Source organism: Pistacia vera, unplaced genomic scaffold (genome assembly GCF_008641045.1).
Source record: "Pistacia vera cultivar Batoury unplaced genomic scaffold, PisVer_v2 Contig494, whole genome shotgun sequence".
NCBI classification, from domain to species: Eukaryota; Viridiplantae; Streptophyta; class Magnoliopsida; order Sapindales; family Anacardiaceae; genus Pistacia; species Pistacia vera.
The window spans coordinates 30929-99726 of record NW_022196328.1 but is presented as its reverse complement, the minus strand read 5'-3'; the positions used below and the strand labels follow the sequence as shown (position 1 = coordinate 99726).

At 35.1% G+C, this 68798-nt stretch overlaps 9 protein-coding genes and 1 non-coding gene across 18 annotated transcripts; 7 read left to right on the top strand and 3 right to left on the bottom strand.

The window, feature by feature from the left end:
- Positions 1-8825: 8825 nt before the first annotated feature.
- Positions 8826-10406, bottom strand: LOC116105152. The gene is made up of 2 exons (XM_031391571.1): positions 10197-10406; positions 8826-10103 (listed from the first exon to the last, which is right to left on the bottom strand). Exons 1-2 carry the CDS (start codon positions 10404-10406, stop codon positions 8826-8828), a joined length of 1488 nt encoding a protein of 495 aa, XP_031247431.1.
- A 58-nt stretch (positions 10407-10464) lies between these two features.
- LOC116105161 lies at positions 10465-10571 on the top strand. The gene has a single exon (XR_004124037.1). It is a non-coding gene; the product is annotated as a small nucleolar RNA R71 (small nucleolar RNA).
- An 8072-nt stretch (positions 10572-18643) lies between these two features.
- LOC116105157 (homeobox-leucine zipper protein HAT22-like) lies at positions 18644-20026 on the bottom strand. The gene is made up of 3 exons (XM_031391579.1): positions 19414-20026; positions 19217-19296; positions 18644-19100 (listed from the first exon to the last, which is right to left on the bottom strand). Exons 1-3 carry the CDS (start codon positions 19837-19839, stop codon positions 18812-18814), a joined length of 795 nt encoding a protein of 264 aa, XP_031247439.1. The 5' UTR covers positions 19840-20026; the 3' UTR covers positions 18644-18811.
- Positions 20027-27298: 7272 nt separating this feature from the next.
- LOC116105158 (branched-chain amino acid aminotransferase 2, chloroplastic-like) lies at positions 27299-30156 on the top strand. Its single transcript, XM_031391580.1, has 7 exons — positions 27299-27523; positions 27617-27723; positions 28130-28304; positions 28774-28950; positions 29030-29161; positions 29440-29538; positions 30029-30156. The coding sequence occupies exons 1-7, from the start codon at positions 27419-27421 to the stop codon at positions 30149-30151; spliced, it is 918 nt and encodes a 305-aa protein (XP_031247440.1). The 5' UTR covers positions 27299-27418; the 3' UTR covers positions 30152-30156.
- A 2244-nt stretch (positions 30157-32400) lies between these two features.
- On the top strand, positions 32401-37246 carry LOC116105151 (branched-chain amino acid aminotransferase 2, chloroplastic-like). The gene is made up of 10 exons (XM_031391570.1): positions 32401-32505; positions 32599-32705; positions 33112-33286; positions 33756-33932; positions 34012-34143; positions 34422-34520; positions 35011-35127; positions 35606-35701; positions 36101-36213; positions 36374-37246. Exons 1-10 carry the CDS (start codon positions 32401-32403, stop codon positions 36489-36491), a joined length of 1239 nt encoding a protein of 412 aa, XP_031247430.1. The 3' UTR covers positions 36492-37246.
- Positions 37247-38075: 829 nt separating this feature from the next.
- On the top strand, positions 38076-42327 carry LOC116105153 (branched-chain amino acid aminotransferase 1, mitochondrial-like). The gene is made up of 11 exons (XM_031391572.1): positions 38076-38295; positions 38631-38704; positions 39292-39463; positions 39886-40062; positions 40143-40274; positions 40356-40454; positions 40638-40754; positions 41061-41156; positions 41639-41751; positions 41955-42179; positions 42214-42327. Exons 1-10 carry the CDS (start codon positions 38230-38232, stop codon positions 42067-42069), a joined length of 1161 nt encoding a protein of 386 aa, XP_031247432.1. The 5' UTR covers positions 38076-38229; the 3' UTR covers positions 42070-42179; positions 42214-42327.
- A 1081-nt stretch (positions 42328-43408) lies between these two features.
- On the top strand, positions 43409-47088 carry LOC116105155 (branched-chain-amino-acid aminotransferase 2, chloroplastic-like). 3 transcript variants are annotated; one of them, XM_031391576.1, is made up of 10 exons: positions 43409-43427; positions 44168-44241; positions 44391-44562; positions 45059-45235; positions 45368-45499; positions 45569-45667; positions 45819-45935; positions 46385-46480; positions 46592-46704; positions 46788-47088. In XM_031391576.1, the coding sequence occupies exons 3-10, from the start codon at positions 44455-44457 to the stop codon at positions 46912-46914; spliced, it is 969 nt and encodes a 322-aa protein (XP_031247436.1). In that variant the 5' UTR covers positions 43409-43427; positions 44168-44241; positions 44391-44454; the 3' UTR covers positions 46915-47088. The 3 variants fall into 3 exon arrangements, with proteins under 3 accessions (XP_031247436.1, XP_031247434.1, XP_031247435.1); XM_031391574.1 differs by lacking the exon at positions 43409-43427 and adding an exon at positions 43444-43675; XM_031391575.1 differs by lacking the exons at positions 43409-43427; positions 45368-45499 and adding an exon at positions 43444-43675.
- A 4383-nt stretch (positions 47089-51471) lies between these two features.
- Positions 51472-53602, top strand: LOC116105154 (transcription factor RAX3-like). Its single transcript, XM_031391573.1, has 3 exons — positions 51472-51909; positions 52029-52158; positions 52307-53602. The coding sequence occupies exons 1-3, from the start codon at positions 51774-51776 to the stop codon at positions 53067-53069; spliced, it is 1029 nt and encodes a 342-aa protein (XP_031247433.1). The 5' UTR covers positions 51472-51773; the 3' UTR covers positions 53070-53602.
- A 3876-nt stretch (positions 53603-57478) lies between these two features.
- Positions 57479-59949, top strand: LOC116105148. 2 transcript variants are annotated; one of them, XR_004124036.1, is made up of 4 exons: positions 57479-57605; positions 57950-58366; positions 58466-58752; positions 59491-59949. XR_004124036.1 is itself a non-coding variant. In XM_031391568.1 (3 exons), the coding sequence occupies exons 1-3, from the start codon at positions 57549-57551 to the stop codon at positions 58688-58690; spliced, it is 699 nt and encodes a 232-aa protein (XP_031247428.1). In that variant the 5' UTR covers positions 57479-57548; the 3' UTR covers positions 58691-58893. The 2 variants fall into 2 exon arrangements, 1 of the variants encoding a protein (XP_031247428.1); XM_031391568.1 differs by lacking the exon at positions 59491-59949 and having other exon boundaries at positions 58466-58893.
- Positions 58968-66454, bottom strand: LOC116105147 (CSC1-like protein RXW8). 6 transcript variants are annotated; one of them, XM_031391562.1, is made up of 12 exons: positions 66176-66454; positions 65424-65832; positions 64879-65109; positions 64471-64534; positions 64141-64350; positions 63723-63902; positions 62268-62569; positions 61192-61468; positions 60630-60908; positions 59697-59930; positions 59389-59608; positions 58968-59302 (listed from the first exon to the last, which is right to left on the bottom strand). In XM_031391562.1, the coding sequence occupies exons 2-12, from the start codon at positions 65702-65704 to the stop codon at positions 59283-59285; spliced, it is 2298 nt and encodes a 765-aa protein (XP_031247422.1). In that variant the 5' UTR covers positions 65705-65832; positions 66176-66454; the 3' UTR covers positions 58968-59282. The 6 variants fall into 6 exon arrangements, with proteins under 6 accessions (XP_031247422.1, XP_031247425.1, XP_031247426.1 ...); XM_031391565.1 differs by having other exon boundaries at positions 62268-62566; XM_031391566.1 differs by having other exon boundaries at positions 64879-65025.
- Positions 66455-68798: the final 2344 nt, after the last annotated feature.

The window sequence follows — 68798 nt, the reverse complement described above, 5'->3', positions numbered from 1 at the left end:
TAATTAAAAAAAATAAAACTCACACTTTAACAGTGCCTTGCGGGGTGCCCTTTTTATTGATATCAAAACCAAATAAGTTGCTCCTCAAACCGTAGTTGTCTTTTGCATTTCATGATGGCTTCTATAAATAAAACTCACACTTTACTAACTATGCAGCGTTTGCACCTTATATAATATATTAATATTAGCAAGTTTATATGATGTTGGCTTTTCTTTTTGCATTTCATTTGCCTCTTAGCAATTAACACGTAACAGTATACCATCTTCTCAAACATTCTAAATTTCTAATACAATTGAAAATTTGAAAGATACTGTAACTCTTGTACCAATCAATCATTTCTCTCTTTGTTTCTACTTTCTTTGATTTGATCAAATTTCCATTCTATAATAGAGCCAAAATAGTTTTAGGAGTTATATGCATCAAAACAACATATCGGAATGCAGATGTGAATGCAGATGTGAAGGCTGATGTGAAGGTTGATGCAAAGGCTGAAGCGGTTGGAAGCTAAAGGAGGAAGTCGCGAGAATGTAGACAGACAAAGACAGCAGATTTGAAGGCTGAAGATGTTGAAGTTGAAGGAGGAAGTTGAGGTTGAAGGATGAAGACGATGATGGCAGATGCAGATAGCGATGGCGACGACAGATTTGAAGAGTGAAGACTCAAGAAGGAAGTTACAAATGCTGGTAATCCGCAAACCTTGAAGGAGTTCGCAGATGACAAGGCGAACGACAGGCGACGACAGAGTGAAGACTGAAAAGCTTAAAGGAGTTTGCAAATGGAGGGAGGTGGTGAGGGGCAAAGACAATCACAAAAAGCAAAATGAAAAGGGAAAAAGGAAAAAAAAAATTGATTTTAGTTAGGGATTTTTAGTGGATCAAATCTAATACAAATCTGGTTGGACCGGCGGTCTAATACAGTAACACTGGTAATGCGGTCTAACACGATTTAAAGCTAAATCTCGGTTTTTTTCTCTTTGTAAATTGAAAATGCAAGCAAAACTTGATCAGGCTGGTTGAACCGGCCAATCCAATCCAGTTTTTCAGAACACTGGTTTCCAGTGATAATACCCACAAACATTCACACTAAACCTAACCTAGACTCCAAAAATAAAAATAAACATAAAAAGAACAAAAATTCTTGGATCAATTCATAAAGTTTTCTCAAAAATCGCATACTAAACCCACAGACAATGCAAACATTAATTCCGATTTCGTTATCGAACCTAGAACATCTATACAACCTCAAACCATTAATTTAAAAACCCAGATGATTTTATGCATAACATTCACAGACATAGTTTTGATCTAAAAAATTCGGGTTATGCCTCATATATGAATCATGGAATGAAACTCCATAGGCTCACTTTTCAAACCACTCTCCATTAATGTAGAAATTCACACTACTTTGGATTATTGGGTCTTTATATAGGTTGTAACGTTAGGTCAAGGAATATGGTCATAAAAGAATGGAAATGATTTAAACAGATCAAATTAAGAGACTTAATCTTCATTATTCTCATTATTATCATACAAATACACTTCCCTTTTTCACTCATAAGCGTCCCAAACTTTATCGGGCTCTCTCTTTTTTCAATACTACTACAAACCCATCTATTTATTTTCACATTTTCACAATGCTTCTTAGTGCTCACTTCCTTTTTTTTTTTCATATTTTTTCCTTTTCATATAGGAAGAAATCACATTAGGAAGAAAACACATACAACTCCACCTTATCATTCTAACTCTCCACAACCCCCAACCTATTTCTTTTAATAATTTTGTGTGCGACAAATTTTCACCACTTCTTACCCCCTTTTGTCCACATTCTCTCACCAAGCTTGTACTCGAATTAAGTCTCTTATAATAAATGGGTAAGGATGTGTTTCAGGCTCATAATCAAGGTAGGTTTAATTAAGTTTAAAAAAAAAAAGAAAAACAAGGTTTAAATGTGTTTGCAAAGGCTCAAAGGGTTGACTAGTGGTAATTAAATAAATGGTTGGCCTGAAAGATTCAATCGATCCAAAAATAGCCTAAATCATTTCCTAAGTAATGTGAATTCTAGGATTTCGCTTCAGCTGGTTATCAAATAAGTTTTAGAGTTTGTTGAGATCGCAAAAATGTCCATGAAAAATTCACACATAAAACTTCTCTAAGTAAATAGACTAACCACTTTCAATCTACAAACCGCTAGAGTCTCAAACTAGACGTCATTATCATTAACATTCACAATCATCTATAATTAAAGCAAAATTTGATGTCCTTTACCGATTACATGTTATTGTAATTATATTCCTATCATAGACCTACATATTAATTCAAGGAAATAACTCACAAAAAAAAAAAAAAAAAAAAAATTGCTCCTTAAGTCCATAATTTGCACAAAGGTGCGTATTCTTACCCCCACCCTTAAAATCAACACTATCCTCAATGTTAAAAAAAGGAAAAAGGAAAGAAAAACATTACCACATTCCTAATGGTGTGAAAGCTGTCCAGTTCGGTGGTGTCCGTGTGTGCCAAAACTGTTCAATCAAAATCACAAATTAAAGAGGACCTTATCAACCACCATTGTTATTCATAAAAATAAATGGATAAAAAGAGCATCAACAAACTAGAAATATACTTGGATAAACACTTAATCAGTTCACAAAAGCATAACAACACAAATATCAACAAAGAGCAAGTGCATGAAAGAAACAATTAACACTGAAAATAAATAGAAAAAAACAAAAAAACTCCAAGTCTCTAGAAGTAACACACTGCCCATTCTTCCATGGTATCCTCAAAATCATCACCAATAGCATCGGCATCCTCCTCATCAGGCGAATAAACAAAGTCATTCCATTCAAACTCAGGCGCTGCTATCCCAACATAAGCAGCTGCAAATGTTGCATTTCATATTGCGCCCTCATATGCTCAGTCATCCAAGCTTCTTGACAATCCTATTGCTTGCTTAATTTATCTAAATCTTCACTATCTTTGTCAATTGATTTTTCTTGGATGCCTTCTTTGATGTAGACGCTCTGGTCTTGGATCCTTCCAAGTTGCCCCCAATTGTGAGATTGTGCAAAAAATGCATTATCAGACACACGCCAGGTGGGATTAACACTTCTTCAAAATTCAAGAGCACTTGAGCTTGCTTACATAATTTAGTGATCAACCAAGGGAAGTAAAAACATGTCTTGATATGCTTTGCCGAATTGAGAATCTTGTGAAAAATTATACCTCTCACATTCATCCTCATCTTGCGGTGGATAGCAAACATCAGAATTGCCCTGGCTTTGCTAATTATGATGATATGTTTTGAAGGCATCAAAGTAGAGCATACAAAATACTGCTAGATGCGCGCAATTGGGACTTACTTTCAAAATAGATATGCTCCCCAACAACAATAAACCATGTTGCTTTCCCCTGCGTTAGAAGGTTAATCACTGCATCATAATCCACTTCCTACTTGTATGCCATATACGCATTCTCATTCTCTTCAATATGTAGCAGCCCGTAAAATGCATTAATGGTGGTTGCATTAAAAACTACTTCCTTGCCTCTCACCATCGTCCTTCCATCAACGATATTTGACACGTTAACATAAAACTCCTTGACCACAGTGGTGACAACAGGTCTCTGCGGTTCTTTGCAAGATGTTTGCCAACCTAGAGCTAGGATTTTGTCATAAATCCCCACTAACATTTTTAGTAAACACCAGCCCTCTCTCTTCAATAAACCCTCTAGGTTTCTTCACAAACTGTTCATACCACTCCTTGGAAGCTTGACTTACAAATCTAATGTCGTGAGAAGGCTGCCTCTTTCTTTTATCTCTCCTATCTCCTCTTGGTTTTCTTTTACGTGCCATCATAATAACTCTTCATTCAACCAATTCACCCAATCTAATATACTATCACAACACCCAATCTCAATCACTACAAACTCCTCAATCACATACAATTTCTCCACAATTAAGCAAAGAATTCAACCAATCCGCAACAATCAACAATATTATGCAATGTGGGTGGAAAAACACTTACTTGAATTGATTGTGTAATAAACTTGTTTTGAATTTGTGAAAATTGTCCCAATTTGAAATCCCCCAAAATTGGAACCCTAGCCTTTGAACTTGTGAAAATCTTGGAATTGTTTCTTGAATCTATGTGATATATGAGTTGAGATGGATTTTTTTAGTGATAAAATGATGAAAAAAAATTGGAATGAAGGACAGATGAGGTGAAGGGTTTAGAGATGTTAGATGGAGAAGAGGAGGTGATGGGAGTTTGAGAGAAAAGGAGAAGTAAATAAATTGGGAATTCGCATTTTTTTTTTTTAAATTAAGGGACTCGTTGTTTTTCCAAATCATGCTTGCTGCAGCTATGTGTTTTTTCATTGCAGCGAGCATTGTTCTTGTGTTTGCGTATCGAAATTTGATACTCGTTGCAGCGACGTGACTTGTCGCCGCGATGATCGTACTTTTCTTTATCGTTCATTTTTTAGCGTACAGTGGCTACAATGGTGGAATTGTTGGCCGCGAGGAGCGTGATTTTGTTATGGTTGGGCAACTGATGAATGTGGTCTGCTACTGCCTTGAAAAAAAGCACATCAAATATCTAAATTGAGACACGAAGATACTAAAACTAATAAGACTCAAAATAAAATTGACCAATAAAAATACAAAAAAATGTAAATAAATAAAAATGAGAATTTAAACAAAAATTAAGAACTAAAAATAAAACGAAATTAAAATCTTGGGTTGCCTCCCAATGAGTGCTTGTTTAAAGTCTTAAGCTCAACTCCTTTCCGTTCGTCATTGTGGATTCTAAAGGAAAATTGAAACCCTCTTATCATTAGTTTCATGCTCTATATAAGATTTCAATCTTTGTCCATTGACTTTGAATGTCCCCTCCGTTGGGTGGTAAACCTCTATCGCCCCATGTGGAAACACGCGATGTACTGTGAACTGTCCAAACCATCTTGAGCATAATTTTTTTAGAAAAGTCGTAGTCTTGAGTTAAACATCAACACTTTATCCCCCTCGAATTCCTTCTTCATGATATGCTTGTCATGCCCTTGCTTAGTCTTTTCTTTGTAAATTCGAGCATTCTCATATGTATGATTTCTGAATTCCTCCATCTCATTGATTTGCAGTAATCGTTTTGCTCCTGCCACTTGTAAATTGAAGTTTCAAAATTTCATTGCCCAATATGATTTATGTTCCAACTCCATTGATAAGTGACAAGCTTTTCCATAAACCATCTTATAAGGTGACATTCCAATGGGTATTTTGAATACTGTACTATACACCTATAATGTGTCATCAAACTTGGTTGCCCAATCCCTTTGAGGAGTGCTTACAGTCTTTTCCAAGATCCGTTTAAGCTCTTTGTTAATTGGATACTTCTACTTGGCCACTGATTTGAGAGTGATATAGGGTAAAAACGTGATGCGTAACACCACACTTGCTTAACAATGTCGCAAACTGACGATTGCAGAACTGAGAACCTCCATCACTTATAATGGCCCTTGGTGTGTCGAATCTTGTAAAAATGTTCTTCTTTACAAACTTGACAACTACGCGAACATCATTTCTTGGAAATGCTACAGCTTCCACCCATTTTGAGACATAATCTAAAGCAACCAAAATAAAACGGTTAGAAAACAAGGAAGGAAGAGGTCCCATGAAATCTATACCCTACACATCAAATAATTCTACTTCTAAGATATTATTTAAAGGCATGACCTTTCTCCTAGCTATGTTACCGACCTGTTGACATTCATCACAACTCATCACAAAATTAAAAGCATCTTTAAAAAGAATGGGCCAGAAAAATCTTGATTGAAGAACTTTAGTGACTGTCTTTGTCAAACCAAAATGGCCACCAACTAGAGGTGGAACAAATGGGCCGGGTTAGGTAGGTCAACCCTAACCCGGCCCGCAATGAAGAGGGTTCAACCCGCCAGCAACCCCCGGGCAGGTCGGGTTGCTATATGGCAACCCGCCAACCCAGCGGGTTGCTATTTGTTTGCAATAGCCGGGTTGGCCCAAAAAAATAAAAAATTAATTATTTTTTTCAAGTTTCCCCTATTTTTTTATTTCTTTTAATTAAACTATTATGATTGAACTCTTACAAATAATTTTACACGATAATATTAAACTATATTTCTAAATCATAAATATTAAAATGTATAAAACTTCATAATATTTGACACATTGTTATTATTATTTTTTATGGTACGTAAAATATAAAAAAATTAAATACTGAAGTCTTATTCTCAAATTTCCATGTCTTGTATAAAATATAATTCATTCTTATGCTAAAGTTTTATCAATTGAATGAATAAATCTAATTACAATTTTATTATATTAAAATTGAATTAATATTTGAAATGTTAATAAAAAAAATTAATTTAATTGAATTATTGATATTTGAAAAGTTAACTAAAAACAATTACATTTATTCATTTATAAATTGTTAATTATTTATTTGAAAAGTTAACTAAATAAAAAATAAAAAAAGGGGGTTAACCCGGCCCGACCTGCAGCCTAACCCGGCGGGTTAGGGTTGGCGGGTTGGGCTGGGCCAGCCATTCCCCCAAAAATGGCGGGCCTAACCCGGCCTGCCTTTGTTGGTGGGCGGGTTAGAACCAACCCGCCAAAAGCAGTAACCCGTCGCGGGCTGGGTGGGTTACTTTTCCAACTCTACCGCCAACTTCCATTGAATGATAATGACGAAGAATATTCATCATCTCTTCCTTTGGCAGACATCTTCTTATCATTTAATCTACACACTGTTTGTACAAAAATGGATCCTCCCAAAAATAATATTTTAAATCATCAAAAAATTTCTTTCGTCTTTGAGAGTTCATTCCAAGGGGCAAAACTTTATGTGCTAAATATTTGACAAAATCTGCGAACTACGACCCTTCTTGAATGGAGAATAATTACTCATTTGGTAAGTATTTGTTGATTGACCTATCTTCCTCTTGGACTTCTTCATTGGACTCTAATCGGGATAGATGATCAGCCACTTAATTTTTCGTTCCTTTCTTGTCTTTGATTTCCAAGTCGAATGCTTGTAGGAGCAGCACCTGTCACAACACCTTGGCTTGGAATCCCATTTTGCTAGAAGGTACTTCAATGCAGTATGGTCAGTGTACACAATAACCTTGGTACCTAGCAAATAAGAACAAAATTTATCAATAGAAAATACTTTTGCTAAGAATTCTTTCTCAGTAGTAGCATAATTTAATTGAGGCCCTATTAAAGTCCTACTAGCATAATAGATCACATGCAAATTCTTACATTTTTGCTGTCCTAAAATAGCCCCTATATCATAATCATTTGCATCACACATGAGTTTAAAAGGTAGTTCCCAATCGGGCGTTACAATTATAGGAGCAAAGATTAATTTTACTTTTAAACATTCAAATGCATCTAAACACTATTGATTAAAATTAAAGGGAACATCCTTAGCTAATAAATCACAGTGAAGTTTAGAGATTTTATAAAAGTCCTTTATAAATCTCCTATAAAAACCCGCATGTCCAAGGAAATTTTTGACAGCCTTCACTGAATTTGGAGGTGGTAGTTTCTCAATGACTTCAATCTTTGCTCAATCTACCTCAATTCCATTCACGGATATGCGATGTCCTAACACAATTCCATCTTGTACCATAAAATGACACTTTTCCCAATTTAACACCAAGTTAGTATTAACACATCTTTGCAAAATATTAGAAAGGTTAGTTAAGCAATCATTAAAGGAATTTCCAAAAATAGAAAAATCATCCATGAAAACTTCAATGGACTTCTCAACCATATCATAGAAAATTGACATCATGCAATGTTGAAAAGTGGTAGGAGCGTTGCACAAGCCAAAGGACATTTTTTGGTAGGCGAATGTTCCATATGGGCACGTGAAAGTTGTTTTCTCTTAATCTTCTAGTGCTATAGCAATATGATTATATCCTGAATATCCGCCTAGGAAACAATAAAATCCATGGCCTGCTAACCTCTCTAACATTTGATCGATGAATGACAATGGAAAATGGTCCTTATGAGTCGCGAAATTTAGTTTGCGATAGTCAATACATACTCTTCATCTCGTGACTATTCGTGTTGGAATCAACTCGTTGTTATCATTATGGACCACAATCATTCCTCCCTTTTTGGCACTACTTAGACTAGACTTACCCACGCACTGTCCGAGATTGGATATATGATTCCCACATCTAAGAGCTTCAAAACCTCCTTCATGACCACTTTTTGCATTTATGGGTTCAATCTTCTTTGTTGTTGGATGGTAGGCTTATAACTCTCCTCCATTAGGATCTTGTGTATGCAAATTGAGGGATTTATACCGTTTATATCCGCAATTGTCCATCCAATGGCCTTCTTGTATTTCCCCAATATTTGCGGTAACTTTTCTTCCTCTACAACATTCAAATAAGCATTAATAATGACTGGAAGAAAATTATCATTTTCTAAGAATGTGTACCTTAAATGAGATGGTAGTTGCTTGAGCTCAAGTGTCGGTGGCTTCTCGATTGGTGAAGTGGGCTGAGCTACCACAACTTCAATTTCTTTAATTGTGTTGGCTTGAGGACGAGCTAAAGGTGGTAAAGCAGTTAAGTACTTTAAACACTCTCTTATCTCTTCACTATCAACTTCATCCTCTTGATCTCTAGAGTTCATCAAGCAATTTCTCTAAGGGGGAAATATGGTAGCTTTCTTCAAAATTTTGATCCACTATGTTATCAAAGACACTAATCTTAAAACATGTGTCTATTTCAGATGTGCACTTCATGGAGTCGAAAACATCAAACTCTACATGCTCATGTTATACCCTTAAGATTAATTTCCCTTGGTGGACATCTATCAATGTTCTAGCCATGGCTAGAAAAGGTCTTCTTAAACTTAAAGGTATTTTCCTATTTTCCTCCATGTCTAACACTGTGAAATCTACCGGGAAAATCAATTTGTCTACCTTAATCAAGACGTCTTCTACCACCCTCCTAGGATATGTTATTGGCAATTGGAGAGACATGGTGGTTGGCTTTACTTCTCCCAATCTAAGTTTCCCATAAATAGAAAATGACATTAAATTAATGCTTGCCCCTAAGTCACACAAAACCTTATCAAAATAACAACTATCAATAATATAAGGGATAGTAACACTCATTTGATCTCGTAGTTTGAGTGGTGATTTCTTTTGAACCAGTGCATTGCATTCTTCCGTTAGCGTAACTTTGTCGTGTTCCTCGAATTTTCTTTTATGTGTGAGGATCTCCTTCAGAAACTGGACATATTTTGGCATCTGTTCCAACATATCAACAAAAGGAATATTAATATGCAAGCTTCGAAACACATCAATAAACTTACCAAATTGCTTGTCAAGCTTCTGATTTTTCAAACGGTGTGGGTATGGAATGGTGGATTCCTTTTTCTCCTTGGCCTGATGACTTAAAGAAGCATTATGGTTAGATTCACGGTTGTCACGACTACCAGTTTTTTCGCCGCGGCGATGAGTGCCAACTTCTGAAGATTCGGGAACAAAGTCACGGTCACCACGGTGACAAGTTTCCTCGCAACGGCGATCGTCATCAACAAAGCTTGCATCTTTAGAAATTTCATAGTCGCTGCGGCTACCATTTTCGTCGCTGCAGCGATCGTCTTTCTTTTCTTCCTTTAGGTCTTTCTCTTGTTCTTGAATTCGTTTTTCATCCTTTGAATTTTCCAAAGTTCTTCCAGTCCTTAGGGTGATTGCATGCACTTGTTCCTTAGGATTCTTCTCTGTATCACTCGACAAAACACCTTGAACTCTTCCCGTTAATATGTTATGGATTTGTCGTATTTGAGTCTCAAGGTTTCTAATAGAGGTTGACTGATTTTGGACAAGGATTTCATTCTTTTCAAACCTCTTGCTTGTCTCATCAATGAACATGGTAAGCGCATTCTCTAAGTTAGATTTAAGCTCTTGAGCTTGAAAACCAGGAGGTTGTTTAGGTTTATTGGTTGCTTCATGAGAAGTTAGGATGCTTCCTTCATGCAAGATTGTAGTTGGAGTATGGATTCCTTTGCCCCTTTGGAAATTATTGACGTAATTCGCTTGTTCAGGCTAAGCAAATGGATTCCCTTATTGACAATCCTTGGATGGGTGATTAGTTGCACAAAGTTCACAAGTTAAAGGAGATGAATCAATTGGATTTACCTTTAAAACAGTACCCAATTGCTTCTGAATAGCTGAAAGTTGTGCAGCAAATGCAGTGTAAACATCTACATCAGGCACCCCCGCGACCCTCTTTGGTAAATTCTGTTCTGAAGACCTCAAGTAATTGTTGGTTGCCATAATTTCAATTAAATTGTACGCTTCCTCTGGTGTTTTATTATTCAAAGCTCCCCCACTTGCAGCATTTATCATAGCTTGAATATTTGGTAGTAATCCTTAATAGAATGTTTGCACTTGCGATCATATTGGCAATCCATGATGAAGACACTTTCGTAAGAGATCATTATACTTTTCTCATGCTTCATACAATGAGTCCATGTCTTGTTGGAAGAAATTAGTAATATCACTTCTCATATTGGCAGACTTGACAGGTGGAAAATATTTCGTAAGGAACGTTTGAGCTAACTCGTTCCATGTAGTGATGCTCCCAGATGGCAGAGAAATTAACTAAGCCTTAGCTTTATCCTGAAGGGAAAATGGGAAAAGTCTTAGCCTAATTGCATCATTAGATACCCCATTATGTTTGAATGTGTTGCATAACTCTACAAAATTGGTGATATGCAAGTTGGGATCATCATTAGATAACCCTGCGAATTAGACCGAATGTTGTATCATTTGAATAATTACTGGCTTTATTTCAAAATTATTCGCTTGAATTGGTGATATCCTAATGCTAGAATAGCACCCTTCAACATTAGGACTAGAGTAGTCCTTAAATACTCTTTGAACAACTACAACTCCACCAGTTGTATTGCCCCTTGGGATTTCCTCATTCTCAACCTCTTGATTAATCATATTATGACTTATAATTCCCTTGTCAACCATTGATTTTTTCTAAGTTGGCTTGCATCTTTTCTTTTCTCAACTATTTAGCCGTTCTCTCAATCTCATAATTGAAAGAATTAAGATCACCGCCACTTTTAGAACGTAAGCTCTCCAGGATCTAAAAAAAAACAAACACAACAAAATAAAAATTAATTTTAAAACAAAAATAAAACAAATCAAATTAGCAACTAAATAGTTTGTAATGATATTGATAAAAAAAAAAAAAAAGTATTTCCCCATCAACGACACCAAAAACTTGACAGGCTATTCGTAAGTGTACGAAATCGCATAAGTAAAAGTTCTAAAAAACTTGACAAGCTATTCGCAAGTGTACGAAATCGCGCAAGTAATAAAGCTCAAGTAACGATTGTCGAATCCCAAGAGAACTATTACTACCAAGTACCAAACTAATTTATCTTATTACTATTTGATAAATCAAAATCCTTAAGAAAGAAGTATTAAAAGTAAATATCAGCAAAATTATTATCAAACTTTGATTGAAAATCAATATGATTAGGGCACAAATTTCACACCAATTCAATCTTATGCATTGACAATTATTGCTAACCTAATTAAGCTTATTCTAAAGGCCAAATTCCCTAATATTCTGATAATTTTCTCTCGAACAATTATCAAATTAACTCTTAATCAACAACCCAAAATATCTCTAAAATGGATTTAAAAGTTAAGAGATCATTAAGTTTTATAGAATTTACCAGAGTCTCATAGATTACGGTAACCTATCTCTAGCGTTCGCTCAATCTGTGCTTTTATTATCTTAGACTAATTAGGTTTCATCTCTCGATCTTAACTCAACCCATGATATCATTCAACTCTTGGATCCATAAGAATTGAAAGCACTACACTCAATAATAAAACTTAGACAATGCTCAATTAAAACTAACAGCAATAAAATCAATATATATTCATAAATTGGACTACATCTTTAGCCCTAGAAAAGAGATTTAGTTTATAATTTCAATACTAAAAACAACTATCGTATTATAAGAAAGAAAATAGAAAAACTTCTCTAATTGGTCAACTAAAACTCCAAGAATTCTGATCTCCAAATGGTGGCTGCGCTCTTCTCTCTTTCTTCATCTCTAAAAACTAATTAAAAACCCTTATTTATGGTGGTAGGATTTGGAAATCAATCAGGAAAGAATTAAATGCCTCAAACAAGTCAAACTTGGACTAGGAAATAAAATAGCCTATCCAAGCCCGCACTCCATCGTTGCAGCAACGGAAACAGTCGTTGCGACGATCACTCTTTCTGTCCCACGAGTCTTATATCTTTAGAATTTGGTGAAGTCAAGAACTTTGTAGCCCTCTGAATAACCTTTCCAAAACCACAAGAATCATCTAATTTCGATTTCTACAGTTCAAGTTATGATCAAAACATTGAAGTGTGCTTATCTTGAAGAATTTCCAAGTTTTTAGTCTCATCTTCAAAGCATCACAACTTCCTCATTTCAACTCCAATTCTTGCACCGTTCGTTCCTACTCGTCAAAAATTCCATTGACATCATCCTTCTTCATTCAAATATCATTTATAACCTAAAAATACTCAAAATACACCCGTGATCCTATAAAAGTTATTTATGAAATGATTAACTCAAATTTTACAATTTGAATTAACTTTCACACAAATACTCTAAATAAATCACTAACTAATCACGTATTTTCAAGCTCTTATCAAGCTAGCTCAAGCTTGCGAGCTTCATGAGCCGAGTAGCTCGGTGTTCGAACTTGGCTTGTGATCGGCTCGTCCAAAACCGAGCTGATTTCAAATATTTCTTGAGTCGAGCTCGAGCCGCTCGGCTCAGCTTTCACCCCTACTTGTATTATATGACACGATCGAAAACATAATTTTGATATGGACTATTGTCTGTATTAGCACATTTCTTTCAATTGCTGTTCTTACTTAACACTTATAAATTATTGACTAAAATAATTAAAAAAAAGAAGAAAAAATGTAATTTAGATATATTGAAAATTAATATTAATTCAATTAATATGAATATTTATGATATAAAAAATGCTATCTAAATAGAATTTAGAGAGATGCTATTTAAGTCCTACCCAATCTCTTTCTAAGACCTAATAATAGTTTTTCAAAAAATTATATATATTTTTAATTTGTAATTACTAAAAGGGCATTTAATTTCTTAGTATACCCCAGATATTAGGAAAAAAAAAAAAAAAACTTTATTTCCTACAACCCTGATTTCTTTTAACACTTTTGGAATTATATTTTTTAGATTAAAGTATTCTGAAGTGGTAGAAGATTATTTCAATCAGTGGAAGATAATGATCATGAAAGTAAGTTTTAATTATTTTTCAAAATTTCTTATATTTGATCTTTTGTCATTTTTTTTTTCTTTGTTGAAAAAAAAAAAATCATGAAAAAATCTGATATAGAAGAAAACTCCTATTACTTTCTTCAGCAAAGGTTTTTCGCTTCATATTGTTTAAGTGTCATCCCCACCTTCTACAATTCTATCATCAATGGAGGTAGCCAACACAGTAGACTGGTATTTGGAATAAGAAAAAAAAAAAAAAAATACTATGAGTAGGCTTAAACAGAAAATATGTTGTTGAACCAAATATGAATGCATTTAGAATTTGATCAAGAGATAAAAAATGGTGACTAGAAGTTTACCAAGAGAAAAAATAGACGGTGGCGTGGGGTTAAAAAAACCCTTAAGGAAGAATATTATAGTTGAGTGATCTTGGAATATATATGTAGGTTATACATAAAAAATAGATTTTATTTATTATTGGGGCTAAAAAAAGGATTGAGTGGAGCTTAAATAACACAATTCTATAATTTATTGAATAAAGGTTGCGGGAGTGGCTTTGATATTTGGATTGCTTCTAGTTTTGGGCTGAAGTATACACAAACACAACTTCTGTGGCCCTGGTTTAAACTTCGTAGTTGCGAGTGAGGCGACGCAGCTTGCCCAAATCCATGAAGGTTAAGCATAAGAATGTGGATTGGGAGATTTATATTACATCCTTGAGGTTTGATGAAATTACAAAAAAACCTCTCAAAGTTTGAAAATCAGACTCAAATACATGAGTAGGTTTTGAAGTTCGTTTGGAGTTGATGGTCGTGTTTGGTGTCTTCTAGAAAACGCTTTGAAAAAAAGCACAAATTTTGTGCTTTTCTAAAAAGCATTTCTAATATTTTCCTGTAGGCTTTAAAGATAGTATTTTCTCATTAATCATTTTTTTAAATAAAAAAATACTAATCTATAAGGGGACTTTTTATTTTTATCTTATATAAAATTAAGAAATTTAATAAGCAGCATTGGAAATATATGGGTAGGAATGATGTTGCAATGAACATGGGTCTTACTAACGCAAAGCTTGTCCTGAGGTAAGAATGATGTTATGTATTATTGTTTGTAGTCTTGTTTAGGTTTTATTAAATCCTATCCCAGGAAATGTCTTGTGGTAGAATGTCTTTGTCTTTGTGTTCTTTTGCTTGTTCCTCTTCACTTGTCTCTCATCTTTCGTGTGTTTAAGATAGACAAATAAGAAGAGATTATGTTCTCGGTCTTTTAAGTTTGTGTTTTTGTTCCTATCCCACGGCTTGTCCTAAGATAGGATGGTCAGTTTTTCTATGATTTCTCAGTATATTCTTTCTCTTTTTTAATAATACTACTTAAAAAAAAAAAATACGGGTAATTAGGTAAGCTGATGCCCCATGTATGTACATACCGGGCAACAATAATGATAAGGGTTGGAGAAAGAAATAAAAGAAAAGCAGTTGTAAAGTATATATTCTTGGATGAGGTTGAGACATGGAGTTAGGCAGGCGGTCTATGTTATGTTGATCCAATTGAGCAAACCCCATCAACTGACAGTTGATTGTCATTTTCTAATAGCGACTTTTATTGTTGTCAAGTCACGAGTGATGTGGTTATTCACTTATTCTCTTTCGAATTTTTCTCCGTCTTTACTGTAATATTTCCAACCTACATTTTGACCCATTCTAGCCAAAAGTAGGGGATCAACTTCAGCCTGAGCCTGAGGGCCTACTTTTCTTTTTGGCTGTTTTGGAGGTCTCAGTTATTAGAGTTTTATGAGTTTAAACGGGTGAATTTGAAAGGTTTTAAAGAATTAGATTGTCAAAAGCAACTGACAAGACAAGGTGGATAGTAATAATGTTAAATTATACAGTGATGATGATTAAGATAATAAATATATAGATTTATTAATTTGATGATAATAATCTTTAGTCGGCAAGGATTACGCCAACTGACACCAACCGTTTTGATAATTAGGGCGTACTTGTACGACGATAACTCAGGTAGTTCAGTATTCATCAAGAATAAGAATAAAGGGTTAATAACAATGACTTCCCTTGAGATTTTATTGTTTATCCGCATTAAAAAGATAATTAGTAGGTTAACATGGAACCCCCTTATGTTAACTGGCGTTAAGGCACTTTTAACATAAGAGCAGTGATAATTATGAAAATACCTTTTTGCCCTATTATGGCTTAATGACTTCTGTAAATAAGGACAATTAAAATATTATAATTTACCATTATTATAATCTTATCATGTTTTAAAACACAAAATACAAAACCAAATTTAAGAAAATAAATAATAATAATATATAAACATTTTTTTTTTTTTCTCCCTTCTCCTTTCTTCCTTTTCCCCTGCTTAACTCCCCTCTTTTACTCTATCTTAAAACCTAGATCTGATAGACAACATGGCAGTAGCGGGCGGCTCCCAAAACCTTAAATTTCTTTTACCATAAAAAGTTAAATTTTAATTAAACAACAAGAAAAATGCTACACTCACTCACTCACACTCTCTTCTCACAATCTCATAATTGGTCTTATCTAAGTCTCACCTAATAAATTACAACTGACCAATTACCAACTACCACATTAGGATTGTGAGAGAAAATTTATGAAAAAAAATTGTGGGTGTAACATTACTCAAACAACAATCATGGTGGCGGCCCAACGCAGCATTGCCAGCCTACGTGGCCGAATGTCGGTGTCATAGCCACCNACTACCACATTAGGATTGTGAGAGAAAATTTATGAAAAAAAATTGTGGGTGTAACATTACTCAAACAACAATCATGGTGGCGGCCTAACGCAGCATTGCCAGCCTACGCGACCGAACGTCAGTGTCATAGCCACCTAGACAACCACCTCAACACCACCAAATCCTCTTCCACAATTTATTTATTTTTTTTTTTTTTGGTTACCGAAGATGTCCATGTCAGCTTACGTGCATCTCGACGAATCCCCAACCCCGAACAAGACTTTCGAAACAGGGTAAGCTCTGCGGTCCGTGGCCAAAAATTGAATGAATTGCACTATATATCAAGCTACAAAATCCAATTCCCAACCCTTACAGATAGGTAATTACAGAAACAACACCAAATTTAAAAAAACTAAAAAAAAAACAATTCATATAATTTTTCTATGCTTTCTGGTTAATCACAAACAACAACAAAGGTTATTTCTTACAATTCTTTTTCTTTTTACTCCAAATGCTCAGCGGGTTTTGCTTTATCTCCATATTTTCTAAAATGGCTTTGCTCCAAAACCGAATTTTTTTTTGTTTTGGGTTTGGCTAAATATATGAGCTTGCACCTAACCTTCTTTAATTACACCAAGCAGCAGCACCCCACCACCACCACTTGAGCTGTTTTAATGGTCAGTATATAAATTATTTATATGAAACGATTTTTTTGCCTCCATCATTCAACCAGCCACTGCCACCTTTAGCACTCTCATTCTCCATCTTGTTTTCTTGCTTCTTTCTTCTTTCTTCTTCATTTTTTTGGATCTCTCTGTCTGGAAGGTTTAATCTATGGTTTGATTATGGCTTTGGTGTTAGATATCCGGAGTTGTGTGGTTGAAAATAACAGATAAATTTGTTTGGCTCGAAACGGTGATGGACAAATTTTTTTCACAGAATTTTAAAGATAAAAGTAGGCCATCTCTTACTCTTATAGGATCCCTTACTTCCAAATCAAAATTACTTTAATAACCTTTGCCTGTTAAATGTGTCTTAACGAAAGTTAAACAGAATGGGGTTACATGTTAACCTAAACGATCTTTTCTGTGCACCTAAAAACTTTACAATTTCAGGGGACGTCAATATATTAACACTAAGAATAAACTAATTAAAGTGAAAGGAATAACAATTGATTATTGTAATCTCACTAATCTATGTGCGTTTCTTTCTCTTTTTTAAAATCATGGTTGTAATTAAAAGTGTTTATAAAATGTTTTGTCTTTACTTTCAAATCCGTGGCAGAAGAATAGTATTTTTGTTGGTATTCAAGGCAGGTAGAGTATTACCGCTGCATGCAAAATGGATAATCAGCTAGCGTCAATTAGGGCAAGGTAATTGTATAAGTTTATATTATCACAAGCACGTCATGGTATAACTCTCATATCATACTATAAAATTAAACATTGCGATTAAAGTCTTCCAAGTTACGCACCGACATGGTAAAACTCAAACCTATAATAACTAATCCTTACTTTAATTTATCTTTTCTTAATTTACATCCCCTCATTATAATATAATGTACGACTTCTTCAGAAAATTGCCATGGACCTTCTCAAATTAAAACATTCATCTAGGCATTCATTAATAATTAGTCCGTATTAACCGACAACGACCACACACATATAGAGATACGAGCAAACCGGGTTGACCCAGACCATGAAGAAAAAGGCGTACTGTGGCCTTAAGTTTGTTTCCTTTAATGAAATATATAACCCATAATTATTGGAATCTTAACTTACATAAAAACCCGCAAAAAAAGAAACGAAAACAGTTTCCTAATTAAAGATTTAAAAGACAAGATGGAATTCAAAGTTGTTGACTTTGATCCAAAAATTATTGATTAGCTTCAAAATATATATATATATATAGTATCACGTATATATGTAAGTTGTGAGAGTTAAAGTTTTATATATTGGTAATTTTTTTTATTGCAACTAATTTAAAGATGTTTCAATTATCTTTTTAAACTAATATTTAGATTAGATTTCTAGATTTTAACTTGTTAGATGTTGTTAGTTAGCCTTGAATTGTTCTGTTTTTAACCCAATATATATATATATATATATATATATATAGCATGGCACAACATATATCTTTGAAATAAGGAGATTCGTTAAGAGATGAAGTCTCGGAGTAGCATTGATACGGTCGTAATTAATTAACAGTGTATATTGGTAAAGCTTTTAGAATTGTATATGGAGTTATATTAACATAGTCGTGCTAAACATGGTTTCTTAGGATTTCCTTTCCCCCAAGAATCAATTCTTCTACGCATGCAATATTCCGTTTTTCTCTAGTGAGAACAAACACCTACAAGAAAAGTTATATGAAAATGTGCATGTTGCCGTTTTAAAATTTGATTAAATTGTTAAATGATAAACATTTAACCAAATTTTCTCGTTTTGAAATTTATATATATATTTTTTTAATATATATCATGGGTCAATCTTAGCATTTTAGGCACTGAATTATATGTATATAGTATAGAGAGGGGTAATTTATGTATATATACAGAAAGACAGTCACAATACGAACAAGGAACGATCTATTCGCAAACTTAATTCTTTTAAGAATAACTTACAAGGATTTGTACATGGGATCGATAGATTCAGAGACTCTACAAATTAATATAACTAATCCATTGATTTAAATATATGACAAAGGAGTACTGAATAACAGTATAACAATATGTTATTGATTGGCGTCTTGGTTTGCTCAGCAAGAAGCAGCAGATGGGTTGGTAATTAAGGAATCGTAGAAGCGAGGGTTTGATCCAAAACTTAAAGTGCTTGTAGAAGAGCCATCACCGCCGCCACCGCCAACCTTCTCACAAGAAGGGCACATGGTGAGGGTGGCTGCAGGCAATTGCATATAAACGGGTGCCGGGTCTTTCAATGATTTAAGCTCTTGCAGCTCCTTTTGCAACCTCTTGTTCTCTTCTGTTAATGATTCACAACATTTCTTCAGAAACTCGCAATCTACTTCTGTTTGCTTCAACTTAGTCCTGCACAGAAGAATAAAAGGAGATGAGAAATCATTCATACGAAGGTCAAACACTTCAAAGAAAATTAATAATCTTTCAACGGTTTAGCTAATTCTATGTAAAACAATTAAGCAAACCTGGCTCTCCTGTTCTGGAACCAAACTTCTACTTGCCGTGGCCTTAGATTCAACTTTTCTGCTAAAGCTTGTTTTTGCTTCTGATAAATATAAGAAAAATCAAATTATATCATAGTATAATATAAACTATCTATTAAAATATTATGGAGATGAAAACAAAAAGAATATATATAGAGAGATTATCAAAGATTCCATACAGGATTGAGAGTGCTATGTTCTTTGAAGCTTTCTTCCAAAGTGGCAAACTGTGCTTTGGTAAGTCTGAGTTTCTTCCTCGGACTGCCCTCTTCATCTTCATCGCTAACCCTTGAATTAGAAATTCTTTCTAACTCTTCCTCTTCCTCAGTAAAGTCTCTCTCTTTCTTGACGCTAGAGTTGGAAAATGAAGACAATGCACTCAGAGAGGAGGTCTGTTGGTGCACATCGGTAGATTCACATACTTTACCCGCTGCATCATTCTTTGTAGCCGAATTCAATATATATTGTGATGGGCCTAACGAAAGAGATGGTAAAAAATGATCATCTTTCAAGAGCAGATTCTTCTTCTTCTGCTGCTGATGGGTTTGTGGCAGCCTGTAAATGCCTAGACCGAGGCCTGTGTTGCAAATATTTTCAAACCCCATTGCGTGAAGACGTATCCAGATATTGAAAATTTTATGGGAGCAAGCCAAATGCAAATAAGAGGGGATAAGAGGAGAGAGTAAAGACGTCCTCTAGAACTAAGAAGGGGGCCGGAGGCGGCTATAGGGATTGATTATTGATCAAATGAAATTAATGAGTAGAGTAACGAATCTTGTTTATGGAGTTAATGAAAGTTACCCTCTTATTTGCCCTCATAAATTTACCGACTATTAGAAAGGAAAAAAAATCTCATCCCTCTATAAGTATACAAAATACATTGTATAAAGTGGATAGCATACGTGTAATCGCATGGAAAGTGGATCTACACTAGAGAACAAATAGACCCTTTTACCTTTTCTTTTTCTTCTTTTCCTCTTATTTTGCTATAATTTTGTAGGCACAGTCGTGTACTACTGTGGAAAAAAAAAAAATTCTCTCTACGATTTTAGAGCGCCATTTGAGGGGAAATACTGAGGTATATACCTTATACACTATATATCTATCAAATACCTATTGAGTGTATATCTATGCAGCAGGCATATGTGTTTGTAGTGTATATCTTTCAAATATAATATATATATTTTCAAGTATTGTCGGTGGAATAATCGATCGAATCATTATATACCTTTATTTTAGAAGTAGACGGTGCCGATTAAAGGTGTGGTTAAACAATAACTATTAACATTAAAAGATGGTGGTGAATTTAGTGAAATTAGAGAGAGAGAGAGAGAGAGAAAGGAGACAACATTCCAAAACATCAATTAAAAAGATTGATCAATTATATGTACGTGCTTACACATATCAACTACTCGCAAACCACCCAAATATCCACCCTCTACATCCCTTGCTTCACTCATTAGATATGGACTCTTGTAACCTTGACTCCTTTATTTTAGGTGTATATCTTCCCCTTATTTTTTTATACAATATACATCATTTTGATGACCCGATTCCTGGTACAGGATACAAAGATACTAATTAACCCCACACCAAGCTTTGAGATAACAAAAAAAATGAGCTTAATTAGCAGCTAACTCTACGAATATAGTTTTCTGATGTGATAAAAAAGTCGCCCTCCTTTGTAAATTGTTAGTTCATTAGGTGCTTATATAACTGCTTAAGTTTCCATACCCAGGCACATGACCGAATTGGCCTCTTTCATCTTCTACATCTCTTAACCGAAGATAACTGCTTCCTACAAAATAAATCTGTATCAAGACTCAAAACTTGTGAGTACTAATTAATTACTGATCTTCCCTACAGGATCTTGCAATGGCTAATGAAACCAGTGGCTTAATATCGTCACAAGCTCTTGACAGCAAATTATATACAGTAACCTCAAGAGACAAGATTATGGGAGTGTCACTAAACAAATTGTTGTGTATTTTTCTAAATGTTCAATGTAATTGTTCTCATTTTACTTGGGCTATCCCACAGGGTGACAAGCATGATGTTTGTTACATAAATATGTAAGATATTAATCAGATTAGGGGATATTTGGTAAATTAAATGAACGTATTGTCTGGGGCCTCCACTTCCAGTTGTCTATGGTACATTTGGTGAAAAAGGAAATGGAATAGAACTAGAGCAGAAAGAATTTCAAAAGAGATATAATTGGTATTTGGTAGGAGTAGAATTCATTAGCGTGAATTCTGGTGTTTGCTTGCTTAAGAGAGCTGATGCCGAGATTTGAACTAATCACATAATCTTCATAAAAAACACATCTAATGATGCCCTTTTGTCAAAGCATGTGAATGAATACATATCTCACCTATACCACTGTGTAAACTTAAGATTTTGGAAGCATCATTTTCTTATGAAAATAAGTGATGGGATATGACAACCAATGTGGTACGTTTAATCCACCGACGAACCTATAAACTCATCAATGCATCCATTCTGTGGGTCATGCCTAAAACTTTTGTAGGGAAATGACATCTAACGGTTAACATATTTTAACATTAATTTAATTTTCTTAAAGTATATATTAATCAGGTTATTATAGCAAACATTAAGATAGGATTATCCAAGTCTTAATGGGTAAGTAGATAGACATTGACTTTGATGCAGTGGAGAATATATTTATAATATATACTGGGTACAATATACAAGGACCGGAAGTTTAGGAATATTAATTGATTGTGTTCACATAAACTAATTATATCTTTCAGTAGTAATCTAAACATTAACCCAAACGACAAAGCAGAGATAGAAAAAGATAGCTTAGAAACAAAGTATGGTGATTTAATAGCACTAATGCGGGTTCTCCTCTTGCTCTGATTTGTAGGAATTAATTTAGAAAAAAGTCACACAAACAAACACATAAATGACACATGCCAGTGCCATCAATTGTTAGGGTTTCTTTAAAATTCTGATATACATAAGAGACAGTTGGAGCCCACCAATGATTTGGCATGATGGAGCATTCGATTCTAAAGAGATTATGATTATGGAAGCAAATGATAGAGGAGGTGGGGGGGTGGTGGTGTTGGAGATAAGGTTTCAGCATTGCGATTGCGGCCTTTAAGGGTAGCCGACCATTCATAGTGTGAGATTGTGCTCTTTGTTTGGCTTTTCTACTTCTCTTTTATTTACATACCAACCGCTCAAATCAAGGAAGCCACCACTTTTGTTTGCATTTGTTCAACTTGTTGTTTATAATTGATTGTAATCTACGTTATCACTTTGCTCACTTTCACCGTATTATCATTTCGAATCTTTTATCTCTTGTGATTTCCACATGGCTTCTTTTTTAGTTTTTGTTTTAATCCCACTTACAACTCATTTTAATTAAAAACATCTACAGATCAAAGGATTTCTCTGGTGCTGATCATATACTTATTTTTATAATAAAAAGAGATATGTCACATAGGTGACGTTGAGGGGGCCGGCATGGAATAGCTTGGAAGTGGGACAAGAGTGGTCTAGTCATTAGTCAAAGTAACATAATCCACTTTGATTTTCATGGCATAAGAGCATCAGCATGGCACCGACTTTTCAAAAAGCAAAGCTAAATCTACCCCACTTAGATTGTCCTAAATCTCAACTAATTGCTACTACTGTGGGACTCAACTTTCATGCTTCCTCTTACATTTTTAATAATATTAGAGTGAGAAAGCCCATGTCAGCTCCCACCTCACCCTTCATCATCCATGAACATCATGCCTTATTCTTTTTCCCAATTGTTTTTACTATAATATACAGTATTTAGACATGGCTTGTTGGATACACTGCATCCTCCGTCGCTTTGGGACAGGCTCACTTTGTGCCTAAATGGATGTTTTAAGCAAGATGCACATCGCACATTCAAGTGGGTATGGGCCACCAGGGATCGATTCATCGGCATAAATTTGGGCTTTTTTTTTTTTTTTTTGTTTTCATGTCAACTGTTGCGAGAGATGGGTACAAAGCATGTGAACTTGAATTTTAGTGGGATTCGTCGGAACTGGAGAAGAAAAAGTAGATTTCTTTATATATGCTCACAGATTTATCCACTAACCATGACTGTAATGGATATATTCACATTTAATGTGCGTTAAAGTAGATATATACTTATCCAATCCAACCATTGAACACACCGGTCTAAATACAATGTATTGTATATTTCTCATTGTCCTAAAACTGTTGGTAATATTATTAGCAATTGACTTTTTCTTTTTCTGCTTTGAAAAATTACACTTTCACATTTAGATGACTTAAAATCATGCCTTATTCCATTTACACAAAAAAAATATATATATATATATATATATAGTATTTATATATGTTGTACTGATATTAAGCATAAATGATCTATAAAACTAATATCCACACTTTGATGTGTGACACAAGTGAAACGATATTGTTGTATGATATTAACTTCTAGGATTGGCGTTAAGGCATGACTGCATGAGAGTGGCGTGATATACTGATATTATTGTTTAGAGTAATGCTATATTTACACCATCCATTACATCATTTTCATTACACCATGATGTGGCATATGTCACATTCATACAAATTTTTAATATTATAATAAAATAATTATTAGTAAAATGGTGATGGTGTAATAAAAATGATGTAATGGGTGGTGTAAATGTAGCATTACCCTATTGTTTATCTCGTGAATTCGTGACGTAGATGGATTTAAATGAATTTAGATCAGCCTCAATGGGCTTTATCAGAGTTTTGGGTTCAGTACCAGAAGTCCAATACGGCCCAACTTGTTGATTACTTGACCATTAAGTGGTGATTTTTGGGCCAATCAAGAGCCCATTTAAAAATTTCAAAAGCATCTTCTTAAACATCATATTCTCTTAATTGTTGAATTGAGAATTTTCTTTCTAACAATTACCTCACAAATAGTTTTGAAATTTGAAACATGTGCACTTAAATTTAGTGTAATATGGCTTTGAGTTTATTTCAGTTTGATTCCTCTTAAATTTTCTATCATATGATCCAAATAATTAAAACCACATTCAATGCTTTCATACGTCGAAACAATTGTACCAATAGATTATTAAAAGAATTGGTTTATCATTGAAGGCTGTTTGTTGCACACCCTCTTTTGAGTTTTGATGTTAGACTTGAATGTTGTTGATCATAGAAAACGATGGAACAGCTGCAAAAGATGGCAATGTTTTCAGATGAGGTGGGAAACAAATAACAAAAAAGCATCTTACTGCTTGCGCCTTTCTACCCGACCCCTTTCACGGAGTCACGGTCAAGGGTATTATTCGCGCATGAGTTCAACGTGGATTCCACAAGTCTATTAAAATCTGATCACTAATGTCGAGTAAGCCCATCCTGATATGACAAGAGAGAGTACAACTCAAGGTTGACCACAAGGGCAAATGTGTCATTTCGGCTGGTTTTCGGGATATCCCAAAAACAAAAAGAAATTGACGGTAAACTCCGTGCTTCTTAGGATGCTACTGCTACATCAATTCCATTGGTTTCCCCAATTGGAATAAATAAAACTGTTGGCTGAATTAATGAATAGGCAAAAAGAGAGAGTCTACCAATGAAAGGCTTAATGATTTATTATATAAATTGAGACAAGGAGTGAGAGCAAGAGAAATATAATCAAAGAAAAAGAAAATGTGTTACAAGGTGAGGTGCTCAACGTGCGGGAAGACCGGCTGGGGTGGTTGTGGAAATCATCTATCATCCGTTTATAAGGGTCGAACGACTTGTACATACCCAAGATTTACCGTAACCACAAATTGGTACCTAAAAAGTTTTGAAACGACAAATAGGTACCTTCCGTCATATTCTGTTACTGATTTCTGTTTATTAATAGTGAAAAGACTAAAATACCCTTCAAAGTTTAAATTTTAGTTTTTTATAAATTTAAAAATTCCTAAAAAACCCCCTAAGTTTTCTAATTTAATTAAACACCCCCATATATAAAAAGTTTGTTAAATAACAAAAACACCCCCAGTGCCAGATTCCGGCCACCATCGCCGGAATCTGGCCGGAAAACTACATTACGACACAGGGTCTGTGTCATAACGTGCCGATCTGGCCTTTTCCGGTCAGATCCGCCACGGATCTGGCCGGAAAAGGCAAGATCTGGCCGTCGAAGCAACAGCCAGATCTGGCCTTTTCCGGCTAGATCCGTGGTTGATCTGGCCGGAAAGGGCCAGATCTGGCCGTCAACGCCGCAGATGGAGTTTTGCGGCGTCGACGGCCAGATCTAGCCTTTATCTGGCCTTTTCCGGCCAGATTAGCCACGGATCTGGCCGGAAAAGGCCAGATCGACGCGTCACGACACAGATCCGACGAGTCTGTGTCGTAACGCAACTTTCCGGCCAGATTCCGGCGGTGGTGGCCGGAATCTGGCACTACAGGTGGCGGGAGTGTTTTTATTATTTTACAAAATTTTTATACATTGGGGTATTTAGTTAAATTTGTAAACTTAGGGGGTTTTTTAGAAATTTATAAAAAACTAAAATTCAAACCTTTAAGGGCATTTTAGTATTTTTACTATTAATAAACAGTAATAAACATAAATCACTAACAGAACATGACGGAAGGTACTTATTTGTCGTTTCAAAACCTTTTAGGTACCAACTTATCGTTACGACAAACCTTGGGTACGTGTAAGTCGTTCTCCCGTTTATAAGAGCATCCCCGAAGGCCAACACTGTAATTGTCGAGCATGGCCTGGCGTCAATCTTGATGCTTAAACCTCTGGGGCTCAACTTGAGGTTGAGGCTCAACCCTCTTCCTCTTGCACAATTCTCTGATCACTGACGGTATATTTCGTTCTATCATTTATAATTTTTTTTGTTTTAATATTCATCCAACTTATTGTTGGCCACTTTTATGGGAATAATCAATAATGTGCACAAGTTGTAAGTTGTGACACTGAATAATATTTGCCTTTTTGGTGTTTCTTTTTAGTGGGTAAGCCAATCATTCCCAAATAAATAAATGCATATGAAATTGAAAAAATTTGAGAAATCCCTAGAAAAAAAACCCGAAAATCGAACCGGACCGAAAATTCGGTTTTTTTGGGTTTCGGTTCAGTTTTTGGTTAAATGAATTTTGGTTACCCGGAAACTGGTTTTTTAACCAAATTTTTAAACAAATTTGAAATTATTCATTTTGGGTTTTTGACTTTGGAATCCCTAAGTAAGAGTGTAAGACCTTAACTGACTAACTCTCAGTCACTCACTCGCTCAGTCTCTCACTCTCACTCTTTGTCTCTCTCGACTCTCTCTCAAACTCTCTGTTCTCATGCGGTCAAGCCTCACTGCCTCAGGCCCTCAGCCACACAAAATCACAAATTTCCCAATTCTCATGCCACCGATCTTTGCTCATCAGACAGCAGACACCGTCACACCACTCCACCAGGCAGTTGCAGACATGCAGTCAGCACTCACCATTCTTCTTTCTCTCAGTCACCGGAAAGCTCACTAGTCACCGATCTTTGCTCACGCCGTCGATCTTTGCTCACCAGACGGTAGACGACAGACACTAGGCAGTCGCAGTTGCAGTTTCAGTTGCAGATTTGCAATCACCAACTCACCATTCTTCTTTCTCTCAGTCACCGAAAAGCTCACCAGTCAATGCAGTCACTGATCTTTGCTCACTAGACGACAGACACCAGGCAGCCATAGTTGCAGACTTGCAGTCACCAACTCATCATTCTTCTTTCTCTCAGTCACTGAAATGCCATGAATTCAAATTATTCAAGTGTAAAAAAAACCTGGAAAAAAAAAAAAAAATGTACCAAAGTGGAGAGTTTGATAGAATTGGGCCGAAAAAATCTTGAAATCCAGCCCATTATAATTAACCGATTAACCGAACCGAATTTTCGGTTCGATTATAAATCGGACTAGTTTCGGTTCAATTTTATTTGAAAACCGAAAACCGGTTCGGTTCAAACTACCGGTTAACCGGTTTTTCCACCCCCAGCCGTTTGAGTATTTTGGGTCTAGGCCCAAACCAAATCAACCAAGGCGTCATCTTCGTGTTTGTTCGTTATATTGGAACTGTTCACGTGTTATCTCACCGCGAAAGCCTCCCTTTCCTTGAGTTGAGTTTCACCTGACACTTGATCACAATTGACGAGTGAAAAGATAATACAGAGAGATGGTGAATAGCAACAGCATCGTCTTCTCAATCACTACTGCTAATCGTTGCTGTTGTTACTCCTCTAACACTGCTGCTCTTATTCATTACTCATCATCTTTCAAGGCACTTCCTCTTTACTCTTGACATTAAATTTTAAGTCAATTTTAAACCATATTGCAGTTTCAAGTAGTAATTTTATATTTATCTTTGTCGCAGCTTCATAATCAGTTGCGAATTAGTTTTGGATTTTCTTCACAATTAGGTCCCTTCACTTCTACAACTTCAACAACATGGCATCATGCTATATCATCAGATTCTCAGGGGTAATATAACTTAATTTTGAATTTTGAATATTATTTTGCTTCCTTTTAATGACTGAAAATCAAGAATAAAAACGGTAAAGAGAGGTATTTGGAGAAATTTACGTTGCCCTACAAGAAAATGGTGTCTTTCCTTATATGATTCTTATGATTTTATAACTAACACAAATCAATTCTCCAACTTAGCCTGTACTCTTAATGATTTAGAGACTTATCTAATTTAATCTTTGAGCCATCACTTGTCCCTTGTCCCTTTTGCAAAAAATCAATTCATACGTTCACATCTTTTGGGTTGGTGAACTAGAGATATATGATTTTTAATTCTGTGTGTTTATGGAAATGGATATTTTGAATTATCACTTTTCAATTGATTGTGTTTGCAAAATATTTTGACCGCTCAAAACTACAGTGAAACATCTGCATCAGCTGGTGGATACTGGGACAACCTTGGATATAATCCTGTGCCAACTGACTTCATGTATACTATGAAATGTTTGGAAGGTGAGGATTTTTCAGATGGTGGCTTGCAGCCTTTTGGGAGCATTCAGTTGATACCATCAGCTTGTATCTTGAACTATGGGCAGGTTAGTTTAGTGAATGCATGTTTCAATTCGTTGTTCCTAATTCCCAAGACTATATGTGCAGTAAATTATTTGGTTGATCTATGAACTTCGATGCTTGCAGATTGTTTGTCTTTCCTTTAAACAGAACCCTTTGGTAAAAGGCTAAGGGTCCGGTTCTCTTTACTCATTTTCTCAATTTATGTGCTCTTGTTGTTGTCAATGGTATATTCTATATTGTATATGTTTGTTAAGGAAGTGGGTACATAAATGTTCCAATTTTGCTGAATAATATTTGGCAACATGATTTTTGGTATTACTTGATCATTTTAACACTTCTACCAACACCTTGTGATCCTATCAATAATTGATTTTGAAGTTTGAAGACTTTGCATTTTGCACATCATAAATGCTTTAATATTGCATTAGCTTCTGTTTTGCAGAGTGTTCTTCTCAATCATGCTTTATCCATTTTGTTTTTTATTTTATTCAGGCAATAATTGAAGACTTGAGAGCATACAAGAAACAAGATGATTCTATCTTGTTATTCCGTCCTGAGGAACATGGATTACGGATGACAGTAGGTGCTAATCGTCTGTGTATGCCAGCACCAACTATTCAGCAGTTTGTGGAAGCTGTAAAAGTTATTGTGTCGGCAAATAGGCGTTGGGTAATGCAATATTATGTTATTTACTAAAGAGAAAACATTTTCTTGATGGCCTAGTCATGGGCTCAATGCCATACCGCAGATTCCGCCTCCTGATAAAGGCTTTTTACACATTCGAGCACTACTTATGGGGACTGGAGCTGTTCTCAGTGTTACACCAGCTCCTGAATTCACCTTTTTTATTTATGTTACTCCTGTTGGGAAGTGTTTTGAGGTATGCAGTTGATTTCCTCTTTTTGCATCCCTTTATATTAACCTGTCCTTTCCAGATTGTTTTTTTTTTTTAAGACACATTACGAGGAAACTCCTCAAGATGATTACCATGTGCAGTCTAACACATCATTTAATGTTTGACCTATGTATACCTGTAAAATTTTCTTGGATAATAGATCATTACCTGCTCTCTCTCTCTCTTTATTTTTCTTTGGAATGGACTTTGTAGCTGGTGAAGTTTATTGTTATTTAGGTCTCTACTTTGTATGATGATGACAGGAGAGTTTAAAACCGATTAATTTGGTGGTGGAAAATGAAGTTCAACGTGCAACTTGTGGTGGGGTTGGAGGTGTAAACGCTATAAGCAACTATGCTGTGGTGAGCTAGTTTTGGACTTGACACTTTGGCAATGATTTGGATTGGACTATTTTCCTGTTAGCACAATCTGATCAATTTAGATTTAGACATTAAATTCATTAAGGCAGCCTCCTAATTACTTAGTGTTGTTGTTGGCTACACTCGTTCTGCTTTATTGATCTTAGATCTATTTTTTGCTTATGTCCTTGTCTAGTTGTCTCATGATTTTCATATTCCCTTTCACCCATATAGGCTTGAAACCCGCTTTTTTTACTGATGCAATAATTGGACTTCGTTAGATATGACCAAACTGTCTCAGCTGATACATTATTTTACTGCTCTAATTTGATAGTGTTCGTAACTTCTTATGATCATACTGGTCTTTATTTTCATGCTTTCTTGTTTTGTCACTTATCCATTTGAAGAACTTCATACCAGCCATGCTCATCCTATAGCATGAATTATGACATTTTTCAAAAAATATTTGAGCTTTTAAAATTTTTCTTTGCAGGTTTTGAAGGCTCAGGCGGCAGCTATAGCAAATGATTTCTCTGATGTTCTGTTTCTTGACTCTGTTCACAATAGATATCTGGAAGAGGTTTCCACTGCTAATATTTTTGTTGTGAAGGTATGATTGAAATTTCCAGATTTTACCTAGAATATCCTTGCATGTATGGGGAGAATGAGTGATGTGGGAATCTTATGCTAGCCTTACTCACTTCTCCCTATAAGTGAATAAGAGAAGTAAGTAAGAGGAGTGAGGAATGCTAGCATTACTCTAGATTATTAAAAGAATTGGTTTATCATTGAAGGTTGTTTGTTGCACACCCTCTTTTGATGTTAGACTTGAATGTTGTTGATCATAGAAATGATGGAACAGCTATAAAAGATGGTAATGTTTTCAGATGAGGTGGGAAACAAATAACAAAAAGAAAAAGGCTACGGACACCGACGCTTTGCACTAAATTTTTACACCGAACGATATGTTTACTGAATCAGACGAGTCACGTATCACGTTAACAAATATTCCGCAAATGAACGACCGTCCATCAAATATGGACGACCATCCATTGTTATTGGACGGTCCTATGGACTCTCGTCCATATTATATAAACGGCCGTCCACCTAGAATGGACACCCGTTTATAGTTTAAACTAAAAAAAATTGGTTTAAATTGTTTATGGATGCCCATCCTCTTATGAGGATGAGCGTCCATCTTTTAATATTAACAAATTTTAAATTTATTTAATGCATTAATTGTGAATCCTAATTGAGTTAGTGCCATATTCTTGTGATACTTGTCCAATTACTTTGAATATAGACAAAAATTTAATGAAGATAGCGACATTTACTTTTTGGATTGAGACTCAAATGTTGGTGTAAAATTTTTTAAATTAAACAATGAACATGTGTCCATCTAAAAGGGACGCCTGTACATAATTTTTGTTTTAATTTTTTTTTATAGGTGAACGTCTGTCCATAGTAATTAGACTCCCATCCATATTATATGAACAGTGTTATTTTTTCATGGACGAGCGTCCATTATAGGTGAACGGCTGTCCAATAATCACGGACGCCCGTCCAATAATCACAAACGCCCATTATTTTGCCTTTAAATTTTTTTGGACATACATCCATTATTTTTCTTTTAAATTTGTTTGGATGGGCATCTATCTTATATGGACGTCCATCCATAATGAATGAATATTCGTCCATATAATATAAATGAGAGTCCATTAAATATGGGCGAAGATCCATAAATATTAGACGATCGTTTATTTAGGAAAGATTCTAACGTAATCGCAACTGATTGGTTGTCATGTCCTTAACAATTGGGAGTAAGCACTACTCTTAACAACAAAGCATCTTACCGCTTATGGCTTTCTACCCGACCCCTTTCACGGAGTCGCGGTCAAGGGTATTATTCGCGCATAATTTCAACGTGGATTCCGCAAGTCTATTAAAATCTGATCGCCAATGTCGAGAAAGCCCATCCTGATATGACAAGAGAGAGTACAACTCAAGGTTGACCGCAAGGGCAAATATGTCATTTCGGCTGGTTTTTGGGGTATCCCACAAAGAAAAAGAAATTGACAGTAAACTCCATGCATCTTAGGATGCTACATCAATTCCATTGGTTTCCTCAATTGGAACGGAATTAATCACTAGGCAAAGAAAGAGAGTCTACCTATGAAGGCTTAATGATTTATTATATAAATTGAGACAATGAGAGAGCAAGAGAAATATAATCAAAGAAAAAGAAAATGTGTTACAAGGTGAAGTGTTCAACGTGCGGGAAGACCGGTTGGGGTGGTTGCGGAAATCATCTACCATCCATTTATAAGAACATCCCCGAAGGCCAACATTGTAATTGTCGAGCATGGCCTGGCGTCAATCTTGATGCGCAAATCTCTGGGGCTCAACTTGAGGTTGAGGCTCAACCCTCTTCCTCTTGCACAATTCTCTGATCACTGACGATATATCTCGTTCTATCATTTGTATTTTTTTTTGTTTTAATATTCATCCAACTTATTGTTGGCCACTTTTATGGGAATAATCGGTAATGTGCACAAGTTGTAAGTTGTGACACTGAATAATAATTGCCTTTTTGGTGTTTCCTTTTAGTGGGAAAGCCAATCATTCCCAAATAAATAAATGCATATGAAATTGGAGATATTTGAGAACTCCCTAGAACTCAAACTAATCGGGTTTTAGTAGTTTGGGTCTAGGCCCAAACCAAATCAACCAAAGCGTCATCTTCGTGTTTGTTCGTTAAATTGGAACTGTTCACGTGTTATCTCACCGCGAAAACCTCCCTTTCCTTGAGTTGAGTTTCACCTGACACTTGATCACAATTGACAAGTGAAAAGATAATACAGAGAGATGGTGAATAGCAACAGCATCGTCTTCTCGATCACTACTGCTAATCGTTGCTGTTGTTACTCCTCTAACACTGCTGCTCTTATTCATTACTCATCATCTTTCAAGGCACTTCCTCTTTACTCTTGACATTAAATTTTAAGTCAATTTTAAACCATATTGCAGTTTCAAGTAGTAATTTTATATTTATCTTTGTCGCAGCTTCATAATCAGTTGCGAATTAGTTTTGGATTTTCTTCACAATTAGGTCCCTTCACTTCTACAACTTCAACAACATGGCATCATGCTATATCATCAGATTCTCAGGGGTAATATAACTTAATTTTGAATTTTGAATATTATTTTGCTTCCTTTTAATGACTGAAAATCAAGAATAAAAACGGTAAAGAGAGGTATTTGGAGAAATTTACGTTGCCCTACAAGAAAATGGTGTCTTTCCTTATATGATTCTTATGATTTTATAACTAACACAAATCAATTCTCCAACTTAGCCTGTACTCTTAATGATTTAGAGACTTATCTAATTTAATCTTTGAGCCATCACTTGTCCCTTGTCCCTTTTGCAAAAAATCAATTCATACGTTCACATCTTTTGGGTTGGTGAACTAGAGATATATGATTTTTAATTCTGTGTGTTTATGGAAATGGATATTTTGAATTATCACTTTTCAATTGATTGTGTTTGCAAAATATTTTGACCGCTCAAAACTACAGTGAAACATCTGCATCAGCTGGTGGATACTGGGACAACCTTGGATATAATCCTGTGCCAACTGACTTCATGTATACTATGAAATGTTTGGAAGGTGAGGATTTTTCAGATGGTGGCTTGCAGCCTTTTGGGAGCATTCAGTTGATACCATCAGCTTGTATCTTGAACTATGGGCAGGTTAGTTTAGTGAATGCATGTTTCAATTCGTTGTTCCTAATTCCCAAGACTATATGTGCAGTAAATTATTTGGTTGATCTATGAACTTCGATGCTTGCAGATTGTTTGTCTTTCCTTTAAACAGAACCCTTTGGTAAAAGGCTAAGGGTCCGGTTCTCTTTACTCATTTTCTCAATTTATGTGCTCTTGTTGTTGTCAATGGTATATTCTATATTGTATATGTTTGTTAAGGAAGTGGGTACATAAATGTTCCAATTTTGCTGAATAATATTTGGCAACATGATTTTTGGTATTACTTGATCATTTTAACACTTCTACCAACACCTTGTGATCCTATCAATAATTGATTTTGAAGTTTGAAGACTTTGCATTTTGCACATCATAAATGCTTTAATATTGCATTAGCTTCTGTTTTGCAGAGTGTTCTTCTCAATCATGCTTTATCCATTTTGTTTTTTATTTTATTCAGGCAATAATTGAAGACTTGAGAGCATACAAGAAACAAGATGATTCTATCTTGTTATTCCGTCCTGAGGAACATGGATTACGGATGACAGTAGGTGCTAATCGTCTGTGTATGCCAGCACCAACTATTCAGCAGTTTGTGGAAGCTGTAAAAGTTATTGTGTCGGCAAATAGGCGTTGGGTAATGCAATATTATGTTATTTACTAAAGAGAAAACATTTTCTTGATGGCCTAGTCATGGGCTCAATGCCATACCGCAGATTCCGCCTCCTGATAAAGGCTTTTTACACATTCGAGCACTACTTATGGGGACTGGAGCTGTTCTCAGTGTTACACCAGCTCCTGAATTCACCTTTTTTATTTATGTTACTCCTGTTGGGAAGTGTTTTGAGGTATGCAGTTGATTTCCTCTTTTTGCATCCCTTTATATTAACCTGTCCTTTCCAGATTGTTTTTTTTTTTTAAGACACATTACGAGGAAACTCCTCAAGATGATTACCATGTGCAGTCTAACACATCATTTAATGTTTGACCTATGTATACCTGTAAAATTTTCTTGGATAATAGATCATTACCTGCTCTCTCTCTCTCTTTATTTTTCTTTGGAATGGACTTTGTAGCTGGTGAAGTTTATTGTTATTTAGGTCTCTACTTTGTATGATGATGACAGGAGAGTTTAAAACCGATTAATTTGGTGGTGGAAAATGAAGTTCAACGTGCAACTTGTGGTGGGGTTGGAGGTGTAAACGCTATAAGCAACTATGCTGTGGTGAGCTAGTTTTGGACTTGACACTTTGGCAATGATTTGGATTGGACTATTTTCCTGTTAGCACAATCTGATCAATTTAGATTTAGACATTAAATTCATTAAGGCAGCCTCCTAATTACTTAGTGTTGTTGTTGGCTACACTCGTTCTGCTTTATTGATCTTAGATCTATTTTTTGCTTATGTCCTTGTCTAGTTGTCTCATGATTTTCATATTCCCTTTCACCCATATAGGCTTGAAACCCGCTTTTTTTACTGATGCAATAATTGGACTTCGTTAGATATGACCAAACTGTCTCAGCTGATACATTATTTTACTGCTCTAATTTGATAGTGTTCGTAACTTCTTATGATCATACTGGTCTTTATTTTCATGCTTTCTTGTTTTGTCACTTATCCATTTGAAGAACTTCATACCAGCCATGCTCATCCTATAGCATGAATTATGACATTTTTCAAAAAATATTTGAGCTTTTAAAATTTTTCTTTGCAGGTTTTGAAGGCTCAGGCGGCAGCTATAGCAAATGATTTCTCTGATGTTCTGTTTCTTGACTCTGTTCACAATAGATATCTGGAAGAGGTTTCCACTGCTAATATTTTTGTTGTGAAGGTATGATTGAAATTTCCAGATTTTACCTAGAATATCCTTGCATATTTACGATTATTAAAAAAAAAAAAAAAAAAAAAAAAAAAGAGTAGTCTTTGGAGAGGGCAATGACTGATGTATTGTTAAAGTCTTGGGCTGCTGAGTACAGGCGCACAGTTTTGGGACTTGAGAATGATCGATACAATGGTATCTTGCAGGAAATCTGTGTAAAGTTCTAGTAATTACATAATTTGGACAGAAACAACATTCAATATTCATGGAGTTCCGCTTTGCCACTTCTTTTGTATTAAACTTGCAGTCTCATTATCTTTCAGCCACAAATCGTTCTGTTGACCTTAGATTTTGTTTTTTTTTTTTTTTTTTTTTTTTGGCATTAATGACCCCATTTAATTTTAACATAATGATGTTGAAATAAATAGGCTTTCCTATCCCTGCTTCATTCTTTTGCTTTTAACATCTTCTGTTGTTTATAAACTCCTAGGATAAGACAATCTCTACTCCAGTACTAAGAGGGACGATTCTTCCTGGCATAAAACGAAAAAGTATGATTGATATTGCTTGCAGCCTAGGTTTCCAGGTATTTATATTGGAGTGACAGTATCAGATGAATATTTTGAATTTCATTGATCAAACCTACCTAATTGACTGTAATAGACATGCTTGATATTCGTCTTTTATCTGTTTTGCTGCAAAATTTTGAAAATTTTCATGAAGTTGATACTGCTTTTAAAGTTTTTGTTCTTCTAATTTGATAAGCACTCATTACTCTAAAAGTCGTTCTTCAGGAGCAGTACTTATTTTACAATGCAAATTGAGCTAGTCTCTGGTGTGCCTAACACTTGGCACCCTTGGACTCTTCTCCACCTGAATTTTTAATTTCCAAGGAATCTTCTTTTCCATGTCTTAAGAAAAGAAAGGCCTCCTATGTTCTACTTTCTGTGTTTAATAAGGTTACTCTGGCATTCCTCGTAAACAGGTAGAGGAGCGACTTGTATCAGTTGAAGAATTGTTTGATGCTGATGAAGTCTTTTGCATTGGAGATGCTGTTTGTTTTCTACCTGTGGGCAGCATTACTTACTTGGGTAAAAGGTGAATTCGTTATTTTGAATTCTGAAATTAAACTGCTTACATGAAACCTTAAATTGAATTGAAAGAAACTCTATAGGGGGTAATATTTGATTCAGCAAGATTTTTTTCTTCACCTTTAGCTACCGTCACGTTTTGCTTTTCTGGGTACTTGGTAATACAGGGTGTCTTACAGAGAGAGCAGACTGGGTGCTGTGTCACAGCAGCTCTACTCGGCACTTTCAAGCATACAAATGGGTCTAACAGAAGACAAAATGGGTTGGACAATGGTATTGAAGTAAAAGTAAGGAGAAAAGCAAGAATGTTAACTGCTATTTGTGAATCTTGAAATTTTGACGTTATAATTAAGTTGCTATAGTTTAATTGCCGATCCCTTGTGATCGCTGATCGAGTTTAATCGCTTCTTCTAGATGAAGGAAATTCCATTATTTAAATTAAGACATACAGGCCCCATCCCTTATAAACAAAAACAAAAGAAACATTATGGCCCGATCACTTAATGCAAAGTGATATAAATGTCCAGCTAGCTAGTTCCTTTACATTGACATCTTCCAGCTGTTTCGCTTTGCAGTTTTACTTTCCTCTGATGGCAGACATTATATGATAGTGCCGTCCATTGCACGAATTCCAGTTGTAGCTCTAGCAAATAAGTCTCTTCTTTAGCCAATTACATTCTTTTTCTCAAAATTTCCAAGCGGATATAGACAATTATATTGAGCTGAGTGGAGTAGTAGTGATTCCATCTATCCTTGTGACACTGATAGATGACGATATGATAGCTATCCCATCCCATGAATTTTGAGCTCGTGTACTCCAAAATGTCGCACACAATGATGTCCCAATTGGAAAAGTTTTAGGCTAAGGTTCAGTCGCTGAATTTGAGCCATGTCTTGTGGCTGGGTCCCTGAAAGCTAGAACACATCTCTAAATGAAGTGTCTCTACAGAATTCTGTGTAATAAGACAAATTAAAAGTGTATCGCATGAATGAGTACCTATTTACGTTTTCTTTTTGAGTTTTAAGTTTTAACGTTTAAATCTTGGTAGTTATCCGTCTGCCTTAAATTTACTTTCAACTCTCTTTTATTTTCCTTGTATATTATTTCTGCAGAAATGTTACATATACAAACTATTTAATGTTATATATACAAATTATTTTCTACAAACTAATATGACAATCCTATATATTAGTTTCTATACAAAGTATTATCATTTATTTCTGTTACATGTTGACTGAATTATTTGGCTGCATCCAACTTTAGACTCTGCTGATTTGGCATCTTAGTTTTTAGCCAACACACAAGCTCGACTTGTAAGGTGGGCAAAAAGGCCTCGGTCAATTACAACTTTTAGACGTGTAAGAGGATGCTTTCCAAATTGAATGTGGTAGTATTCAATTTTAGGTGGCTGATTTGACATCTTGGTCACTAGATAACACAAGCTCCATGTAAGGGAAGGACAAAACAATCTAGTTCTAGGCCATTTACGCAAGCTCAAATGAGCATTGAGCAAGACCAAGATAAGGACCTGGGTCGATCACTGACTACCGAAAGCTCATCGGTTGATTATTTAGCATGTTATTTTGCTAAAATAATTTAAAATTAGTTAAGATTACATCTTACCAAAAAAGAAAAATTACCATGATTAGATAAGCACTCCGATTTGATTTAATTATCATATTGAGGAAATGATGGATGAGAGAGAACAGAGCAAATATGGAGAGACACGTGTCGGCTTGTCTTGGGACAAGTCACATGAGACATCTCTTAGCTTAGCTTATCTGCGGAGTGATGTGGAGTAGTGAGCCAAATTCATGCATTGGATATGCATCGCCAACTTTCTCTTGTCGCTTTAAAAATGAACATATAGATGCCAAATGTAGGGAATTTGTGTCATTTCTGTACGTGCATATTGGCACTTCCTCTCAAGGATACTCACTTTTCATCGTCTAACGTTCAGTGTTTCCCGTCTCTTATTTATTTGCTTTTCCGGGAAAGGATACCTGAGCAAGAGCAATAGCAATGATTTCAACTGCATGCTCTCGTAATTTGGTTCAATCTTTACGCGCTGCTTCCGCTTTTTCCAAGGTTTGTCTTTGATATCTTAATGCTTTATTATATTCCTTTTGAAACGTCCCGAGTTGCATTTAAAACATTGATCGCTTCGTGTATTCTTAGGTTTTACCTTCCTTTCTTGGTATGGAGTCGGAGATTATTAGGTTATAAATGACAGTAAACAGAATTGTAGCAATACAGGGCATTTTTCATCATATATCCCTTCAAAAATCATTAGCATTCAATTAGATCCAAGTATAAGATTGCATAAAAAAGTTTCTTTCCTTAAAAATCATTAACCTTTGAATCGGAAGACTTAACTATAACTATTGCAGTGAACTCATCCATTTTTGCATGCATATTCGCAGTTTGGGACTTACTACCGTTATACATCTCAAGCTGTGTCTTCTCTGCAGCAGGTGTGCGAATCATCTGCTTACAGGTAACTGCATATTGAATTACAAACGATACAAACCACGCTATACAACATTGTGTTGATGCTCATCGTTGTGCTTCTATACTTTGACAAACTCTTGCCTACCCAGTCAAAGAAAGGTGTAAATTTATCACCAATACATTTGTTCTGCCTATTTGTTGACCAATTTCTCCATTAACTCCAGCAGTTGCTGGTGATAATGACCTGTTGTGGGTTGTAAATACTCTGTCTGCGCCAATTATGATGGAATGATTTTTTTTTTTTTTTTTTTTTGGGAAGTCCCAAGATATAAGAAATTTTAAGAGGAAAAAATGAACGAGAAACATTGTGAGTGCATTCAAAAGATAAAAAAAATTACCAAATCAAATCTTCTAATTATGTGGCTTGGTTACATGATTTTTTACATTCAAACCTTAATTATAATCAGAATAGTCGATAAAGATGATGCAAAAATGAAAATTTGTACCCGAAGCATAATCCGAATTGTTTATTAGGATGATCCAAAAATGTAAAACCAAATTCCTTGTAAATTGTGTGGTTAATTTGTTCTCTTCCCCACCTTTTTCCTTATGCTTTCAACTTCTGTTTCCCAGTGACGATGATTGCGCTGATATGGATTGGGATAATCTTGGATTCGGTCTTGTGCCAACTGATTACATGTATTCCATGAAATGTTCTGATTACCGCCAGTTTGAACAAGGACAGCTTAGTCGCTATGGAAAGATTGAGCTGAGCCCTTCAGCAGGAGTCTTAAATTATGGGCAGGCAAGCTGCTGTCTTATGTATTTATTTATGTTTGAAGTTTATTTTATACTCAAATACCACTTCTTAATGTTGAGTGATTCAAAATAAGTGGTTTGCAAATTGGAATTTTACATGATTAGCATGTATAATTGGGTTCTGAATTCTGATCTGTCTTGACGGTGTTCACACAAGTTCGGCCAAGTTTGTAACTGAAATGGGTACTTGCTAGTTGAAATTTTGATTGAGTCTGGATCTGTCCTAGATACACAAATCAAAACTAATTATGGTCTTGAAAAACTCAGATGATGCATTCATAAATGAAACATATATGAAGTTTGGACTTGGAGGACGATGCAATAGATTGATATTGGTTGTTCTGTTTCCTCCAACAACTACGCTCGGGTAATACAAATGCTTACGTGGTTGTCAGTGACTGTCTATAGGGACTGTTTGAAGGTCTGAAAGCATACAGAAAGGAAGATGGACAACTTATTCTCTTTCGTCCAGATCAAAATGCCATTCGCATGGACATTGGCGCTAAAAGAATGTGCATGCCTTGTCCCTCCATTGATCAATTCATTGATGCAGTGAAACAAATTGCTCTTGCCAATAAGCGTTGGGTAATTGACCTTTCTTCTTTGGTGTAGTGAACACTAGAATATCTCTTTCTTCTTTTTGCTTATAAACTTTAATTAAGCAGGTTCCTCCTCCTGGAAAAGGGTCTTTATACATTAGGCCTTTGCTCATGGGAAGTGGTGCTATATTGGGTTTGGCTCCAGCACCTGAATATACATTTCTTGTATTTGCTTCTCCCGTGGGCAACTATTTCAAGGTGGGTTATTTTTCTCATTGAACATTTCTTCAGTTTTGACTTTGAAAAGGAGAGTTTAAATTATCCTCATTCTTTATTTAGGAGGGTTTGGCTCCTTTGAACTTGTATGTGGAGGATGAATTTCATCGTGCTACACCTGGTGGAGCTGGAGGTGTCAAAACCATATCTAATTATGCCCCAGTAAGTTCCTTCTTTCATGCTGTTGCAGAGATTACTGATAATTGCTTATTGGCGTCCTTTTATATAGGGCCGTTTTGGCATCAACTTTAATATATATGGAATTCAAGTTTCTTTGTATTTTTCTTTCCTATATTTTTAGCACAGTTTCTTTTTGCTCTGTTATATCCCTTCTATCATCTGTAGGTTCTGAAAGCACTAGGCAGAGCAAAAAACAGAGGATTTTCTGATGTCTTGTACCTTGACTCGGTGAATAAGAGAAATTTGGAGGAAGTCTCGTCTTGTAACATTTTCATTGTGAAGGTAATTTTGAGAACAATTATTCTAGCAATTATGCATAATATTAGCATCAAGATTTGAAGTGAATTTTAAATGACCAGAGAGGCACAGCAAGTAAGAAATGAATCTTGAAACAGGTAAACCTATTACAGAGTGATAACCTTCATAGATTTAGGAATTGAATGAACAAACTAAGCTTCACTCATCATATTGTAATGCTTGATGGATTTCCAATTACCAGTTTTATGGTTTGCTCCATATAGAGCTCTACTTTCCATTGTCTTAAAATTGGCCGCCTGTAGATCTAAACCATGTCTTCAATTGTACCAGGGCAACGTTATTTCAACTCCTGCTACAAATGGGACTATTCTTGAAGGGATTACCCGAAAAAGCATCATTGAAATTGCCCGAGATTGCGGCTTCCAGGTGACTATTTTAACCTCTGGACCACTAAAAATGAGCCTAATTTCCTGAATCAAGCTTTGAAGGTATAAATTTCAATAAGGTTTATTTCTAGCCTTTTTCATGTGTAGAATGCCTGCCGAATTTCACTGATGCTATCCTGCATCTGAGTCTGGGCTTGCACACTACTCTAGTTGTATTTGTAATTCTAATGTCATGAATTTTCCCATTGTTATCTATTATTTGCAATTTCAGAATTTCATTTTTTTCTTTTTGGATGTTTTGTATTTCTCTACAGTTATTTATAATAGGTTGTTTGTTCTCTTTAGGTTGTAACTTTCAAGACTTCGTTTTCTGTTTATTGCTCTGCGAGAAACCTAGTTATTAGGTCACCTAGTTTTGAATTTTAATGGGCCATATAGAGTATAACAAAATTAATTCAGATATCTATTGCTTATTATTTCCGCAAAGCACATACATTCTGAATATTTCCCAACCTATGTTAGGTTGAGGAACGAGCAATTCCAGTCGATGAGTTAGTAGATGCGGATGAAGTATTTTCCACAGGAACTGCTGTAGTTATTGCTCCTGTAGGCAGTATTACATATGGGGACAAAAGGTAAGTAAGTATTTTTAGAGATTTGTCTTTTTTCCTCTAATCACAAGAATCAGAAATATATAACCTTTTAAGAACAAATAATTCTGCCATAATTATGTAATTGTAAGTAATTTGGTAGCACGGTCACTTGTACACCCTCTCTGTAATTGCCAAATCTCTATATCTGTAAATTGTATTAACACGTACCATTTTCGTATATTCAGAACTGAATATAAAACTGGTGCCGGGTCCGTGTGTGGGGAACTTCACTCAACTCTTGTTGGAATTCAGAGGGGCATAATTGAGGATAAGAAGGGCTGGACTGTTCAGATTCATTAAGACCTACAGCAGTTCATCTGCTTTTATATATGTAAAAACATTGTGTATGTTAATGTTATGCATCAGGTGCGTTCTCCCATTTGTCCTGTAAATAATATAATTGTATTGTTGAAATGATTCCTCTGTTCTAGACAACAACGGTGTCAAATTTTATATCATGGCAATTGGCATGTTTTAAGTTTCTTATATAAAACTTTAATCGGCCATTTAAAAAGGAATTAAAACACAACAATATATCACAGAATGCATGTGAATGGCATGAGAAATATGTTATTGGTAGAATTGGATTGAGTGATCTTACTTCTATCATATTTAATTCAATACAATCTGCTAAAATTGCCTAATTCCGGAATGGGCAATGGGGCCCTGCAAACTCTGCGTATCTATCACCTTACCCACTTCATTTCTTTTTTAATTTTAACTTAATACCTTACCTGGAGATCTTATCTTCATCTTCATCTTCAGACCGCGCCATGACGATAATGCATGTCCACTTTCTGTTACTTCCAATTTTTAGCATTATCTAATTGATTCAATAATATTCGGTCCTATATTAGTTTTGTTATATAAATCACACTTGTTATGTAAGGTCACTACTCAAATCAAGACACAGCCAGTCTAAGAACTACTATTAATCTTCCAATAACTAAAAAGAACTAGGGAAGACAAATGTTTTTGGTGCGTTTTACTTGCCATGGGCCATGGCATAGCTGCGACTCGAAACGTAGTGTAAATAAAGAAGCAAAGCACAGTCGATAACGACTAAGCTATACGACACAGCTTCGACATCGTACTGTTTTAAAGACGTGTCCGTATCAAATAAGTTGCTATCACCTACCAAACGTTTTTGGTTTATTTTATTTGGGTTTCACTTTCACATGAAATGCTTTAAATTAATTAAAATCATCACTGGATTCAATTAACTTGATCACCCATATCATCTCTTAAACCACTCGAGTCCTGGTGTCCATTTTATATTTCAAATAACCTCTCAGCTGATTTTATGTATTTGAATCCTAACATTGATGAGTATGTATGATCAATTAATGTTTAATAAAATCTCCTCCTGTTGTTGAGGTTTTACATTTTTCTTTTTAACCCACTCTGATTCTAGTTTTCTTTTAAAAGAATTTAAAGCTTGTTAAATAAAATATGGCAAGAATAAATGTAAAAATAATAGTGGAAGTCCATTTAATTACTCAAATACAAAAGCGATGTTGAAGTGACATCTGTTTATTTTAATACAATGACCATTGCGTACGTCACATTTCTTTAATAAACACAACGTTCACCCATCAGCTTTCTGACGTGGAACCTTGGAGATTTTTCGCCGACTTCTCGCTTATCCCTACAATTTAGTTAGTATTCCATGGAAACACTTAGTTTTATTTGTGTGTAAATTATAATTCTTGTGTATATATATTTGGCGATTTCGACACAATATTTGTGTCCAAAGATTGCATCCGTATTTGGAAATTACAGTTTCTCTTCCCATCCAGAATTTAAGACTGCAAATCATTATTATACCTGAACCATGATTCAGACAAGTGCATGCTTACGCAATTTATTAACTCAGTCATTACATCCTGGATCTTCTTTGTCCAAGGTTGGCTGCAACATCTTCTTTTTTACCATGTATTTTTGTTCTTATATAATGATCATGAAGCCTTCTTTTGAAAAAGAAATGATTTGTTTGTTGTCTATGTTTTGGTGGATTTTGATTCTCTTCTTGTTTGATGAGCCTTTTTCTGGTGTTTCTTCTCGTAGATCTTTTATGAATAAGCTCTTGTAATTATTTAATGCCAGAAACTACCTTTCCATTTAGGAGTGGACAATAGAAACAGTACTCCATGATCAAGGATGATTGATTTTGATAAAGGTTAAGAAAATATCAAAACCCGTCATTGTCTATGAATGGATCAGTTATAGTTTGATCATTTAATCAGAAGTCTCATTTGATTTCTTGTTTTAGTTAGTTGTCGGTCAATTGTTCGTTAAGAATTTTTCCTTGAGTGATGTGTACACAGTACACCTTTCAATTAATTAAAGGATGCGGCATTATAGTCGGAGATATAACTTATTTTTTTTATGTGTGCAGCTTGCAGCTTATTTTTGCTACACTTGTCGGCTTGCCTCCTCTCTGCAACAAGAACACAAATTATCTGATTACAGGTAACTGCATAAAGCAACTCAGGCTCAGTTTAGGACATTTGTCAATGACTTATGCCAATAATATAAATATTGATTTTTAGCCTTTTTCCTCTTTGATTTTCATATGCTTTCCATTTTCTGCCTCTGTTGTTTGATGATCTTGCTTGCAGTGATAATGAGTATGCTGATTTGGATTGGGATAATCTTGGATTTGGTATCACTCCGGCTGATTACATGTACATCACGAAATGTTCTAAAGATAAAAATTTTGAACAAGGGAAGCTTAGTCGCTATGGAAACATTGGGTTGAGCCCTTCAGCAGGAGTCCTAAATTACGGACAGGCATGTTGCAGCTGATTTCTTCTTTTCAGAAATTGATATTTTATATATGTTCAGCAACTTATATAATTTTCTTAGAGCTTAAAAGGGTGGATAATGTTATTTTGTAAAACATTTTCAGAATGGAAACTTTGCAGGATGGCCTCAAATATTTTGGTTCTTAAAATGATGCCTAAGTTGGGTGGAACATAAATGTCTTTGTTTCCACGACTTGTTCAAATATAATTTGTGGTATTTGACAAAATTTCTTGCCATTATTCTACAGTATAATTCCTATACCAGAACAGGTACCATTTTGAAAAATTCCATTGCTGACTGGCCATACGTGACTGTTATTTGTTTTAGAAACATTACCATACAGATACAACCCAGAACAATGCTGTTTTAATTGAGCAGAGGATTTAGCTAATAACAACTGTTATTAAGCCGATTTACTAAGTTCTGGGGCCAAAAATAATTAAAATAAACTAACATAGAAGTGTTTGTAAATCATTTTCAGGGACTTTATGAAGGAACAAAAGCTTACAGGACAGAAGAAGGGCGTATTCTTGTATTCCGTCCCGATCAAAATGCCATGCGCATGAAGATGGGAGCTGAAAGAATGTGTATGCCTTCACCTTCCATCGATCAGTTCGTCGATGCAGTGAAACAAATTGCTCTTGTAAACAAGCGTTGGGTAATTCTCTTTCTTTTGAAGATAATGTTAATCCTTCATATTGCAATGGAAAAATTATATACCTAAGCTCATCTTTTACAATATAACACTTCTATATATGATTTTATAAAATAACGCCAAGGCTATAAGCAGGTTCCTCCTCCAGGAAAAGGCGCTCTGTACATAAGGCCCTTGCTTGTGGGAAGCGGTCCTGTATTGGGATTGGCTCCGGCACCTGAATACATGTTCCTTGTTTATGCTTCCCCTGTTGGCAACTATTTCAAGGCAGGATTTTCTTCGTTTCAAATTTGAGTTTGACTAGGAGGGTTTAAATATTACTTTTTTTGGATGCAGGAGGGTTCAGCACCCTTGAACTTGTATATTGAAGAAGATTTTGTCCGCGCTACTCCTGGGGGAGCTGGAGGTGTGAAAACAATCGGCAATTATGCGCCTGTAAGCAAATTCTCTTCTAACTCTGGAGAAAGAAGCTTCATCAATGACTTAATTTCACTTCAAAAGCTTAATTGTACATTTTTTGTGTTGTAAAATAAAACTTCAATATATCAAGATTCTTATATATCCTATCGTCACACCGTTAATGCAGGTTCTGAAAGCATTAACCAGAGCCAAAAACAGAGGATTTTCAGATGTCCTGTATCTTGACTCGGTACATAGGAAATATTTGGAGGAAGTCTCTTCTTGTAACATTTTTATTGTGAAGGTATTGTCTGAATCAAGTTTTACTATAAAATTAAACGTAAATTGTATCAGATCGCCTTGTTTCCTTGATCAAATTTGAACAATTGAGGAAGAGGAAAGGGATCGTATGATGATCATAATAAATTATAGAATCTTTTAACACCTATGTCCTGCATCAAAACGTTTTCAAAAACATCTGAGGATTTGATCAGTGGATTGAGTCTATTGTAGTGGGGAGAAAGACATGAGAAACGATTGGCAATTGAAGCCTGAGGCAGGATTGAAAGACTAACTCTATGTTGATATTGAATTTGCAAAAGCAATCGTTTAAAATGAATATTCAATCAGTAAAAATCAATTTATTTGAATCATTCAGTCAACAGATACTAGAGTAATGATATTTTAATATGATAATATCGTTCTACGGTGCATCCCAGAATTGGCTCATGTATGTTTTTATTAACATTCTAGGGCAATGTCATTTCGACTCCTGCTACAAATGGAACTATTCTTGAAGGAATTACTAGAAAAAGTGTCATTGACATTGCTCATGACCATGGTTATCAGGTGAGAGTAGCTCTCTTGTGATTCTAAACACATTTTCTCAGTTCCTTATTATTAATGCAAATGGTTTTATTTTCTTTTATGATTTTCTGAAAATGCCCCCAAACTGAACAGGTTGAGGAACGTTTAATTCCAGTGGATGAATTGATTGATGCTGATGAAGTATTTTGCACTGGAACTGCTGTAGTGCTTGCTCCAGTAGGCAGTATTACATATAAAAACAGGAGGTACTTAATAATTCAATTGTATGTATTATTTCTCATGGTCTATCTCTAACTTGTTTTAGCACATATAACTTGAAAATATGCAGAATTGAATTCAGAACGGGGGCTGGTTCTGCGTGTCAGGAACTGTACTCCACGCTTGTAGGAATTCAAACAGGTCTTATTGAGGATAAGAAGGGATGGACTATTGAGATTCCCCATCAAATAAATTGAATTCATAGAGAAACTATCATTGAAGAAACATTGTGTGTGTCTGTGGATGGATCCCTAGCTTTTTAGCTGCTAAATAAAATCTTCTCTCCAATATTGGATACACTTGTTAAATTAATGATTTCTACAGGAGTTTCCGAATCTCTTATACTTGTCAAAATCTAATGCTAAATTATTTATCTAGCTATAACTAAAACCCCATATATACACAAAAACAATTCATAGTCATATCCTTGGCAGAATATTAAAATATTGATGTTGATTTTTAGAATTAATGTTGTTTGCCCAAAAAAAGTAAAATTTTAGTAGAATGAAAATGTAAGGGGCGATTTAGGCTCTGTTTGGTTCACATATTGAGAAAACTTTTTTAGTTTTTCCAAAAAAGTTAACTTTATTTCACCTATTTTGAAAATAGTTTTCTAAATTATTCAATTTTCTTAATCCCCCTAAATTTTTTAATTTAACTAAACAACCCCCAAATTTTTTTTTAAAAATTGACAAAAACACCCCAGCAATCCAAATTTACCAGATTCTGGTCACCACTGTCAGAAGCTGGCCGGAATCTGGTGTATCGGCATACTAATGGCTGAATCTTGCTAGTAGTGCACCGATCTAGCCTTTTCCAGCCAGATCCAAGTTGGATCTGACCGGAAAAGGCTAGATCTTTGGCCGTAGACAGTCGTCAACGACGGCCAAGATCTGGTCATCGTTGACCATCAACGATGGCTGTATCTTTGGCCGTCGTTGACAACCAAATACGGCCAGATCTGGCCGTCAATAGCCAGATCTAGCCGCAGATCTAGCCTTTTCCGGCCAGATCCATGGTGGATCTGGCTGGAAAAGGCCATATCGGTGCATGACCGGCAATATCGAGCCGGTCATACGCCGATACGGCAACTCTGACCACTCTCCGATGCTGGTGGCCGGCTGTCCTTATTTATGAGTGGATTGGGGGTGTTTTGTTAATTTTGAATATTATATTGGGGGTGTTTTGTTAATTTTGAATATTATATTTGGGGCTGTTCAGTAAATAAATAAATAAAGAGGTATTTATGTTAATTTTTAAAATTTTACATCGTAATGCCCACCCAATTTAACTTTTTTCAAAAGATTATTCTAAAAACTACCCAATAATAAATCAAACGGGGCCTTAGCTATTTGTAGTGTATTTAGCACTCTGTGTTTCATAGTGTTGGACCATTAAATATGGGCTCGAAATGAACTCTGTCGGCCTCATCGCACAGCTCCATAAAGGCTACCCATTTGAAATTGCAAACCCTAGGCCTTAATCTTCGGATATATAAATATATATATATCCTTAAATATTACTGCCTAGATTTATATTTATAAAATATAATTTAAAATTTAAAATTTTTAACATCAACAGACTTCATTATGGGAATTTGTACTATATACTAAACATTAAGAGAGTTGTAATTGGTAATTTACACACACAAAATAAATAAATAAATAAATAAATAAAATCATTTCTTACAACGAATAACTAGTACTCTATATACAAAAGGGTCGTTTTTATAATTGATAGAAGATAAGGGAAATTTTGTGGTAAACCAAAACTCCAATGGCATTTAATATGTCCATTTAGATTCATTCCTTTCCTGCACCAATCATGGGTCTATTGGATAGTGTCTATTGGTATAAAACCAAATGAAGCAAGAAATTTACTTGGACCAATTTAGACTATATATAGATTCAAAGCATGGTGTTCAATTAAGTCACAGGATGCATGCATATGCTATCCCTGCATTAAATTGGAATTGGATAGTATCAGACAATACTGCTACAGCTACAGCTATTTAAATTTTGACCAGACAAAATGAGAGTAAAATTCACTTCAAAATGTTGGAGTTGTCGACTACTTTAGCATTAATGGGTAACGGAGATGCACTTGGGGGTCCTGCTGACCGATCAGCGGGCGGGTGCCCCGCTCCCCGGTGAGTGGGCGGGGGTCGCGGGGGCAGCTCTCCCGAGCCCGTAGGCGGTTTTGGGCTTTTCCATGTATAACCGCTGTAGGATTCCTTTTAAGTTATTAATTCCTTTTTGGGTTAGGCTTAGGAATATGAATTCTTGTAAAACTAGGTTTAATCTCTTAAACCTAGTATATAAACATACTTTTCTCTTGTTATGAGTGTGTGAGCAATTCATTCATTGTAAACGAGAGAGGTGAGATATATTGCAATAATATTGACTCAGGTGGACGTAGCCCACATTGGGTGAACTATGGTAAATCGCGCGTATTATTTTTTCTTTGTTTACTGTTTGTTTTGTTTTACTATTATTATTTTGTCCCTGTCGTAGTCTCTATTTCGTTCACAAAATTCTGTCCAATGCATATTATTTCGTTTCTTCTTTAGTTAAATTGTCAAAGCCACCAGTGAAGGTCTTTTTCTAGTTTTCTTCTTGGAGGGTAAAATTCATTATTTTGTCTTTTGTTAAGGGATTGACGATTGCATATTTCAGCCACAGCTAGCTGTGAATTCATGTATTGCCTTTTCTTCAATGTCGTTCTAATCTCTGGGTCGAAATAAAGCACCAACTTTCACCCAAAAGTGGCTGGTCTTTTCAAGTCTTGTGGATGATGTGCCTTTCACATGGCTATAACCACTTAACATATAATGCCCACATTGCCCAAAAATTATTAGCGTCTTTTGCTTTTTAAATCTTTTCTACTCTGCTTTTTGAGCGAAGGTGTATGGATGGGAATGATCATCCCTTCTTTTAGGGCAATAATAATATATCCTGAATATAATTTATTGGATGAACTTTTTTTTGCCATTATTGGACAGATTTTGTACTAATTATATAAGAACGACTGTAAACTACCATTAAAAAAGTATTGAGAAGTTCTAAAGTTAGCATTAAATATATAATAAAATAAAAAGTGTGGTTTCATGTAATTACGGGTAAGATGTAAAATCTGATGAAATTGCATGGAGATTGTACAGCTTGTGCCCAATCTGTCTGCGCAATATCAATAAAAAAGAAAAAAGAAAAAAAAAAAAAGAGAGAGAGAGAGAGATATTTTACTTTTGTTGCTCTCAAACAGGAGAAAGATAATATAGCCTGGAGAAGGAAGTTGGTTTGAGCTGTATTGGAGAACAAAATTGTCAAAAAAAACACTGAATTTTCAAACGTGTAGGTCCAATCAAACTTGGAAATATATGTGAGAGAGAGAGTTTCCAGGCAGTCGTGACCAACTAAATTGACTTTGTCCTCCGATGGAAATTAATGCTTTCTTTTCTTGTTAACGTGTGATATCTATAATATATTACTACTACTGGCCACTTGTTTTGGTGGGAGTCCGAGTGCGGGAAACGCTTTGCTTCTGTGTGTTAATTTTTCTATTTATCATGTCAGGGTGATGCAGACCTTTATTTTTCAAACATTTAAATTAGAATGACGGGAACGTGAAGCATTAGGTACATATACCTTAACCCACACGATGTAAATACTTGTCCCATCTTCTGTATTTTACTAATCTAAGAAAATGAAGAGGAATTTAATGTATGTTTAGGGCGGAGTCACTAATGACTAGTTTTTTTTATTTGAACCCTGTTCAACTTCATGCTCAGCTTACAGTAGATCCCCTCCAAGAACTTTGAATTTTCTGAGAATCACTTGAAGTTAACTGATTCGTCATGTGAATTAATTGATTTAAGTTAAAAGTAGGTAGGTGAATGGAACTATTTCCGTAAAAGAAGATTCTAATAAGTTCAATCCACATAATGGGGGCTCAAAAGGTTAGCTAGTTGGGCGAGAGCTGCCTCAAGGCAGCATTATCTGAAAAAATTAACACATTTGTCTTTCTTTAAAGTTGCCTTTTGTCAGGAGTTCTGGTGCCTTCACTACTTATTCAGGATGATGCATAAATACCCACTTTCAAAGGAACAATTTTATTGCCACATTATTGCTAAGTTTAATCCTCAACTTTTGTTGGTCATTTGGTTACCTACCAAAAAGGAGATTTCCACTTAATTTTCCACATTGTTCAATATCTGCAAGTGCGTTGTCCTTATTAATTCTTCTAGAACTCTACTAGTTTAGACCTGGCTTGCTACCATCCCCATATGGATTTGACCTTTGTTCTCGATTTCCACACTATCAATAATATTTCATCCATTCTGTTGAATACCAATTGAAGAGGTCCCCATGCTATGATTTAACGTTTCTCGACTACAGATACAGTACGAAAATGCAATGGTGCTTACACAAAACATATATGAGAGAAAATTTCGTTGCGAATCTTTGTATGGTGCCCTATATGATAAATTCCTATATGCTGGATAGAGTGAAATGTGTTGTTATGGTGAATTATATGAGGATGATTAAGTAGTCCTAATCCAATAACAGCTAATGCGATCTTAATATAATAAAAATATTGGATACGAAGACACAACATATTACCTATACACTGATTTTAATCATGTGTTAATGCATGTGTTAACATCGGAGCTTGGAATAATGCGTTAACTATGTGTGTCAATATATGTCCCACTATTAATGGTAGGATCATTGGAGAGTTACAGTTCCAAGAAAAACAGCAGCCCAAAATAAATAAACTGATTCTTGACAAAGAAAGACAAGTAGAAAAACCCTACTTTCTGTTCTGGCATTTTCAATTTCTCGAATTTTCTATTTCGATGATCAGAGACTTCTTTTTGCCATACTTTTAAAAATTCCTATGTCTTTTTGGCAGAAAACCATGTTTATCCTCTTCCATCTTTTATAATTATATATACTCCCCTCTTTCTCTCTCTCTCTTATAATTCTTGTTATCAAATAACAGATATCAATAGTGGAGAGAGAAACTAGCATCAGAGCTCAAAGTAACACAGAAAAATATGGGGAGAGCCCCTTGCTGTGACAAAGCGAACGTTAAGAAAGGCCCATGGTCACCTGAAGAAGATGCCAAACTGAAGTCCTACATCGAGCAGCATGGGACTGGTGGTAACTGGATCGCTTTGCCACAAAAAATCGGTATTAAAACCAATCAAACCTTACCTTTTTCTTTTTCTTTATGTATAGTTTGAATCAGTGGTTCAAACTTTAGTGAATTGTTAATATATCTTATTACTCTAGGGTTGCTTTTGTATCAGGTCTCAAGAGATGTGGTAAGAGTTGCCGCCTAAGATGGTTAAATTATCTTCGCCCCAATATCAAGCATGGAGGATTCTCAGAAGAAGAAGACAACATAATCTGTAATCTCTATATCAGTATCGGCAGCAGGTATTAATTTGGTCCTTCAATCACTTATAATAAATTTTATATCTCGAAAGCATTAAATGGCCAAGAACAAAAAGATCCATTTAAACTTCTATCAATACTAAGATTTTATCGGCGATATTACTAATTAAAACCTTATTTGCAAGAATAGGTGGTCAATTATTGCAGCACAATTACCAGGGAGGACTGATAATGATATAAAAAACTACTGGAATACTAGACTGAAGAAGAAGCTTCTTGGTAAGCAACGCAAAGAACAGCAGGCTCGTAGAGGTTGCAACCTTAAGCAAGAGATGAAGAGAGGAAATGGAAATTCCATTTCCATGGTTCCTGATAACAATAATAACGAGAGTCCTTACTGGCCAGAGCTGCCTGTGCTGGCACCAATACCGTACTCAAATGAAGAAAACCGCTTTAACGACCATGCAGCTATCAGAAAGTTTCTTATCAAGCTTGGAGGAAGATTTTCCGAAGATAATCACTATGTACACGACGGGACAAGTCCTCAGTTTCCAGTTGACATGTATTCAAATCCTCAATTTTATGAGCAGTCCCTTAGTATGCCATCTTCTTCTTCAGTGGATGCCTTAAACAACTCCAACACACAATATGTGCAAAGCCTTTACAATATAGATGGGACTGATTCGCTAGCACCGCAAGGACAAAACAATTTGCAAGGGGAGCTTGGAGAAACGGTATACAGCAATCCACAAAGGTTAGATGGTTTGGAGTTCTTTTATGGGGACGACATGATGATGAATAATAGAATTGATATGGCTTCTCGTGAAACTATTGGATGGGGTGATATGAGCTCTCTGGTTTCCCCTCCTGTTGGTCCAAACTATGAAGATATACAACAAGGGGTGCCACAACAATATGCATTCAATGACTTGAGGTACCCTGGAACGCATTAGCATGTATGTAAATGGATATAGTTTCAACTTGTAGCTATTCAGTAGGGAGTGGTGTTGGAATCTCAGAGGAGACCCTAATAAACTTATTCGGAGATATGCTTGCTTTTTCATATGCTTAATCCATTGATATTAATGACTGTATTTTATCTAACTAGCTTGTGCGTTCATAAGCTTCTTTTTCACTTTATTTTTCAGACTAAATTTCTTATGAAGAAGGTGAATTAGAGACTTTGGAGCTTCAAGTTTATATATGTTAATATAGCACTAGTTCATCTCAACCTTCTTGACTAAAGAAGTGTTTTGAATGTGTTGTTTCCGTTAATTGGGCGAGTGGAGATGATCGGCTCCAGAAAAATCGTACACATAAATGGTATGTGTAATGTGTTTTTTTCACACACATACATTCCATTAATGTGTAGAGATGATTGGCCACACATTATTCCTCCAAGACCCCGAGAGAAGGCACCGAGAATGATATTTAGATGCCTTTATGACCCAAGTTGTTATACTAAGTTATATACAGTTAGTAAAACCTGAGATCTTAGCAAAGTACATCTTACATTCCTATGTTATGTGCTTGTACTTGTGCTCATTCGATTTCTGTAGTTTTTTCTGATGCAGTAGTACGGCTTGGCCTCATTGTGCTCCTCTAGGAATGCGATTTTCCTTCTTAGGATCTAGAAAAACTGAGAATTTACAACTTTGGGTTCAATACTCTTTCGTCTCTTGAAGCTCCTTTCTTACTTAGGTGCATTCCTAGTAAAGGTATATATGCTGTAGTTTAACTCTCCAAATGAGCAGAAAATACAAACCTCTTATTGTAATATTCTTAATCGTCGATATGCATCATTTTCAATACTGCATTTCCTTGTTGACTTGATTCCAATAAGGACTTGGTACTGCATGCAATACAGTCCCCATAAAAGACCCCAAGACTACTAGGATCGATTAATTAGCAAGGAAGAGGAAGACTGTATATTCAAACAGTACTTGTCGTCGAGCAGTATATTGGAGACCTTTGTCCTTGATCATTTGCTTCATTCGAAACTAGCCTTTTATATATTCAAAATTTGTGCCAAACAATGAACAAACTGTCTGCTAGTTTCTTAAGGAGAAAATCTACCTACTTATTTGTATATAATCAATAGCCAGTACCTTTCGTCTATAATTCAACCCTATCTAGGTGTGTATATATATATGGTAGGTATCCCTTTATTTTGTTTTATTTTTAATTGTTTCTTTTTCCATGACTTGACGACTTCATACACGCCCTCAAACCACTTATTAATTTAACCAATCCTCAAAAAGTAACTTTAGGTTTAGCTTAATTTATATATGTATGCATATTTTCAAATCCATTTTGCTGATTATAGTCCAAACGCTCTTAACTACAAACGACATGGGCATAAACACTTGTGCAATACTCTTCACGATAATTTAGGTTAGAAAAATACATAGATGAACTTTAAATACGTTGTCAGCTGTGTTAAAAATATTAATGTATAGAGATCAATGGTTAGTCACAGATGTCTCATAGTTAAGGTTCAAAACGTCTCTAGTTAGGTTACATAATTATGAGAATATACATACAGATGAATGAATCTCTTTGATCAGTGATTTCCCCTTTGATGTTAGGATGAATTCCTAGTACGCTTATATCAGGAACTTCTCTAAATATGCACCTGCATTACCTTTAATTAATATATACAACCAAATGAAAGAAATATATAAAATCGGCAAATAATTAACCAAAATTAAGCAGCAATACATAGACGCATGATAGGTCTTATATAATTCTCATCTCTCATGATATTTTTCTTTCTTTTATGGTATTTAAACCTGAAATGCCGTCAATAAAAACGCATGCTTGACATCATTGTTTTCTAATTTGATTAACTCTAAGTTCATAAGTCAAGTTACATTAGTTTGCTTATACGCCATGGTCCATATATCCCCATCCATGCATTAAGTTTCTTTCAAACAATATCATTAATGATGAATGAATGTTAATTTTTTGCACCTATAATTACAATTATAATCCACCACTGTCTAACTATAGGGTATTAAGTCTTCAATAGCTGCAACGTCTAGTTTCCATTTGCGACTCTACTCCTCTAGCCTGGCCTACATTTATCTTTTGGTTGAATGAGAAAAGTTCGAGAGCTCTAACATATTTGAAATATATAGCATGTAGGAACGTATACACCTATGAAAATTATCATATGTACGAAATCTATTGAGTTTGCTGAAGTTGCATTATTAATATATATATATGAACGAAAATCTTCTATTCATATAGAACTGATACTCTTAATGATTTCATTCAAAATGTTATCAGCTTGATGATCTGTTATTGTGCGTATAAAAACTGTCAATTTAAAGTAGTTAAAAATATTAATTTGCAGAGCTTGATTCACATATGAAATGAGAAGACCTGGTGTTTATGCCTAGTAATGTTTGGGATTGGGAAGGTCAAAAAGATCTCCTTTTAGCTGACTAAAAACAATGATTGAGTTGATTACAGTTGTATAATGATTATAATTAGACTGTTGTCCTTTGTCTTGAAAATGCAAGCCCCGGTCACCATCTGCTTGAATTGGTTGACATTAATCCTGAAACTGGTATATGTTTTTGTCAAGCTCCCTATTCTAAATTAACTTTGGCCCCCTTTAAAACAAACAAAACATTAAGTCAATACTCATGCCACTTACCACCACATTGTTGATTTCTTCACATACTCTTATTTCACGTCAAAATAAATTAAAGCATACAAGAATTAGCTATATTTTTCAATTAATCCGTATGTGTGAAACTGATTTGGATTCTCTTCCCATCTAAATTGACTTAGTTTGAGTTAATGATGTGAGAGTGTAAAGTTTTTGGGTGTTCGGCCAACTTGCGTGCACCTCAACTAATCTTCTGGGACCTTAAAATAAACAATCAGATAAATCCATTCAGTGGTCATCCCTATTAGTGTCCAAGAGGACTCAAACTCATCAAGAGCGTATGTTAGATACTTTTGCTCTTTTACCATCAAGTCACCCAATGATTTTATCAAAACAGAGAGCGAAAAGAATAGTACTGAACATGGGGGGATTTTCACTAATCTTTTAAGATTCCACATCTTGAAAATGTAAGTCATTGCAAGCCTTAAAGTTTGAACATTATAATATATGATAAGCACAGAAAACATGTTGCTTCTGTCGCTCAAATTGATCGCAGTAACCTGACAATTGTTATTGATTTTAATAGATGCAGACATAGATACTCAAAAATAACCAAAATACGCTACAGCTAATTAAGCCATAAAAACAATTATATTAATATGAAAAAGTAGTGTGAAAATTAAAGTAACAAGGAATATCCCCAAGGAAGAAGAAGCACAACAGAAAAAGCCTTATGGAAAAAACCAAGATTTTAAAAAAAAAAAAATTTGACTATTAGCAACGCACATTAATTCCGTCAACACAATGACGATAATAAAACACCAAAACCATCCGTAATTGAGGCCTATGGCAGGGGGCCGCCTCACCCCTGACAACAACCAAACGACGACTTCCTTTTATTTTTTTAATTACTATTTGCTTATTATATTTAATGATAACGACACTCACTAACATGATAAATTCTCTCAATTTTGTCCTACTTTTAGACCTGCCAGCCAGGGCAGCCTTGTTCTTATTTTATAATTAATGCCAAATAAATTAATATTTGGGTATAATTAAGATTTATATATCAACTGTGTTTAAGTAAAAAAGAAGACAAACGTCGGTGGCCGGGCCTTTCATATTTCATTCATTGAGTTGTGGAACATGATGACGGACTGGTAGTTCTTGTAATTTAGCTAGCTATTCATGTTTTAATATATTTCTAATAATGTTGTTCATTTGGCTAATGACATGCCCCCACACACCCAAAATATTACCTATAATTTCTTTTACAAATAAAAAAGAAAGTTGACACGTTTATATGTATACTACCTCTGCAACTCCAAGCAACCAACAGCCTAATCTAATCCTTTTATCAAAAACATTTTTTAGATCCCTCTGTATTTCTCTTCTCTTCTGCTGACATCTTCTGAACATTTTGTTATACTATGCTACTATGTAACCAGAATAAAATTAATTCTTGTTGTAAATTAACAGAATTAAGTCTTATTTATAAGAAGGACAATAAGCATTTAATAATGTTATTAGAATCCATACCTCTTTTAATTCAGAAATTTATATAAAACACAAAAATCTCACGAATTACAGGACTCATAATTACATCGCACACAGACCTTGAAATAACAAATTAAAATAGTACAACTGGACTCGTTACGACTTCTTATAAAAGCCCATAAATCCAGTGGGCTAGGTTATTAAGATTTCGGCCTTCGGGCTCTGCTCTTTAGACTTAGACCAGATAATATGGGCTGAAGCTCAATTCACATGTCCATCAACCTAATAAAAAACCCTAGAGAAGGAAGACTTTGTGATGCCGTCAATGGCGCTTCCGGCGTCCACTATATTGTATTCGACTCCGAAATTTCAGGTACGCACTCTTGCTGTCTTGATATGGAAATTCGATTGTATTGTTGGCAATAACAAAGTGATTGAATAAAGTCTACTTATTGAAATTTTAATAGTCTGAAGTCTGAACTTTAATCGCCCAGAGAATTTAAATATCTTCCAAGCTTATCATTTGTAAAGGCATTATGAGTTGAGTTAACTTGACACTAGGCTCACTCCCATCAGCCATTTGTTTTACAATATATTATCCTTCTGAAAGTCGATATGTTGAAATGTTATGTATTTTGTATTTTAGGAATGTCAATTTATTTTTGGATTCATCATTTCAATTGTAAGAGTTGGTTGTTTCTATCTTTGTACGCACAGATTAAACTATGTAAATATCAACTTTCTCAACTCCAATGGGGTTCACTGTGCGGTGCCCATCACCCAATCTATCCCAAATTCCGCAGAAAAGTAATTATGGCACAAATGGGTGAACCGAATAAGATGGGCCTGCAATTGGGTATTGTTAAGGAGAGGTTATGGGAAACGGTTCCTGAGTCGGTGAAGGATTTTCCATGGAAGAAGGCTGAGGCTGTAGTTTTACAGAGAATGGTTTTTCTTGGACACAAGGCATTGAAGTGGTCACTCGTTGCATTATTCATTTTTAGCTTTTTACCAGATGCTGTATTCTCCATTTCCCGAAACCAAGAGTTAGTGATACCCTTTGGTCTGGCCGTTGGCTGTTTGATGTCTGACTTCTTGAGGGACACGTTACAGGAAGTGTTTGGCAGATCAGAGGTAAAATCAGCTTCTGCATCCTTCTTATTCCTTTGTGTCCGTGTTTTCAGAGTTGGGTTTGTGGAAATATGTATGTAATATTTGTATGTTTGCTCACAGGGAGTAGGTTTGCACCAGCATCTTTTGAGCATCGGTTGCTTCTTTGGTCTTGTCAAGTTTATGTCCGCATGTTTTTCACTACAAACGAGGGTATTTCTTTTGCATGTTGCAAACGGTGGTTTAATGCAAGTTTTGTGGCAGTGGAGAAATTTAGTGGAAAAAATTGATAGTGGCAATGGACTGAATTCCATCTCAAATCCATTGGCCAGAAATGCAGAATATTAAATTCAGTTTTTCTGTTGTACATCCACATGTTTTATCAAACTTCTGTGATTCGTTCGGTTCAAGTGAGTTTTTTGCTTAGTACTTTGATAACATACTCCATCTTTGACTGTGCCGTAGTCTTTCATACGACAGCCATAAGTCATCTTCCTGTTTATATTATCTTATCAGCAATCTGTTTACAGAAGTGAATTAGTAATTTTCAATTAAGTCATTGCTAATTGTTTTTATGCATGATATGAACCTTACTCTTGTCAGGAAAACTTTCGCCAATTAGAACTACAGTTCACAGAGTTCATTTACTTAATGATACAAGTTCATTCTCCAATCTGTTTTTTAAAAAAAAAGTTCGTCCTCTTCTACTTCTCAATTTAAATATAAATGTAAAAAGCAAGGAAGAAAAAAAAAGCCTAATTTGTACCTGGTGCTACTTTTTGTAAATTGCCTATATACAAATATATTCTGCCGATAGTAATTCTTCAAAACCCTTGGTACAAACAAGGACCATCAGCAGTTCTTTTAAAATGAATGGTCTAGTTTCACGTCCCATTAGGTCGTCCTCTTTTAGAATATCAATGAACAAACCCAGATTTATCTACGAGCCTATTTCAGTCCCTGAAAATAAAAGCCATAGACGGTCAAACATTTACTATTTTGATTCCAGATAGCGTGTCTTTCAATAAGGGTAAATCAAAACATACCTGGCCTCAATGCGGCCTCTGAATCTTGAATGCTTTCCTGGTCCTCATTACTATTTGTGTTTACATCTTTACAGGTGTTCTCATTATGATTTATATGTGCAGGTGCAGCTTTACACAAGTCCTGACTTAACCGGAACTGGGAATAGGCAGATCGCAGCTGTTTGTAAATCTCTTCCATCCTCCCATCCTGCTGATCTCGTCGATCCATCTCCATAAAATCCTGTGAACGACTAAGTCATCAAACTTGGCACACACAAAAAGAGAGAGAGCGAGAGTGAGAGAGAGAGATAAGCATTTCTAATGGGTACCTGAGCGGCAAGCTTATCAAAAGTTGGAGAAAAACGCTGGCTACAATACGCATTAAATAGAAGAGTTCCAATAATCAGTGGAATAATGAAACCAGAAGCAACTGATGACCGTTTAATCCCAAAGACTCCGAGAGCTATAATTTGGGTCAACACCAGTGCGAAGATTGTTGATTTGTGAGCGATAGGCCAATACTGCCCCCCACTTTCATAATTTGTTATGTAGACATTCATAATCTGAAAGATACGTTTTAAGATAAACAAAACAAAACAAAAATCTTTAGGAGACAAAAAAAAAAAAAAAAAGGTGTATGATAACGATCAATAGCAACTCATCAACTGTTTTAAACAGTTCCAACTTTTACTCTCTGACCAGAGAAAGTGACATAAAAGTGAATCGGGTACTTGCCCCTTCAAATTTACTTCTGACAAGAAATCTTAAAGCAGTTCACATAAAAAGTAGAAAACAATATTAAGCATCACTTCAGCATCAAGTGGCAGTTCATATTATCAACAATTTTGCATTTGTTTATACTAAGCATGCATACTGGAGTTCATTGGTATCTCATTCATGAAAAAATACAACATTAAGAGTATCAGCATCACATTTCTCCTAAAGAATGCCAAAACTTTATGACTATTGACCTATATAAAGGGAGCTGAATAACTAATATTTAACAACCCAAAATCATGTTTTCTAACAGACGCATCTAACAATTTTGTTATGTCCAAAGCCACTAAGCCTCACTCCATACAGCTATAGGAGAATAATCAGGTGTGGAAATTCAGTGACCTCAAGGGTAAATTCATAAACACTCTGAATGGTGAACAAAAATGATTAAATCTCTATAAACTATTAGGAGACTCTTCTTGCACACAAAAAGAACAGTTTAGATTAACAGAGGAAGAAGCAAAGCATTGATTGGAAATACACACCTGGTTCCGATATACGAGGTAAGCAAGTAAAAAGTATATCAGTAAGAGGGGCAATATTAAGGGTGCCAATATCGAACAGACAAAGCCAATGAGTCCAAACAGAAGGACCCTTGGAACTTCTGTATGATATGGGAAGGATAAAGTGCCATCAGGTGGATCTTCTTTAATTTGGAATATAAATTTTTTCAAAATGTTGCACAGGAGAATAAAAGGTTGCATAATTTCCACCGACAAACTTGCCCACCCCGATGTTAAAACATAAGTCATGAAGAAGGTAGCCTGCAGATATTGATACACCAATGTTATAATTAGAATTAATTTTGACATATTACAGCTATGTGGAGAAAAGTAAAGGAAATAGAAGTTTCCTGTATTATGATAAATCAAAATTAAGAATGGGCTCAAATGCTTTCAACAACTTCATGAAGCCTTGTTACAATGATCAATTACGAGTTTCCCAAAACAAGCACTAAGCTCACTAAAGAATATGCAGTACTGTAGCATAATTAGAATGTATTAAATATAAATCAACATATTCAAGCAAGAACCATGGAAACAGCACCTGGATTGGCACAGCTTCAGCAAGTTGTTTGGGTATGTCTTTTACACTTGAAAAAACACTCAATTGCCCAATAATGGACCCCGATAAGACGTTAACAAAGAAAACATTCCAAATTGTGAAATACAATACTTTGATGCATGTACTCTTTTTCCTCCCACTATGTGAGACAGCACCCTCGATGGTTGAGAATAGCATCATTGTTGGTGGAACAGCATACAAAAACAGAATCAAAACGACACTTGGCAGATAACCAGTTACCACCTGTGTCACATATTTCCTGCATATGAGCCCAAGGTAAGTTCACAAGCTCTGTGTCTTACATCACATCTTCTCAGCTAAACTATCTTTATGTTTTCTCTAGAAAGTATAACAAGTTGGAAAAAAAGAAGAACGAAGAACCATGATTTTCAATAAGGCTTTGCATTTCAAAAATACATGTAAAAGAGCATTCATGCTGTATTGTATTGATCACTGAAACAAAGCAAAACCAGACATGAACCTTAAAACAGTCCCTACTCAAATATAAGACGTATGTTCTTACATCCACATATGCTATACATTATACGAGGTCAAGAATTCTTTAAGTACAATCAAATGCCTCTAACATGAAGTACTCCACCGCAAGAATCTTAGTCTAGAATTTCTACGCTAGATGGCATTATGTGCTTCACTTCTCCCATCCATCCACAGCACATTTAGGCTTCTATCCGCCAAAATGGCAACATATTCATGTCACGTGTCACATGTCACATTCATATGATGCAAATAAGCTGACACATGGAGTCGGATAGTAACATGACTAACATCAATATAATTTTTCTTATAAAGTTTTGTTTCTCTATACATGACCAGTATTTAAGACATTAGATTGCATTGAAACTTAGGTCAACTTCTTAAGTGCAGCATGTTTAACTTTGACAGTTCAGGTCAAGTTCTTAAGGGCAGCATGTTTAACTTTGAAACTTCTTAACCATGTGCAACAGCAGCAGATAAGACATAACCAAAATACATGTTACAGGATGGCCAATAAAATACGCATAACACTTGTACATTCATTTTTCAAAAATTTTACTTACTTTTTAAAAAGTCCCCGCAGAAATGGAAGTGCATGTGATAGTTGATCAAGTTGAGTCAAGCCTTGTACAAATGTCACAGGAATAAGAAACACAAACATAAACACAATAGCAGCCAGAAGTGTTGCTATTTTCCGAATCCAAAGTTGTTTATACGGTATGCACAGGTTTGACCAATAAACATCACGTGGTTCAGGAGCCATTTCTGTCACCCATAACATGGGATTTGCTGATTGAAGAACCTCTGAAGCAACAATGGTGTCATAGCGAGTTTTAAAGAAAACAAAGGCAGTTGCATACTCCTGCTGGAAGACCAAAACAAGTTACACCACAAAGTTGGCTTTTTCAACTAAGTCTGCCATCTCTCAAACATCTTTCCCCAAATAATAAAAAATAAAACAGCCAAAATAATAATAATAATAATAATAAAATCGAAAGAATGATCATAGCCGTGAAAAAGCATAAACACTATCCTTACATTAGATAGAAGTATCTGCTACTCTAACAGGTCAAACTAACAAAGTGAATTATTGAACTTAAACTGTCATGACATGCACAACTTCATATTGTTTATATTGGATGCTACATATGCCACATTTTAGGTTAATCTATGAAATATAGAAGCCCCTACCTCTGACTTGGAGAGGACATTGGGATCTATTGATATAAGTTGTAACAAATAACAAGTGAAATGTTAAGGATAAATGAGAACATTTCTTCAAAGCATAAACAGGTAAAATAGAAAGATCATAACATTAATCTGTAGTCTGTACAAATATCATCAGACCTGTTTGACTACTAGTCTATAGTCAAGTGTTAAATGCAACCAAACAAAAAGCACCACTATGGTGCCCTATCTTGTTAACTAATGGTAAAAGTAGTTGTTAGCTGAGGGGGAATAAACCAATTTGAAAAATGGTTTAAGTACAAGCACACTATGTTTCTGTCTTTCTGAACCACAAAGTACTATTGTTACTTATATAATTCTTAATCATCTCAGGAAAAGTATAAAGTTTTAATTCTTAAACTGAAGAAACAACAATACGACACCCACCCCACCCCCTGACTTGGGGAGACAACAAGAAAGGCATAATGTTAGATAACAAATATCATTGTTGGACACTTTTTTATAAGATTAAGCTTTTGTATTATAGTTATTTACAAGTATCAGATCCTATATGAATGAGAGTTATTCTGTTTAAATACTTAAAAACAACCCAGTGATCCACTCTACAAATTAAATTACAATACAGATCAAAATGAAGCTGTATTTGATCCACATGGAAATCATTCAATTAACTTCAGCAATGCACATGAGAGCATGCTAGAGCTCAAATATTAGTGTTAGGACTTTTCCAGCTTAAGCTTTTAGGATTATGGTTATTCAACATTTTAAAATATACAACATTGATGACAACACAACAGGAGTCTTTAACCCAATCATGCCCGGTTTCTTACCTTCTCTGCAGCTAAATCCAGGACATCAAATCTGACATTCCCCTTCTCACTCTCTGTTTCACTAGAAAGAATCATAAAAGGATTTGAAGCTACACCACAAAAATGACATGGGAGTGAATTCCGGTTAGAGTTCTCAGAGGAAACATGCTTAAACACCCTGCACATCTTCTCTGCATCATTCTGAGCATTGTCAGGGAAAAAAATTAGAACATATCACGAACTCTTGGAAAATAATTCTCCTCTAATTTCTAAGAAAACACTAAATCAATGGAAATTAATCCTTTATCCAACAAATTCTGCTACCATTTTTTAAGTGTAGTCCGACTTCATATACTTTTCCCCCCCAAAAAAAAGAAAAAAGAAAAAAAAAAGAAACTCAAATATTTCACCATCAGAATTCACTCAAGGAGACGCGCACCATTAGTTTTTGAACAGTACCAGACCGATACACCATTTGATGTGACAAGTAGCTTGATGCATAATAATTCATAAAGTATTCCCTCACTGAATCACTGTATGATTGTTCTGGAGACCAGGGAACAGCACGAACAAGAACTGTAAAGTGACTTGGATTCAGAATAGACCGCGTAATGTATGCCAACCTCATTTTAGTGATGCTTTTGTATTCCTGAGGGAAAGTAGGAATGGTTGTAAAATGGCTGAAACATATATTAATAGGTAGGTACTAGCTAGAAAAATTGTAAGTTCACACGAAGAGAAAATACAATTCCTGGTTCTACATTCTTACAAAGTAAAGGAGAAAACAAGCTGAGCAGGATATAATATATAATGCAAGACAATGAGCCCAAAGCCTGAAAAAGAAAAACAACAAATGAGTAACCACTTTTCCTCTTATAAAGTTCACAAAAAAAAATCACAATGGTCTATTGACATCAATAGAGTATCAAGGTTTGACATAATTTTCTACAATTAACATCATTTGTTTTCTCCATACTCTCCTATAGCACATAAATGAAAAAGGAGAAATTCTAAAAAATTCCATGGTGAAAACAGAGGAACACTAGGTCCATATTTTTGTTTTGAATAATTTCTGTGTATGCATCACTATGTGAGCATCTAGAAAATCATTCAATATATGAATTATATAACAAGTGTTTCTATTAAGTAGTTTAGTGAAAGAAAATATAAATCATACCATTTTGAACCTTCTTTGACATTTGCAATTGTGAATACCTCCAGTGACTCCGAAGAGATTTTCTTGTGGATCATGTCTTTACCATAATAGTTCACTGGAAGCACTAGAAAAATGCAAATCACAGCAGCTATGCAGAAGATTCGGATACTGTTTAGAGGAAAAATAGCAATAGCAATAAGAAAACCACAATGGAAAACAGTGGAAACTGACTCTAAAAGCATGGAAATGAGTCTGTGAGTCAACATCAAACAAACCTTACATAAGATTTTTTAGCAGTTCAAAAGTTTGTATTTACAATAGGAAACTTCTAGGCCAGAAATGAAAAATGTAAGCAGATCTATAAAAATTCACTAGGAAGGTAAATTGGAGGTACATAGGTGTACATAACAACCAATAAGAGATGTAGTACAAAAAAACCAACAGAATGATTACATTACCTTGTCAGCTAAATTAGTCAAAAGAAGACATATCATTAACAAAATCACAATATTAATCAATGAAAATTCAAAGTTTTCATTGTTTTCTTTTGGACAGGATTAACTCACCTGAAAACAACTATTCTGATAAAAACTACAGCATCCAAGCCTCCAAGCTCCAATAATTCTGCTTCAGTTGTTTCCCAAGCCTTCAATATCCAACTAGGGGATGGTACAAATCTCTCCAAGCTGAAAGGATCATTACGTTTGTCGCACATTGAAGCAAGCTTCTTACCAAAGTACACACTAACATTGCTTGGTTGTTTCCTCAAGATGGAGTACAGCGACAACAGTGATACAGATATGGCTATATTAATTCCAGCAGAAGTTAAAAGAGCAGAAATATTCATCTTCTTCCCCTCTATCTGAAGCCTTTACAAATCTAAGTAATCAAAACATCAGTATAACATCATGGCTGCTAAGTTTGCATCTCAGTTTGTTATAACAGAACTCTTCTCCACAATCAATGTCTTCTAAACTGCAATAAAGCATAATTCTGTATAATCCCAGAAATACAACAAGCAATTCCTTCCTACTCAAGGGCAGAATTCACGTTTTGTTTTGTATGCAATGTACTCCAAACAACTCTTTTTTAATTTACAAAATCATTTATTCTTGCCTCAAAATCACTGACTGAATTTTAACCATAAAAGTAAAAGAGAAAAAAAAAAAAAGGAAAAAAAAAATTAAATCAATTCAGTACTAAACCAACTGTGAAATCCAAGAAACGGAGAAAAAACACACATAAATGAATATTTAACCAAACTAAATTCAATAAAGAAGCGTAAGAATGAATAAAACGATGAAGATCAATAACAAACCTGTAAAGTTTTCAGAGCCACTAACAATCAGAATTCAGAGATATTGAAGTCAAACGATACATCGAATACTGAATCCGAAGCAACTTAAATCCCATGGCCACGCTTTGCTTGTACTTCACATGAACAGATAGCGTTGGTTTGAAAAGAGATGAATTGAATGAAAACCTAAAATTCAAATAAAAATTGGAGAAATTTGGGATTGGTAATAATATTTAAGTTAGGTATATATTCGTTAATCGTTATTCTAAAGCAACAAGTAATTTGTTTTTCATATGAAGATACGGGGGTAGAGAGAGAATGTCACGTTGTTTGTTTGTCTATTCGATATTTTGATTTGAGATTTGCGGGAACTTAGGAACGGCCACGTGGAAGACAACAAGAGAACATTCCAGTTAAGTCAGATTCCGAAAGAAGGAACCGCCTACTCGGTTAAACAAGAGACACTGTCATTTGGTACACTCACGATTGTGTTTGGCTGTTTGCACGTTTTCCGCGTTTTTAACTAGAGTCCAGCCCGGCTGAGTGAGTAGTGACGTGTGTGATCCCGAAAATACATTATTTTGAGTAATGCTATGTGCACTAACTAATGTATACTAATCTAAGTATTAACATTGAAAATTTAAAATTTTTTTTTGAGGGAATTTCAAATTTCTAATGTTAGTACTTGGATTAGTACACATTGGTTAGTGCACATAGTTTTATTCCATTATTTGATGAGATTAAAATTTGATTGGGTGCATTTGGTTTATTATTTTGGGTAAGATTTTGGAGATAGTATTGGATAATTAAATACAGGAGTATTACGAGGTAAAATTTAAAAATTTTTAAAAAACCCCCTAAGTTTGCTAATTTCATAAATACCCCCAACATGTAAATTGACAAAAATACCCCCACCACCTGCAGTGCCAGATTCCGGCCACCACCGCCGGAATCTGGTCAAAAAATTGCGTTACGACACAGACTGGTCAGATCTGTGTCGTAACGCGTCGTTATGGTCTTTTCCGGCCAGATCTACGGCCTGTTGTGGCCGTTGACGGCCGGAAAAGGCTAAAACGACGGCCATCTTTGGCCGTCAGCTATGGCCAAAGATATGGCCGTCGTTTTCGGTCAACGATGGCCAAGATTTGGCCTTCGTTGACCTCAACGACAACCATTTCTTTGGCCATCGTTCACGGCCAGATCTATCTTTTTCCGGCCAGATCCGTGGTGGATCTGGCCGGAAAAGGCCAGATCAGTGAACTTCCGGCCATCTATGGTTGGCAGGTTGGCCGTTGTATAGATTCCGGCTACCACCGATGGTGGTTGCCGGAATCTGGCGAGTATGGGTTGTGGGGGTGTTTTTGATAATTTTTAAACTTTTTTTTAGGGTGTATTTGATGAAATTAATAACCTTATAGGATCTAAAAGTAATTAAAAAACTAGGGTAATATTCTTGGAATAATGTGCCAAACATTATTTGAAGAATAAGATCCAGAATCTGGATAAAAATAATAAGCCAAACATAGCCATTATTTTTCCAATGAAGCTGCCGTCCCTTGCCCCCTTCTCCCTTCCCTTCCACGCATCAATCTCGCCAAGTTATTGTTTCAAAGCTTATTGCATTATTGCTTCAACAAATACCTCAAGTTCCATAGTTTATGCCTTATTTCAAGGTTCATTATTGTAGCTTCCTCTCCACCATTATCTTGCTCACAAATCAACCTTTTCTTCCTCTTTTTTATTTTTTATTTTTTTTATATCATTACTAATTCTTTCTTTTATCATACTTGACTATATCACACAATTTTTATCTAGTTATTGAATTGGTGAGTTCATAGATTTATTACAGATTTTTCGTCTACTTTTGTAACTTTTCAATTGATAAAAAAATATATATATAGATTGGAAAAATAAAACTATTTTCAGTTAAATTATCTATTAAAAATAACATGTAGAGTTACATCCACGTTAAAAGAGGACGGGGCTACGGGTAAGGGATTAATATTAGGGAAATGATTTTTAAACCCACTTAATTGATTAGTAGTTCCCCATCTTTTATTTTTACGAGGGTAAAATTGTAAATTTACAAATTTATTCTTAACAGATTAAATTTAAAAAAAGTAACACAATCTATGAAAATACTTTGACAAAGGTTGGTTAGTGCCTTAGTGGTGATCTATTTCAATTAGTTATTACTTGTAACTTCAATCTAAACTGATTAGAAATTTAGAACTTCACAATTTTCTCAAAATTTTAAAAACATGTTATCTCTTTCTCCTTTTTCCCTTTTTTTTTTCAGTCAATTATAATTCTCACTTGTTTTAGTAATTAATTTATGGCCTGTTTTTGTATGTTTTTAGGAGAATATTATTTTATTTTATTTTCATAAAATTTTGTTATTTAATTGGATCAATTAAAGTAGTCAAGTCTAGATGCATTCGTTCCAGGAAAAGGGGTATCTATTAAGTAGCAAACTTGGTTTGAAAGAGATGAATAGATAGAAAGTTTGGGTCAAAAAGATGGAAATTGTTGCTGGAAATAAGATATTTTGGTCAAGTTACTTATTAATTATATTAATTCTTATCTTATTACCTTTTTACAATTTTACCTATATAATAGGGCTATTGATCAAATTAGGGGGCAT

Excerpts from the sequence above, each read along its gene's own strand:
- LOC116105152 (XM_031391571.1), bottom strand. The coding sequence starts at position 10,406 with ATGATAAATGCTGCAAGTGGGGGAGCTTTGAATAATAAAACACCAGAG. Across the intron at positions 10,104-10,196 it reads AATTGGGTACTGTTTTAAAG|CCTGAACAAGCGAATTACGT; the intron begins GTAAATCCAATT and ends CCATTTGCTTAG.
- LOC116105148 (XM_031391568.1), top strand. The coding sequence starts at position 57,549 with ATGCCGTCAATGGCGCTTCCGGCGTCCACTATATTGTATTCGACTCCG. Across the intron at positions 57,606-57,949 it reads ATTCGACTCCGAAATTTCAG|ATTAAACTATGTAAATATCA; the intron begins GTACGCACTCTT and ends TTGTACGCACAG. Across the intron at positions 58,367-58,465 it reads AAGTGTTTGGCAGATCAGAG|GGAGTAGGTTTGCACCAGCA; the intron begins GTAAAATCAGCT and ends GTTTGCTCACAG.
- LOC116105153 (XM_031391572.1), top strand. The coding sequence starts at position 38,230 with ATGATTTCAACTGCATGCTCTCGTAATTTGGTTCAATCTTTACGCGCT. Across the intron at positions 39,464-39,885 it reads GAGTCTTAAATTATGGGCAG|GGACTGTTTGAAGGTCTGAA; the intron begins GCAAGCTGCTGT and ends GACTGTCTATAG. Across the intron at positions 41,157-41,638 it reads CCCGAGATTGCGGCTTCCAG|GTTGAGGAACGAGCAATTCC; the intron begins GTGACTATTTTA and ends AACCTATGTTAG.
- LOC116105154 (XM_031391573.1), top strand. The coding sequence starts at position 51,774 with ATGGGGAGAGCCCCTTGCTGTGACAAAGCGAACGTTAAGAAAGGCCCA. Across the intron at positions 51,910-52,028 it reads CGCTTTGCCACAAAAAATCG|GTCTCAAGAGATGTGGTAAG; the intron begins GTATTAAAACCA and ends CTTTTGTATCAG. Across the intron at positions 52,159-52,306 it reads TATATCAGTATCGGCAGCAG|GTGGTCAATTATTGCAGCAC; the intron begins GTATTAATTTGG and ends TTGCAAGAATAG.
- LOC116105151 (XM_031391570.1), top strand. The coding sequence starts at position 32,401 with ATGGTGAATAGCAACAGCATCGTCTTCTCGATCACTACTGCTAATCGT. Across the intron at positions 33,287-33,755 it reads GTATCTTGAACTATGGGCAG|GCAATAATTGAAGACTTGAG; the intron begins GTTAGTTTAGTG and ends TATTTTATTCAG. Across the intron at positions 36,214-36,373 it reads ATTACTTACTTGGGTAAAAG|GGTGTCTTACAGAGAGAGCA; the intron begins GTGAATTCGTTA and ends TTGGTAATACAG.
- LOC116105147 (XM_031391562.1), bottom strand. The coding sequence starts at position 65,704 with ATGAATATTTCTGCTCTTTTAACTTCTGCTGGAATTAATATAGCCATA. Across the intron at positions 64,535-64,878 it reads GTCAAAGAAGGTTCAAAATG|GCTTTGGGCTCATTGTCTTG; the intron begins GTATGATTTATA and ends TTTCTTTTTCAG. Across the intron at positions 64,351-64,470 it reads CTTGTTTTCTCCTTTACTTT|GAATACAAAAGCATCACTAA; the intron begins GTAAGAATGTAG and ends ACTTTCCCTCAG.
- LOC116105158 (XM_031391580.1), top strand. The coding sequence starts at position 27,419 with ATGGTGAATAGCAACAGCATCGTCTTCTCAATCACTACTGCTAATCGT. Across the intron at positions 28,305-28,773 it reads GTATCTTGAACTATGGGCAG|GCAATAATTGAAGACTTGAG; the intron begins GTTAGTTTAGTG and ends TATTTTATTCAG. Across the intron at positions 29,539-30,028 it reads CTATAAGCAACTATGCTGTG|GTTTTGAAGGCTCAGGCGGC; the intron begins GTGAGCTAGTTT and ends TTTTCTTTGCAG.
- LOC116105155 (XM_031391574.1), top strand. The coding sequence starts at position 43,604 with ATGATTCAGACAAGTGCATGCTTACGCAATTTATTAACTCAGTCATTA. Across the intron at positions 44,242-44,390 it reads CACAAATTATCTGATTACAG|TGATAATGAGTATGCTGATT; the intron begins GTAACTGCATAA and ends TCTTGCTTGCAG. Across the intron at positions 45,236-45,367 it reads CTCTTGTAAACAAGCGTTGG|GTTCCTCCTCCAGGAAAAGG; the intron begins GTAATTCTCTTT and ends GGCTATAAGCAG.
- LOC116105157 (XM_031391579.1), bottom strand. The coding sequence starts at position 19,839 with ATGGGGTTTGAAAATATTTGCAACACAGGCCTCGGTCTAGGCATTTAC. Across the intron at positions 19,297-19,413 it reads AACATAGCACTCTCAATCCT|AAGCAAAAACAAGCTTTAGC; the intron begins GTATGGAATCTT and ends TATATTTATCAG. Across the intron at positions 19,101-19,216 it reads TTCCAGAACAGGAGAGCCAG|GACTAAGTTGAAGCAAACAG; the intron begins GTTTGCTTAATT and ends TCTTCTGTGCAG.